At 35.8% G+C, this 72,089-nt stretch overlaps 1 non-coding gene and 1 pseudogene across 1 annotated transcript; one reads left to right on the forward strand and one right to left on the reverse strand.

Annotated features, from left to right (window-relative positions):
- The first annotated feature begins 13,242 nt into the window (after positions 1-13,242).
- On the forward strand, positions 13,243-42,593 carry LOC147409911 (uncharacterized; annotated as a pseudogene).
- On the reverse strand, positions 40,649-40,755 carry LOC147409912 (small nucleolar RNA R71). The gene has a single exon (XR_015175706.1). It is a non-coding gene; the product is annotated as a small nucleolar RNA R71 (small nucleolar RNA).
- Positions 42,594-72,089: the final 29,496 nt, after the last annotated feature.

Below are 72,089 nucleotides of genomic sequence, written 5' to 3' on the forward strand. Positions count from 1 at the left end.
CAAAACCTTAGAAACCACGCTACGCTAGGAAAATACGACCCCAGAAACATAGAAATCATCATCTTGCAGACTAGAAAGAAATTTCATGATAAAAATCATTAAAAAATTACCAAATTATCAAAATACCCCTAACCTCAAAACAACCCTAGAGCCTGCGTTACACTTAGGAAAACTCTCTCAAACACATAAAACAACAAGTCGAAACCAAATAAATCATTTCGCCAATTTTCACAGAATTTGATAAAATTACGAAAATGCCCCTCATAAAGTTCACAATCATTTCACACAAAAAACTTCATAAATGACACAAACTAATATTTCCATTGAATTCCTTATAAAAAATCGATTCTAAAACATCCTAGAACATTAAAAAACCGATTTGAAACGTGAAAAGTCATCTCCGGGGGTAAAACGGTAATTTCACAATTTTCATAATTAAAAAATTTGAAATTAATAAATAAAATATTAATTCGAAAAAGTGAAACATTAATGAAATTAATTTAAAAATCTGAACCTAAAAAATCTATCAATTGAACTTTTGGGTAAAATTGTTGAGGGTTCGTGGGATATTTCTTTAAGGACCCCTCCATTTGGGGGTCCAAAGAATTAAAGATATTTTAGAGGGGGGTTCTCCAAAAATTAAAAGTAAATCAAGTAAGACTGAAGTCAAGGTATTAAAGTCAATCAAGTGAGACTGAAGTCAAAATTAAAGTCAATTAAGCAAGATTGAAGTCAAGATATTAAAAGTCAATCAAATAAGACCAAAAGTCATAATAGAACTCTAATTAAATAATAACTCTATCTAATAGAGTTCTAACTTAAAAATAATTCTACCTAAAACAAGTCAAGCTAAAACACAACTCTAATTAAAAGATCTCTAATTAAACACTAACTCTATCCAAATCAACCCCTAAAAACATCTATAAATAGAGGTGCTCACACCCTATTTTCGTATCAAATCATAAACCCTAAGAGAAGTAGGTCTAGAAGCCCCCCTAGCCTCCCATAAACCCTATTTTTGGAGCCCCAACTCCTTACCTAACATCCCTCCTTCGATTTTAGCATAAGAAACGCCTAAAAGCCTTCCAAAAACATCCCAAAATCCGCAACAAACTTGAAGAGTTCAGATCAAAAAATAAGGAGATACCTTACCTCGGAGATCCGAAATCAAATTCGGAGACAGAACGAAGCAAGGGAGTATGGTACAAGGAGCTATTTTTGTCAGATCTGAGGGAACAAAATCCTTGCTATTGGAAAGGTATAAAATTTTTTATTTTTATTTTTATCTAGGTTTTTAGCAATGTGATTTATTTGGGAAGTTAGTAGAGACCGGCTTTGACCGGGCGGGGTTGGTGCCTAATACCTTCCAACCCCGTAACGTGATCCCCGGACTCTTTTTCTCTTTCGTAGATTAGTTTGCCTTTTTTAGAGTCAGTTTGGTTCCTAGACCTTAATAACTAAGTGGCGACTCCCAAACCTCAAGGGTCAAAAGTGGATCCGCTCACCCTACGGATCGAGGGCGCTTTCAGTGGCGACTCCACTGGGGACCATTGAGGATCAAACTTGAAAAACCCCAAGTATGGGAGCATTGCCAAGATGATCTAGTTTTTTTTTATTTAGTTGGATTTATTTTATTTATTTTTTCTGTTTATTTATTTTTTTGTCTTGATTGTAGATGATTTTGGGTATTGTAATTTTTTTTCCAATTAAGGATCACTTTTTGATGACCCCTAAATAATGAAAGATTCGTATTGACATATGAAAATGATGGAATGATGAAGGTTGGGACAGTAATGTTAAAACGTTTTTACAAAATATTCTAGTGAGAATTAAATCTGGGAATCTTTAATAAAATGTAGATCTCATCGAGTAGATTAATTTAGAACTTGAGTTCACTCAATTTCGTTATCGGAAGCCTTAGATATCATCGATGCAAGTTCAATCTGTAAACCTGGAATTGTTGTTGAATGAAAGTTGGGACAGCAATGTTAAAAATTTTTTACAAAACATTCTAGTGAGAATTAAGTCTGTGAACCTCTTAATAAAACGTAGATCTCATCGAGTAGATTAATTTAGAATCTAAGTTCACTCAATTTCATTATCGGAAGCCTTAGATATCATCGATGCAAGTTCAATCTGTAAATCTGGAATTGTTGCTGAATGAAGGTTGGGACAACAATGTTAAAACGTTTTCACAGAATATTCTAGTAAGAATTAAGTCTGGGAACCTTTAGTAAAACGTAGATCTCATCGAGTAGATTAATTTAGAACCTGAGTTCACTCGATTTCGTTATCAGAAGCCTTAGATATCATTGATGCAAGTTCAATCTGTAAATCTGGAATTGTTTCTGAATGAAGGTTGGGACAGCAACGTTAAAACGTTTTTACAGAACATTCTGTTGAGAATTAAGTCTAGGCACCTTTAATAAAATGTAGATCTCATCGAGTAGATTAATTTAAAACTTGAGTTTACTCGATTTCGTTATTGGGAGCCTTAGATATAATCGATGTAAGTTCGGATTGTATTTTTCAAATTCACAGAAAATTCAAATTTATCTAATGTTAGCACAATTAATGTTCCTGAGAGTGAGCTCATCTCAACCATTGTCATTCTATCATCAATGTAACATCTATTGGAATCTCGATTTATTTTGGATCACCCAAAAATAACCCTTGATAAGACCATAGACAACAAATTTATAGGCTTTTTTAATGTTGGATCAGATTAATTATTATTTGTGTTATATGCCCATATAATGTGCCATGATCTCTACAGATATATTTATGATGTGTTTGCTTTCATCTTAATTTCGATGTGATGGGTTTTGTATTATTTTCTTGATCAATATTCATTTGATATCCATATGTGATGACATAATCTGGCCCATGTGTTTGAAAAAGGCCCCGGGCACACCCCACCCTATTTTGCACACACCACATGCACGTTTACTGTTTTGCACACTTACACATCCTATATAGCCAACGTGGCACTAGTGCGTGGCCCGATCTCTTCGGAGATGCGACGTCATTCATGAAAATCACAACTCCAGTCACGTACCTTAGGGTATATCAAACTGGGGCATCAATACCGTCTAATCAGGTGATTCTGAGAGATGTATTGATGCACCCAGGCTGGAGCGACCTGAGCCTTTTACCTATTGTGAACCACACAGTCACATGTCCCGATTGCCAACGTAGTACTAGTACGTGGTCGGTCCCCTCGTGGGATGCCAAACCATTTATGAAAGCTACAACTCTTGACTCGTACCCGTAGGTGTAAAAGATAATCTAAGTATATCAATTGCACTTCTTGGTCAAAACCGGTGCCTAAGCAAGATCTTGCCCCGCTGTACCCTACTGTACGAGGGGGATAGACTACGTCTATTCTAGACGAGAGGTATTTAAGTGGGCCCTTGCTCAGCATTGTGCGCCACCTCTCAATTAGAGATCGAACTGGCTGTTTTTGGCTTCAGAGAAGTGAGTTGAGGTTTTAGATTATCACCTATACGGTATATCAAACCAAGTCACCACGTATCGAAAGGTATATAGGTGTGCTTGGGCAAGGGTGGCCAGATAAAAATTCATTGCACGTAGTAAGCTTAGAGTCTAGAAACCTTCCCTGTAGGTCACGACTCGAACTTATCGTGGGTGTTCCCGGGTTGTTTATTGAATGGAACCTTTGGATTGATGAATATATGTGAATGATGTGAATGATGAGATCAAAGTGTATGATTGTCCTCAAGGATCAAAAATTTGTTTTGAAAATTAAAATGGGTGCACCGACCCAATAAAGAATCCATTCTTTTAAAATAATGACCCAGTCCATCCCGATCCAATAATCATGGTGGGTTGGGCCATTTAAATTGAAATAAAAATCAAATTTTCAAAGAAGAAAAATGGTTTACGAAGGGAAAGTGTTTTCTAGAAAAAGTGTTATTCTCTAGAAAATAATGTTTTCTAAGAAAAAGTGTTTTCCAGGAGAACAAGATTTTCCAAGAGAAAATGCTTTCCAAATAACAAACTATTTTTCAGAAGAAAATATTTTTCGAAAGAAAAGAAAATGAAGGAAAAATGATTTACAAAAGATCTATTTTTGCATGGAAAATTTTTGAAATATGTTTTTTTACCAAAAATCTATTTTTTGCATGGACCTTGTAAAATTATCAAAATATGTTTTTCTAAAAAGAAAATGATTGCAAAAAATAATCAGAATTGTGAAAATTTTTATTCAATAAAAACATTATTTTCAAGAGTGCAATAAAATTATTTTCCTTCTGAATAATCATTGAATGGATGAATTGTTTAATGGATTGATGCACAAAATTCAATAAAATCTCAGGATTTATTTAAAATGTTATCAAGGGGGTGACACTGAAATTCGTTAAATTCACCTTCAAAGAGGTTTAAGGGTTATCATTGTGTCTAAGCTCAATCGTCCATCGTCTAGCTAGGGTTGTAAATCCGGTCAGTTAGAGTAAATGTCAATATCAAGTCAACAGTCAGAAATGACCTCAAAATTTCTCAACATCGTCCAGTTATTCTTTGAAGATCATAGTGCTTCAATCCTACTAGTTATAAGCAATATCTCAGTCCTCAGTCCTAATCAAACTCGTGTGGGTACTTGTCTTGAGTTTTCATGAGTCATTTGGGTTAGTTCGAGTCATTTTTTCCAGCAAGGTCATGTCTTCCTTAGATTAAGTCTACTCTTTCCTATTGAGTCAAGTTAGTTCATCGAGTCTATAGAGGTGTCTGTTGCCCCATCTGAAATTGATCGGATAAAGGAAATTTTTGAATACCTCGAGCGCATTAATGAATTAACTAATAATTTGATAGATTTCTGTTCTGAACAAGAAGATAAGAGTCGGGCTCAACCTTTAATCGAGAAAGGAAAGGTCTTTGACCTCGAAACAGGAAATAATTCCTAAAGAAATTCAAATAGAAACCATCTTATCTCTAGAGGAACACGAGGGGATAATGAATTTACTCAGAAATTTCAAAAGACTTGTTCGTGTGATCATATGAGGGTATGCTAGGTACAAGCTTGGGTGTTGTTCAACATGGAATAAATACTCGTCTATATCGATGGAATCAAAGAAGATGTTATAAAATGTATCAGTGCTATCCTCACTGCATCTTGAGTTGCAAATCACATATTATCAGTCGATATGGGGATACCTTTTGAACTGATCTCTGATAATGGGCCGTACTTCAAAGCATAAGTCATTATTCTATGTACAAAGTTCAAAATCCAGCATCGCAAATCATCACCCTACCGTCCTCAGATTAATGGAGCAGTTGAAGCAGCTTGCAAGAGTTCCAAGATAATCATCAAGAAAATGTGTTAATCACACTGGGATTAGTTAGAAAAATTACCATTCACATTAGGGCACATCACACTTCAATGCAGTCTTCCACTGGAGCTATTCTCTGCTCTCTAATGTATGATATGGAAGTAATCTTGCCAGTTGAAATGGAGATTCCGTCTTTCAGGATTTTGTTAGAAAGTCAGTTGTCAGAACCAGATTGGGTTTGCCAACGATATGAAGAATTGAATTTGATCGAAGAAAAACGACTAAGAGCGTTGTACCACGTGCAAGCTTATAAAAGAAGAGTCGCCCGTGCGTTTGACAAGAAAATCAAGGCTCGTCACTTACAAGTCGGGGATTTAGTACTCAAAGAGAACAGGGCACCTATTTTTGATCCCAGGGGAAAGTTCAAACCAAATTGGGGAGGTCCGTTCATCGTCAAAGAAATATTACCAGGAAAAGTTGTCAGACTTCAAGATCATGATGGAATCGAATTACCAGAACCAACCAACCTTGACCAAATCAAACGGTACTACATTTAAGGAGGCCATCTTTGGCCGAATCAATCCTCATATTACCCAGTTACCCAGTTCAACATATCCTTTCTCAACCCATTTGCAGCCTTTTCAAAAAGAAAAATTATGCATTTTTCTTTCTCAGCCCGATCACCTAACCTAGGGGAGGGAAGATTCGAACTACGTTTTGGTCTGATCCCAAAATTCTGGGGTACGTAGGCAACCTGAGAAGTTACTTCAGGCCTGACCACATCAAAATAAAAAAATATATAGATTCCCCGACGAAGAAAAAATATAAAAAGAAATAATTCAAAAGAAAAAATTGTCAAAGTGGGAAAGAAAATTCAAGAAAAAAGAATAATTTAAAAGGAAATGTCACACAAGGGGCATTTGGGTTTTTGAGCCTCAAAATCCCTTTCTTTTTATATCCAGTCCTAAGCTTACCCATGAAAGTCCTCCTAAGTACCGTGCGAGAAGTCAAGGAAGATAGCAAAGCATGATCAGACAGTAACTCTAGAAGATCAGAAGAGAAGAAAAGATAAAAAGAAAAAAAAATGATGAAGCCTGCTAAGTTGAAAACCCGAAAAGGGCGACTGAGACAAAAATTAAGGCAAGCTCGCAAGGTTGAAAAATTTGAAAGGACAACTTTGGCAACAATCAGAGCAAAGAAAAAAGAGAAGAGCTCGCTAGATCGAAAACCTGAAAAGGCGATCTAGGCAAAAGCTAGAGCAAGCTCGCTAGATTGAAAACCTGAAAAGGCGATCTAGGCAAAAGTTAAAGCAATAAAGAAAAACAGAAGAAAATCCCAAGCTGAGAGCGGTCCGAGTTAAAAAATCAGAAGTCCGAATAATCAAGTTCAATACTTAGTTTAAACCAGGCATAGAATTAGAAGCCACAAAGTATCTTGTCTACGATCGATCTGAAAATTCTTACTTCCCCAAGTGAACCAAAGGAGAGAAGGATGAATTCTATGATGAGTCTCAGAAGGAAATAATTTTGTTCTCTTGAGCCTGACTCAAAACCTTCAATAAAATTAATCAAAATTAAAAGTTGAGTATTTATTGCGCTTGTGGTAATCAAATATTTCAAACCTTCATACAAGGGGCATTTTCTTTCTTCTTTAATGTAACATTTCCCCCTTATACTAGGGGCATTTTATTTTTTATTTTTTATGATGTGTTCAATTATTTTCAAGGCCATGGTCATTGTCAAACTAGAGGCATTTTGCTTTTGAGCAATGTTAATCATAAGAGATAATGAGAACCCCAAATTTAAGGTAACCCTCTTGATAACAATTTTTCAAAAAATATTCTTGAGGTTCAAAAGAAATAAAAACTCAGGTTTTAAAACTTTTTGATAAATCCTTGAGGTTCAAACAAAAGCATTTTGGATCTCACATAAGGAGATATGGCATTCTTTCGTTCTCCAGATTCTTTTCAAATCCGATCATTCTTGGAATCGATCATTTCTCTTCCAGATTCATTATCTTCCAGATTTATTCGTTCTCCGGTTCGTTCTAATCAGTTTTCTCCAAATTCGTTCATTCTTTCCCAAAATTCATTCATTCTTCTGCCAGTTTTGCTCAATTTTCGCCAAGGGTTATCTTGGATTTTGCTCAGTTTTCGCCAAGGGTTATCTTGGATTTTGCTCAGTTGCCGCCAAGGGTTATCTTGGATTTTGCTCAGTTACCGCCAAGGGTTATCTTGGATTTTGCTCAGTTGTCGCCAAGGGTTATCTTGGATTTTGCTCAGATGCCGCCAAGGGTTATCTTGGATTTTGCTCAATTGCCACCAAGGGTTATCTTGGATTTTGCTAAGTTTCCGCCAAGGGTTATCTTAGATTTTGCTCAGATGCCGCCAAGGGTTATCTTGGATTTTGCTCAGTTTTCGCCGAAAGTTTTCTCGGAATTATGCTTAGTTTATACTCAGATTATGCTCAAATTATACTCAAATTTTACACAAATTTGTCTCAAATTTTAAATCACACACTTGCACAGTTGTTACATCAGTCAAGGAGAATTTTCTAAAATTCAAGGATCTGACACTGCCAGTGAGAGCTCTGCTCAAGGACCTGACATTTTTTAGTTCGGGGAGAGTTTTACCCTCAAGGATCCGAACACCTTGACGAATTGCTAAATCAGGCTGCAAAATGAACTGTCACTAGCTTTGGCATTCAGATATCGCACTATCTACCAAAATAGATTTGCTATCTAGTTTGCTTCAACCCTCTGCTAAAGAGGGGCATCTGTAGACACCCCATTTTTGCATCCGCCTGATTAATTAACTCGTCAACCCGATCGCAATGATTCCCAATGATGGATGTGTATTCTATGACTTTATTTTGTTACCAGATGTGTTTCAGAAATCCGGATGAGGTATCTCGAATTGAGAAAACCTTAGAAACCACGCTACGCTAGGAAAATACGACCCCAGAAACATAGAAATCATCATCTTGCAGACCAGAAAGAAACTTCACGATAAAAATCACTAAAAAATTACCAAATTATCAAAATACCCCTAACCTCAAAACAACCCTAGAGCTTGCGTTACACTTAGGAAAACTCTCTCAAACACATAAAACAACAAATCGAAACCAAATAAATCATTTTGCCAATTTTCACAGAATTTGATAAAATTACGAAAATGCCCCTCATAAAGTTCACAATCATTTCACACAAAAAAACTTCATAAATGACACAAACTAATATTTCCATTGAATTCCTTATAAAAAATCGATTCTAAAACATCATAGAACATTAAAAACAGATTTGAAACGTGAAAAGTCCTCTCTAGGGGCAAAACGGTAATTTCACAATTTTCATAATTAAAAAATTCGAAATTAATAAATAAAATATTAAATAATTAAAGTGAAATATTAATAAAATTAATTTAAAAATCTGAACTTAAAAAATCGATCAATCGAACTTTTAGGTAAAATTGTTGAGGGTTCGTGGGATATTTCTTTAAGGACCCCTCCATTTGGGGGTCCAAAGAGTTAAAGATATTTTAGAGGGGGATTCTCCAAAAATTAAAAGTAAATCAAGCAAGACTGAAGTCAAGGTATTAAAGTCAATCAAGTGAGACTGAAGTCAAAATTAAAGTCAATTAAGCAAGACTGAAGTCAAGATATTAAAAGTCAATCAAATAAGACCAAAAGTCATAATAGAACTCTAATTAAATAATAACTCTATCTAATAGAGTTCTAACTTAAAAATAATTCTACCTAAAACAAGTCAAACTAAAACACAACTCTAATTAAAAGATCTCTAATTAAACACTAACTCTATCCAAATCAACCCTTAAAAACATCTATAAATAGAGGTGCTCACACCCTATTTTCGTATCAAATCATAAACCCTAAGAGAAGTAGGTCTAGAAACCCCCCTAGCCTCCCATAAACCCTATTTTTGGAGCCCCAACTCCTTACCTAACATCCCTCCTTCGATTTTAGCATAAGAAACGCCTAAAAGCCTTCCAAAAACATCCCAAAATTCGCAACAAACTTAAAGAGTTCAGATCCAAAAATAAGGAGATACCTTACCTCGGAGATTCGAAATCAAATCCGGAGACAGAACGAAGCAAGGGAGTACGGTACAAGGAGCTATTTTTGTCAGATCTGAGGGAACAAAATCCTTGCTATTGGAAAGTTATAAAATTTTTTATTTTTATTTTTATCTAGGTTTTTAGCAATGTGATTTATTTGGAAAGTTAGTAGAGACCGGCTTTGGCCGGGCGGGGTTGGTGCCTAACACCTTCCAACCCCATAACGTGATCCCCGGACTCTTTTTCTCTTTCGTAGATTAGTTTGCCTTTTTTAGAGTCAGTTTGGTTCCTAGACCTTAATAACTAAGTGGCGACTCCCAAACCTCAAGGGTCAAAAGCAGATCCGCGCACCCTGCGGATCGAGGGCGCTTTCAGGAACATTTACTGATTTCATTGGTCGTTGAAGGGCCAAGGATGCACAAATGTAGGATAGACCTTTATAGAAAGAACAAGTGGTTATTATATTAAAAAACCTCTCGCAATGATATGCTCGACATCTAGTCTCCCAATACCTTTCTACATTCGAGTCTATTGCAAGCTAGTAGCTAATTGGAAGGTGCCTTAGCTTCTAGGGTCTTTTCCAATCCTTCTGACGATAAGCTCAAAAAGCCCTTCACCAATTCCAAGCTTAGCGCTAATCACGCCTATGTATCTAGTACATATGTTACCCTTGTCCAATCTACCACCTTGTCTACCAACGAAGTTAACCCTAGTCAGCCTCGACCACATAAGAAATTCACCGATCTTGGGATGTCTTTGAGCCTTGTCTTTCAGAAATTATTAAGTAAATGGCTCATTGCACCTCTCCAACCTCGACCTTTACCAAACCCACTCCCCACTTCTCACAATCCTAACCTATTTTGTGAGTTTCACCAAAATCCTGGTCATCCTATTAATCATTGCGTCGTCCTTCGTCACACAGTTCAAGATCCCATTGACAAAAAAAAGGTTACTGTCCCTACCCCTGAGCAGCCAAATGTTACTACCAACCCTCTAACCATTTATCAACTTTCTTAGACTTTGAACATGGTTTCCAACACTCAACTTAATGGAGATCGAGTTGCTGTTTCCAAGTCTTCTCAAGAACCATTGCAAGGAATTGGCGGTCCGATGACTAGGGCAATGACAAAACGGATGGAAGAGGCATTGCAAGGCTTGATTGTGGAAGTCCAATACAAAGAGGCCATTCTAGAAGATTCTAAGGCTAACTTCGGAGATATCAAAGTTTCATCAAGGATGGTCAACTATCTTTTTATGCAAAAGGTCAATTTGGAAGATCAATTTGAATACAAGGGTTAATTGGGAATTTGTATGTTCTAATTGTCCTTAGTTTGAATTCTTTATTTCCTAAGGACTAATTAGATTTTCTTTATTTTTCCAAGGACTAATTAGAATTAATCTTGATCTAATTTGTCCATAAAAAGGCACCTCATTTTGTAATTGGGACACAATTGATGATTTACATCTTATGAGATTTTGAAGTTTATTGAAAGAAACTTTAGTTTTGATTCATGCTTTCTTTATGGGTTCTTTATGAGTTTTCATTCGAGTTCTTGAAGAAAAGACATGACTCTTCGACTTATCAAGGAAGTGATCAATCCTTGTGGTGTCATTAGATTGAGGTTTCAAGGACTTAGTTTCGTTGGGGTTTTAATCGGATCAACATTTTAATTGTTTTAAAAACCATCTATAACGTTTGAAGCCTAGAGGAGATCATCAAAAGAAGGTCTTAATCCAAGAAGCTTCACATCATTTGGTATCAGAGCATCAAGATTGCTGGAAAATACATCAAGATTGAAGTAATCCTTCGAAGATTTGGTTCGGGTGACATTTGAATTGGAGATCAAAACGGGTAGATCTTGCTTCCCAACAAAAATTCATACCAATTCAAAGCCAACAACGGTTGGAAACCAGGTTTTATTATCCCTAATCAATTTCTGTTACATTCTTGATTGGAATCCATGACCATTCATTAGATTTCTGTTGTTGTTTTAATGTTCTTAATGGTTCAACTTGATGTTTCATTGTTGTGACGTTGCTAATTTTTTTTTTTGGGTGATTTTGAGAGTTATTTATAAACCTACTGAGTATTTCTTGATTTCTTGTTGAAATTTCAGCAACATTTATTGTTTAAAACACAACGTTCTATTGAAGACTCAGATCTGATCAAGGAAAATTAGATTGTACACAACATTTCTTGCTGGGTTTCATTTATTTAATGGTCTTCCATTGGAGATTCTCAGTTTCAAAATCCTGATACATTTATTAAATAAATCTGGAATTACTGTTCTTTCATGATCTTTAACGTTCTTGTTTTCAGAAATTTATTTCGTAATATTGTCTTTGCTGGTGTTTTCATTGAACATTGAGAACTTCGTTTTTTGTTTTCTAAATGATCTATCTTGCTGGAATTCTTGAAATTTTTCTAAGATTTTCATCAGTGAATCGAATTTCTTGAACATAACAACTGCTGTAATATATATATATTTTTTAACTACTGTAATCTGGTTCACAACTAGGCTGAACTCTTTGCTGAAAACAGATCTGAATTGAGTTTGTTTTCTTTTAATTATCTTTAACGAATTACTAAACCGAATTGAGATTGTCCAAATGATTTGTTGTTGAAAACTGAGGCACAATAGCCATTCTTATAATGTTATCTTTCATCAACCCATTGATGACATTGTATTTTTGCCATTAAAGAGAACCAAGAATCGTTTCTGCCATTGATGACACTGTATTTCTGCTGTAATATTTCTTGTTGTTGTTAACATATGTTGCTGATCTTTTAAGGTCTTTAATGGTCACTCATTGAAAATCTTTCAATTACATCACCATTGATGTTGCTGTAATTAAACTCGAAATATTTTTTTGCTCGAAATTTCAGAATAAAACGTTTATTTTATTGCTGAAACACAGCCACAACAGTCACAACGTTTGCTGAAATTATTGTTCTTGCTGAAACTTAGATTCATTTGAAAATGAAAATGACTGATTTATCTATGTTCTTGTTCATGTTTGTTCTTGCTGGATTTATTTATTTATTTATTATTATTATATTTTTTTTTGCTGAAAATTCATTCAGTAGAATCTGTAATTTCCGCCATTAAGGAATCATTGAACCTTTGTTTCTGTTGAGATTTGTTTTCATTATCCGTCTCCCACACCCTTCTATATTAACGTTGCTGCTATCACTTTATAGATTACCGCAATTGTTTCGTTTTAAAATATATATATATATCTGAATCACAAACGGACTGCTGAACTTTGAGGGTATTGAACTCTAGCTTCTGATTAAGTACCTTAAAGAAGGAGGCTGATTTATTGTTTCTTCTTGCTGGGCTTTGTTTAGAAAAAAAAAAAAAGGGATTTGTAGTTGCTGTTTGTAGGTCAGAAAATCGAAAATTTGGAGTTGCTAACTTCAAACGGCCATAACTTTTGATCCGGATATCGGAACGACTATTAGTGCATATCAAATCGAAGCTCTTTTCGAGATCTACAAGTTGAACCAGGCATAGCCTCGTTCCACACCGTTTCGACCTTCAATTCCATCATTTTCATCACTTTTCGGGACTTACAATATTGTTGCATATTTTTGTTTTGTTTTCGTTTATTTTAACTTACAGGATTTCAACCATGAGTAAGGAAGGGGGAGAATCAAATGAGACCGACTTAAAATTATTCATCAAGGCCGTTCATGATCAATTTAAATTGTTGAATTCAAGATTGGACAATATGGAATCCTTTAATGAATCTAAACCATATCGAAGACATGAGTTCGACGGAGAAGAAGATATTCATTCCGAAGCGGAGAGAGTACATTATCGACGGGATAAGAAAGTAGATTTCAAATAAGATAACAATTTGGGTAGCATAAAGATGACGATTCCGACCTTTCACGGAAAGAATGATCCTGAATTATATTTGGAGTGGGAAAGAAAAGTTGAGCACGTTTTTGATTGTCATAATTATTCCGAGGATAAAAAAATAAAGCTAGCCGCCGTGGAATTTACAAACTATGCCAATATATGGTAGGATCAATTGGTGATCAATAGGCGCAGAAATGGTGAAAGACCTATTCGATCATGGGATGAGATGAAGTCAGTGATGCGTAAAAGATTTATTCCTAACCATTACTATCGAGATTTGTATATCAAACTGCAAGGGTTGGTTCAAGGTTCCATGAGTGTAGAGGATTATTATAAAGAAATGGAGATTGCCATGATTAGAGCAAGCATAGACGAAGATAGAGAAGCAACTATGGCTAGATTCATTACCGGATTGAACAAAGAAATTGCTGATGTGGTTGAGTTGCACCATTATGTGGAAATGGAAGAGTTATTGCACAAAGCCATTAAAGTGGAAAAACAAATCAAGTCTAGAAGGTTTAGATCTGGATCATCTTCTAATAATCCGTGGAAACCAAATTGGAAAGACAACAAAATTCCTTTCAAACCAAAAGAAGACGTAAAGTTGAAGCCTTTGGTTTCTATTCCTAAAGATAGACTTGAAACAAAGCCTCTTATTAAGTCACGTCAGATTAAGTATTTTAGGTGCCAAGGGTTTGGACATATTGCTTCTGAATGCCCAAACAAGAGGGTTATGGTTGTATTGGCAAACAGAGACATTGAAAGTGCTAGTTCAAGTGACAACGAGATGCCTCCATTAGAGGATTGTTCTGATGTTGAAGTAGAAGAGCCTGTGCATGGTGATTTACTTGTCACCAGGAGAGCTTTGAGTATACAGCCTAAGGATGAAGGAGATGAGGAGCAACGTGAGCATATTTTTCACACAAGATGCCATGTGAAGGATAAAGTTTGTACATTGATTATTGATAGTGGGAGTTGTACCAATGTTGCTAGTACCTTGTTGGTAGAGAAGTTGAATTTGAAATGGCAGAAACATCCTAAACCGTATAAGCTTCAATGGTTGAATGATTGTGGAGAAGTGAAGGTAAACAAGCAAGTTCGGGTTCCTTTCTCAATAGGCAAGTATGTGGATGAGGTTATTTGTGATGTGGCACCGATGCATGCCAGTCATATATTGCTCGGTCGACCATGGCAATTTGATAGGAGAGTGTTGCATGATGGGTATAAAAATCGTTATTCTTTTGTAATGAACAATCGAAAAATTGTATTGGCCCCTCTCAAACCTTTACAAGCTTATGAAGACCAGGTTAGGATAGCAAGTGAGTGCAAAAAGAGAGAGAAACAAAAGTGTGAGCAAAAAGGAGAGCAAAGTGAGCAACCTGGAGAGAAGAATAAAGTACTGAGTGTACTTGCTGACAAATATGATGTTAAAAGTGTAATGATAGCAAGGCCACAAGTTCTAGTTCTTATGTACAAAGATGTTTATTTTTCTACTGACGATCTTAACTCCTCTTTGCCTAGTGTTGTCTTGTCTTTATTACAGGATTTTGAGGATCTTTTCCCCGAGGAGATTCCACATGGTTTACCTCCTTTAAGAGGAATTGAGCACCAAATAGACTTCATACCTGGTTCTGCTATACCAAATAGACCTGCTTATAGAGCTAATCCCGAGGAAACAAAGGAGATACAGAGGCAAGTGGATGAACTGTTGCAGAAGGGATTTGTAAGGGAAAGTCTCAGCCCATGTTCGGTTCCTGTTCTCTTAGTACCAAAGAAAGATGGAACATGGTGCATGTGTGTGGATTGTCGAGCTATTAATAAGATAACGATAAAATATAGGCATCCTATCCCTAGGTTAGATGATATGTTTGACGAATTGCATGGCTCTCGTTTGTTTTCTAAAATTGATCTAAAGAATGGGTATTATCAAATTCGCATGAAAGAGGGAGATGAATGGAAAACTGCATTTAAAATTAGATATGGGTTGTATGAATGGTTAGTAATGCCTTTCGGTTTAACTAACGCCCCTAGTACATTCATGAGATTAATGAACCATGTTTTGCGTGCTTTCATGGGAAAATTTGTGGTAGTTTACTTTGATGATATTTTAGTCTATAGCAAAAATGTTGATGACCATGTGAAGCATTTGCATGCTGTGTTTAGTGTGTTAAGAGAACACCAATTATATGTTAATCTTAAGAAATGCACGTTTTATATGGAACCTGTTGTGTTTCTTAGATTTGTTGTTAGTTCGCAGGGAATTAATGTTGATGAGGAAAAGGTAAGGGCAATAAAAGATTGGCCTACACCTAAGAATGCGAACGAGGTAAGAAGTTTCCATGGTTTAGCAAGTTTTTATCGAAGGTTTGTTAAGGATTTTAGTTCTATTGCTGCACCTTTGAATGAACTTGTTAAAAAGAATGTTGTTTTTAATTGGGTTAATGTGCATGATCAGGCTTTCCAAACTTTGAAAGATAAGTTAACTAATGCACCTTTGTTGTGTTTGCCAAACTTTGATAAAGCTTTTGAAATAGAGTGTGATGCATCCGGGATTGGAGTAGGAGCTGTTTTGATGCAGGATTCTAAGCCAATAACTTATTTTAGTGAAAAGCTAAGTGGGGCAGCATTGAATTATCCTACTTATGACAAAGAGCTTTATGCACTAGTGAGAACTCTTCGAACATGGCAACATTATTTATGGCCAAGGGAATTTATCATTCATTCTGATCATGAGAGCTTAAAATTCCTGAAGACCCAAGGTAAGCTTAATAAAAGACATGCTAAATGGTTGGAGTTTATAGAAACATTTCCTTATGTAATTAAATATAAACGTGGGAAGGAAAATGTTGTGGCCGATGCATTATCAAGAAGGTACGTGTTACTTACTTCATTGCAAACTAAACTACTTGGTTTTGAATTAATTAAAGATTTGTATGCCAATGATTCTGATTTCAGCCAAGTATGGAATGCATGTGCTAAGTGTGCATCTGGTGACTTTTATAGGCATGAAGGATTTCTTTTCAAGAAAGATAAATTATGCGTGCCTAATTGTTCTATTCGTGAATTACTTGTAAGGGAAAGTCATGGGAGAGGTTTAATGGGTCATTTTGGTGTCCTAAAAACTTTAGATATCTTACGTGAGCATTTTAATTGACCCCATATAAAGCATGATGTTCAATCTATTTGTGACAAGTGCATTACATGTAAGCAAGCAAAGTCTAAAATTCGACCGCATGGCTTGTATACCCCTTTGCCTGTACCTAATCAGCCTTGGATTGATATTTCTATGGATTTTGTTTTAGGATTGCCAAGGACTCAAAATGGTAAAGATAGTATATTTGTTGTTGTTAATAGGTTTAGTAAGATGGCCCATTTTATTGCATGTACTAAAACCAATGACGCAACACATATTGCTGAATTGTTTTTCAAGGAGGTAGTTCGATTGCATGGGCTACCTAAATCAATTGTTAGTGATAGAGATGTTAAGTTCCTTAGTTATTTTTGACGTACTTTATGGAGTAAATTAGGAACTAAACTTCTATTTTCTACTGTTGCACATCCTCAAACGGACGGCCAGACTGAAGTAGTTAATAGGACACTCACTACCTTGTTGCGTGCTATCATTCAAAAAAATTTAAAACAATGGGAAAAGTGTTTACCACATATTGAGTTCGCATATAATAGGATTATTCATTCAACTACTTCATTTTCTCCATTTGAGATTGTTTATGGTTTTAATCCTTTAACGCCTGTGGATATTTTACCTTTGCCTACTAATGAACATGCTAATCTTGATGGTAAGAAAAAGGCAGACTTTGTGAAAGATTTACATGCCAAAGTTCGAGCTAACATTGACAGGAAGAATGAGCAATATGCTAAGCAAGCCAATAAGGGTCGTTTGAAAGTTATCTTCCACCCTGGAGATTGGGTTTGGGTGCACTTGCGTAAGGAGCGGTTTCCTACCCAAAGGAAATCAAAATTGCAACCTCGAGGAGATGGTCCATTTCAAGTCTTGGAACGGATCAATGATAACGCCTACAAAGTTGATTTGCCAAGTGATTATGGTAATGTTAGTGCAACTTTTAATGTTGCTGATTTATCCTTGTTTAATGTAGGTGATTCGAGGACGAATCTTTTCGAAGAGGGGGAGAATAATGGAGATCGAGTTGCTGTTTCCAAGTCTTCTCAAGAACCATTGCAAGGAATTGGCGGTCCGATGACTAGGGCAATGACAAAACGGATGGAAGAGGCATTGCAAGGCTTGATTGTGGAAGTCCAATACAAAGAGGCCATTCTAGAAGATTCTAAGGCTAACTTCGGAGATATCAAAGTTTCATCAAGGATGGTCAACTATCTTTTTATGCAAAAGGTCAATTTGGAAGATCAATTTGAATACAAGGGTTAATTGGGAATTTGTATGTTCTAATTGTCCTTAGTTTGAATTCTTTATTTCCTAAGGACTAATTAGATTTTCTTTATTTTTCCAAGGACTAATTAGAATTAATCTTGATCTAATTTGTCCATAAAAAGGCACCTCATTTTGTAATTGGGACACAATTGATGATTTACATCATATGAGATTTTGAAGTTTATTGAAAGAAACTTTAGTTTTGATTCATGCTTTCTTTATGGGTTCTTTATGAGTTTTCATTCGAGTTCTTGAAGAAAAGACATGACTCTTCGACTTATCAAGGAAGTGATCAATCCTTGTGGTGTCATTAGATTGAGGTTTCAAGGACTTAGTTTCGTTGGGGTTTTAATCGGATCAACATTTTAATTGTTTTAAAAACCATCTATAACGTTTGAAGCCTAGAGGAGATCATCAAAAGAAGGTCTTAATCTAAGAAGCTTCACATCATTATCGTTTGACCTAGTCTTTCTTATCCACTTAGTCAATCATAAGCTTCCTAGCCCCCCTCTTATTAGAGTGATGGTCCCTAATGAGGTTCTCACCATCAAATGCAACCGTGGACAAAGGAGAAGAAGTAAGTTTGAACAAGGCAAAGATTCTAGAGAAGAAAACTCAGTCATTTTGCCTGGAAACGATGTCCTGAGTTCTCAATCTGTAATCAAGTCTGTTGTGGGTAATTGTCTCTAGTTTTTGAGTCTTGAATCCAATTTTTTTTTATCAATTTAGCAATTGAGTCTGTCTTTTTTTAATCTCTTTTGAGTCAAGTTAGTTTGTCGAGTTTGCAATGGTGTTAGACAGCCCTGTAGACATGAAATGTTCGCCATGAACCTCAATGCTACATTGTTTGGAGTCGCCACCATTATTTTTTGAAAAATGGGTATGAATGGGCACCCGAATCAATTTTTTTGAAAACTATTTTTTTCATAGCATTGTAGTGACTCTCATGTGTTGGAAAGGACAAGGTCTACCTAAGATCTAGGTAATGAGGTCCGGTTAGGGGATGGGGAAGGTGTTAGGCATCCCATCCTCTCCACCAAAGGTGGTTACCTTACTTGCCATTTTATTTTCTAAAAAATCTTAAGAAAATAAATATTAAAATGCATGATAAGGGTGGTGTGTGCATTGGAGTGAAATGTCCCCTTAACAAAGGGTTTTGATTTCAACATGATATTAAGGGCATTCTGTGGAAAAGAATGACCCATGTAGTCACATTAAATTTATGAATATGAATGTAGGTTTGAGCTTTTAGAGAGACTCCATGATGGAGTTCCCTTGAGACCACAATCTTGATGCATGTATGCATGGTTAGAAACTTAATGTTTCACCCCATCAAGAGGGTGACACATTTCTTCATCATTGCCATGCATAGGTGAGTATGTGCATTATGTACAATATGATGCATGAACTTAATGTTGAACCTTAGTCCAATCTACCAGGGATGAGAAAGGGTATGTATTACATCCTAAATGATTTCTAAAAGAAAAATAAAGTAGAGGGTTAGAAGAAGAATATGCAAGCTTTGAAATAAATAAACTACATGTTAAACCCCACCTTGTCCCTTGATGAACTTGAACCTTGAAAAATAGGCTTGGGAGTTGAGTGAGATGGTTGAGGATTGAGTTGAAGTTTAGAAGATGAGAGAATGAGTAGAGATTTTGGTAGAGTTTTAGGTTAAGAGATGGGGGCTTGAGTGCATGAGTTATTCTTCGAAAAGTAAGGGTATTTATAGAGTTTTTGGAGAACTTTTGAGAATAAAGTGGTCCAACCCTAAAAATAAAAAAAATGAACATGAGGTTTAGATTGTTTTTTTTGGATTTTCCATTTGTATGAGGGTCAAGATGACATTTGTGAAAAAATCCTAAAAGCATTCTTTGATCTTTGGTTTTTTGGTAAATAAAAGTGAGAGAATAAAAGTACTTTTGAGAAAATGAATAAGGGAGTGACATGTGTAAAGGTGGAGTGGTAGGTGAAAAGTAGACCTTGGTTCATTTTTAAATAACTTATAAAGTAAGGGTGAAAGGATATTTTTTGAAATGGACCAATGGGAGAATAAAATACTTTTTGGGAGGGTGAGTAGGAAAATGACATATGTAAAGGTGAAGTGATAGGTGAAAAGTAGATCTTGATTCATTTGTAAATAACTCATAAAATAATGATGGATGTATGTTTTTGAAATGGACTAATGGGAGAACTCCATGTATGTACTTGAAGATTCCCTCCTTTTGAGGGTATGATTGAAAGTTTTATCACCTTTATGGATTATTACTAAAGACCAAAGTATCTTTTTGGTTTGACCACACCTTTTGAGAAGGGCATTCTTGAGTTTTCACAAAGGGGGAGTTAACCTTCCAATTAGATCATGCATTAGGTATTGAGGGCTTATAGGAGATCAACATGTGTCACATTTTGAGGGAATGTGAGAGAATGGGCTTGGTGTTGGGCTTGGTATTGGGCTTATGGAATGGGTTTGGTATGGGGCTTAGAGAATGGGCTTTTTCTTGGGCTTAGGTTTGAATAGGAAATAGATTTGGTTAGGAAGTAGACTATGGTTAGGGTATGGGTGATGGATCGGTTAATGAGAAAGGGATATGGATCCGGGTTGGTTCAGGAAGTTGGGTTAGGTATGGATTTAGATTAGATTAGGGAAGTGGTATGGAATTAGATTAGATTAGGGACAAGGTTGAGCATGCAAACTATATGACATGATGCATGTATGCATGAAAATAATGCCAAGTGGCAATGCGGGTCCGTCGAAAAGCTTGAGTTCTAAATCGGCATCAATTTGAGAAAATTTGGATTTTCCTAATAGGTTCATGCAAATTAGGGTGTCTACAGCTGCCCTTCTTTGCAGGAGTTGCTTGCAAAGAACTGCAAATAATAAATTAGACCCTTTATTTGCATGAATCCAAAATAATTTATTGCATGATGATTAAAAACGTCGGATGGATTGAGGAATTTTTTTTTGTGGATTGTGGCTACCCAAGCACGGGATTTGACAGGGTTAACCTTTTTGAAACCCTTGATTTCGTGGCACGGAGCTCATTTGAAATCGTGGATATAATTTTCTTGAAAATTTTGAAAGTGATTGACGTTTTAAACCATGTAATGCAATTTTGAGATATTTTTCTTTTTCCTTGTTAATTCTAAATTTCGAACTTAGTTTCCCCTTTATGGAAGTTATAGGATCATCTTGAGAGAGCTTAGTGTAGCGTGACCATCCTTGAGAGAGACTTGCATGATGGTATGATATTTGAGTATTTGGTGTGTCATCATGCCTCGGATGTGAAGAGAATCATCGTTGACCAAGCTGGTTAGATCAAAGTCCTAGAGGATGTCTTGTTGCCTATTACGCTTCCCAAGAAAATGCTTGAGTGGTTCTTTGCTCGTTATTCCTTCTTGTACCCTACTTTTAATGAGAATGATGTAATCCTATTTGAAATAAATGAAATAGGTTTTTTACGTAGTGGCCTCAGATATATCTACTGCTTTCGAAAACTCTTGATTTTAAGAAAAGTCATAGATTCTTCGTCATAGGCCAAAAATAGTAATTTTGATGATGTATTTTTTTTTGTTTTTTTTATTTTAGGTTTTAAAAGATTGCCTTTGTTGAATAATTTGTGACAGACTGTGTTTGAAAACTCTGAAAGTTAACGATCATGGCGCCTTTGTCAAAGGCCGAGGATACAAGTGTCAGCTAATCCTTAACCTCTTTAGAGTCATCTCCGAGACTGAGAATTTTGACTGAGTTATCTTAGTTACATCTGTTGGAACATTGAAGACTTCAAGATTTTTTTCGTTCACAGTTTATACTCTTGCGGGCCAGGAGTTATTTTTTATTTTTTTTCATTTTTGCCCCTGGCGCCAGTTACGGTTTTCACCAGACCCGATTTCCACATTTTTGCACATCGACGCCCTTTTTGGGTTTTCATCGTGTCGGTGGTTTTGATCTTGCCCTAGACTGATCTTTTTACTTACAGTGCCCTGACGGGTTTTCACCATGCCCTTTCAGCCTATCCTTACTTTATAGATTTTTACTTTGAATACCTCCTTGATTTCTCTGTGCCCCCGTGGCTTAGTGATTCAAGTTGAGCTGCGAGATCGAACACTCTACTCTTCTAGTGGCGCTCTTTCTTGAGTAACAAATCTGGACTCCCCTCTTGAGTTCCTTCGAAGATTTTCATGGTGTGGTGACTCAAGTTGAGCTTCGAGATTAATGACTCTACACTTAAGTCACTCTTTTTTCTCAAATATTTGACCTGACTTCCCCTCTCGGGTCTTCCAACGACCTTGGTGGCTTGAAATCCCAATTAAGTAGCAAAATCAACTATATCCTGACAATGTTTTTCATGACGTGCTTCCACTATGATTGACTTGCCTTGAACCATTCCCTGATCTGAGAGGACTTTAAATAGGATGAAACGTAGGCTTAGGCTAGGTTGTGAAAGGATGTAAGGAAGGCTGAGTCTGGATTTATTGAGGGGTAGATTGGACATAGGGTTTGTCTGTTTTTGTTTCGAAAATATGATCTATGTCTCCTCTCATCATCACACGAACTTGTTTAGGTAGGAGATTTGGGTCGAGCTTGAGATCAGACATTCGAAGTTTTTGACTTTTTGATTTTTTTTGTACTTTTAACCGTTCACAGTTTATCCTCATGCAGGCCAAGAGTATGCTTTGGTATTTTTGTTTTGACTTTTGATTGCTTTTTTTATTTTTATTTATTCGATTCTCTTGATAGCAGTGACTTGCCCCAGTCCTGGGTTAAGAAATGAATGTGATGGCTCAAAAATGGTTAACTAAGGGTAGATAGTTGTTCAGGTAGTGGAAAGATAGCCTCTCTTCATTTCAAAGGATGACTTCAGGCGTAATATTTTTTAACGGTGTCAGCATTGATCGGTTGCGGAAAGACTTCCCCGTCCATCTCTGTGAGAATCAGCGCTCCTCCAGACAGTACCTTTTGGACGACGAATGACCCCTCGTAATTTGGACGAAACTTTCCTCTCGCATCTTCTAGTATTGGTAGAATCTTCTTCAGAATTAATTCTCCGGTACAAACTCCCAAGGTCGAACCTTCTTGTTATAAGCACGTGCTATTCTTCGTTGATACGTTTGACCATGACAAATTGCTGAAAGACGTTTCTCTTCTATTAAGTTCAACTGATCAAATCGGGCTTAGACCTATTCTGTCTCATCCAATTCAACTTCTTTAAGATTCGAAGGGTGGGAATCTCGACCTCAACGGGCAAGACCGCTTCCATTCCGTATACCAATAAGTAGGGTGTTGCCCCAGTCGAGGTTCGGATTGATGTTCGACAAGCGTGTAGAGCAAATGGTAACATCTCGTGCCAATCCTTATAAGTGACAGCCATTTTCTCGATGATCTTTTTGATATTTTTGTTAGTGGCTTCGACTGCTCCATTCACCTTTGGTCTGTAAATGACTGAGTTGTGATTGGTGATCTGAAAATCCTTACACATCTTAAACATGTCTTTGTTCTTGAGATTTTTGGCGTTATCAGTTACTATTCCGCTTGGGAGGCCGTATCGACATTTGATGTTGTTCTTCACAAATTTCAAGACATTGCCGCTTGTAACATTGGCGTAAGATACTGCTTCTACCCATTTTGTAAACTAGTCGATGGCGACCAAGATGAAGCGATTCCCATTGGAAGCTTGAGGATTGATCTGCCCGATGACATTCATGCCCCAGAGCGAGAAAGGTCAGGGAGAAGTCATATTGTGTAATTTTGAAGGTGGCGCATTGATCTTGTTGGCATAGATTTGACAAAAATGGCACTTTCGAACATGTTGGTACCCTTCGCTCTCCATGGTCGTCCAGTAGTAACCCATTCTCATAATCTTCTTTGCGAGCATATGTCCATTCATGTGAGGTCCACAGATTCCTCCATGCACGGTCTCGATTAAACGTTGAGCTTCTGTTTGTGTTATACACCTGAGGAGGACCTCGTGATGCGACTTTTTGTATAAGAGTCCACTACTCAAGAAAAACTGTCCTGCCAATCTTTGAATAGTCTTTCGGTCCATCATCGTGGCATCGGGTGGAAAAGTTCAATCATCTAAGAATGCCTTGATGTCTGCATACCATGGGTTTTCTTCAGGTTTTTCGATCTCCACAGGCAAGCAATATGCTGGCTCATCTTGAATACCAATCTCAAGAGGGTCGACTATGGTATCTTCGGAGATGCTGATCATTGATGCCAGAGTAGCCAATGCATTTGCAAACTGGTTCGTAGCCCTCAGCATATAAGTAAATGAGATTCGGAGGAAATTTGAGCTTAGATCCTCGAGATACTCATGATACGGAACCAGCCTCTGCTCTCGAGTCTTCCATTCTTCCGTTGTCTGGTAGACTACCAGACTTGAATCTCCGAATACATCTAGTTCATCCACTTCGAGGTCGATCGCTGCTTTCAATCCCACGATGCATGCTTCATACTCGGCTTCGTTATTCAAACATTGAAACCTTAGTTTGACCGTAATGGGAATATGAGTTCCGTCTGGCTTGACCAGGACTGCCCCAATTCCGTTTTCCTTTTGATTTACTGCTCCATCGAAATACATTTTCCAACTAGATTCTTCATCATCGCTCTCAACTTCATCAAACAAAATGGCTTCATCGGGAAAATTTGTCTTTAGTGGCTCGTAGTCGGGCAGAGGGTGTTCCGCTAAATGTTCAGCAATAGCTTGTCCTTTGATGGCTTTTTGAGTAACATAGGTGATGTCAAACTCAGATAATAGTAGCTGCCATTTTGCAATGCATCCCGTTAGTGCCGGCTTCTCGAAGAGATACTTTAAGGGGTCCATTCGAGCAATGAGCATAGTCGAGTAACTGAGCAAGTAGTGACATAGCCGTTGTGATGCCCAAAAGAGGGCACAACATGTCTTTTCGAGGGTTGAATAGTTTACCTCGTAACTTGTGAACTTCTTATTAAGGTAATAGATGACTTGCTCTTTCTGACCAGTTTCATCGTGCTGCCCCAATACACAACCCATGGAGTTTTCTTGCACGGAAAGATACATCAGTAGAGGTCGAGCTGGTGTAGGTGGAACCAAGACGGGTGGATTAAGCAGGTATCTCTTAATCTTGTTGTAAGCTTCTTGATAGTCTTCATTCCATTCTTTCGGCTCATTCTTTTTCAGTAGTTTGAATACTGACTCACAGATCGGTGTTAGTTGTGCGATGAACCGACTAATGTATTGAATTCTCCCTAGGAATCCACTGATCTCTTTTTCTGATTTAGGTAGCTCCATATTTATAATGTATTTTGTTTTAGTCGGATCGATCTCAATGCCTCTTCTACTAACAATGAACCCCAATAGCTTTCCTGACGTGGCCCCAAATACACACTTTTTCGGATTAAGTCTTAAACTGTACTTCCTTAATTAATCAAATAATTTTTTCAAGTTTATCAGATCATCCTCATCGAGATTGGATTTAGCTATCATGTCGTCCACGTATACTTCTATCTCCTTGTGGATCATGTCATGAAATAAGGCAGTTATGGCTCGTTGGTAAGTTGCCCCAGCATTCTTGAGACCGAATGACATAACCTTGTAGTGAAAAGTGCCACTAGGTATGATGAACGTAGTCTTTTCTTGGTCATCTTCTGTCATTTTTATCTGATTATAACCCGAGAAGCCATCCAAGAAGGAGAACATACCGTGCCTTGCTGTATTATCGACCAAAGTGTCGATGTGTGGTAATGGAAAGTCATCTTTACGACTGGTCCTGTTCAGATCTCGGTAGTCTACACACATGCGTACCTTTCCGTCTTTCTTTGGTACAGGAACGACATTAGCGAGCCATTCAGGGTAGGTGGATGCTACGAGAAACCCTACTTGGAACTGCTTCATTACTTCATCATTGACCTTAAGTGTCCATTCTGATTTCAATTTTCATAATTTCTGCTTGACTGGCTTCCTTCCCGATTTGATAGGTAACTTGTGGACGACTAGATCTGTGTCTAACCCAGGCATGTCTTGATAGGACCATGCGAAGACATCTTGGTATTGTTGTAAGAACCTTGTCATCTTTTCTTTCTGCTCGATCATTGATAGGGTTCCGATTTTGACGATCCATGGGTCATCTTCGGTGCCTAGGTTCACTGAATTTGTATCATTTATATTTGGCTGGACACCCTTCTCATGACGTACCATGAGTTCTTTGATTTCTTTTGGAGGATACTCAACCTCCTCCTCTAACTCTTCTTTGATCCCCATGAGATCAAAGTCGAGCTCGAGGTCAAGGTCGTATTCATCTCTTTCATACTCTATTTTGTCACAAGGCTCATTCAACTGAGGAAATTCTTTTAAAACCTTCGGTATTTTGAAGATTTCTGATTTTTTTGGATTTTGCAGAGTTTTTGATTTTTTTAAATTTTGAAAGATTTTTGATTTTTTTGAGTTTTGTGGACTATCTGTGCTTCTGAAATAAGATAAAGAAAAATTATGCAAATACATTAGCAACAAAGGTGAGTCCCCAAAACAGTCTTGCTACAAGGACAAGGGCTCATTATGGTCCTCGGACAAATGAGATTTTGCTAATGACATTTTTTTTTGGAGGCCGTAGGGTTTCTAGACCCATGGCGGCCTCAGAAGTGACTGGGTACTCCTCTCAATTTTTGAGGACTTGCCCATCCTCTGCAAGGTAGATAAGTTGGAAGAGTGGATCCCTTGATGGTTCAGATATGACCATCACTTCCGGGTGACTGTCGTCAAATTCAGGTGTTGGCATTTGTAGGGTGGGTGAAATTATGACAGATCCCCAATCGATTTGAAAGGGAAACAATGATTTTCCTTTTTCGCATATTACGATTTCTGCCTTAGTGGGCTCTTCTTCTTCTTTTTGTCTTCCTTCGGAATCCCCTCCGAACAAGATGTCCATACCATTTGTAAAGGAATGTGGGGACTCAACGATGCGTCTTCTTGCGATTGAACGGGCTCGATACTTACAACACTTGGCTCTCCTATGTGGCTTGTCGGTGATAGTTCTGATAAATCATCTAGCCTCTTCGAGGATTGTGGGTAGCTGACGTTGATGTGTGGTACTTTGCCCACGTTCCATACATTAGGCTCTCGGTTCTATCTTCGTGCAAGTCGAAGCTCCCTCTTTTTTTCATTAATATTAGAGATGTCCTTCATCGTAGGCTTGAATCCAAGACCAAAGTAGGGAATATGTTTTTGCATGCTGATCAAAGTGGCCCTGCATTTTCCTTTAGGCCCTAACCCTTGTTTTGGACGATATCCCGCATTCTTCATCACTCGTCCGATCATCAGATTTGTTTTTGACAGCTCTGCCCTTGTCTTCTTTTTCCCCCTTTTGATATGATTGACAGTTATGAACTGAAAGAAATGGTACCACTCATTTTTCCCGGTCATTTCTACATCAATATATGGTATATCCGGTGGTAGATCGACTGGTATGAGATTTTTTATTAGAACCGATATCACACTCTGTCATATGATGAATTTGACTCGCTGGTGCAAGGAAGAAGGGATTGCCCCTGCGATATGGATCCAAAGTCTTCTTAGAAGGAGATTGAATGCTGAGGGTATGTCTAGAATTTCAAACGTCACTTCAAACGTGCACGATCCAATGGTGACTAGGAGATCTAGTTCCCCTAACGACTCAGTCTTCCTACAATCAAAAGCTCTAACAGTTCTCCTAGTCGGTCTGATGTGAGACATATCCGCGTTTAGCTTGTGTAACGTTTGTAAAGGACAGACATTTAGAGCCAAACCATTGTCGATCAGTACCCTCGCTACCATCATACTTTTGCACATTATCATAATATGTAATGGTTCAAGGTGACCACGCCCTCCACTGATGAATTCGTCCTTCGTGAAGGTAATAGGATTGGGGGTTATGATCTGTCCGACCGTTTTCTCCAATTCTTCTGGTGAGGTGATCTCAGGCACATGTGCACCACTAAGAACCTTAAGTAGTGCTTCCCGATGTTGCTCTAAATTAGTAAGAGGTCGAAGATGTTGATCTGAGTTGGCATCTTGTTCAACTGTTCTACTATGTTGTACTCACTCTTCTGAATGAGTTTGAGGAGGTTCGATGCTTCTTCTGTTCCTTTTTCGACATTTTGTAACATCTTCCCGATCTGGTCATATGACCAATGTTCGTTACCATGGTTTCTTTCGATTTCTCAACCCTTGTAGACGTCACAATCATCGTCTCATAACTCCATGGGACGGTTTGGCTTGACTGGTATGGGAAGGATTTAGGGGATATGTGGTCATGGGTTGAGGATCTGGTTTTAAATGGAGGATAAGGGGTGGCGGGTTGGTTTTGACCGTTAATGTAGCGATGTTTGGGGTTTGTAGATTGGTATAAGATAGGATAAGGGGTGGTCGGGAGGAGAAACTTGAAGTTTGAGGGGTCGGTGCGGTGCAGGGTATGATAAGAGGTGGTCGGGAAGAAGATTATGAAGTTGGTATGGTGTAAGGTTTAACGAGAGGCGGCCGAGAGGACGAGCTTGAAGTTGGTAATGTGTAAGGTATAATGAGAGGGGGTCGTGAAGGATTTGAAGTTTTGGAATTGGAGTGAATGGTGAGATTGGCCAGTTTGACGGGAAGTTGGGATGGTGGTTGGTTGGCTGTATCTTGTGGTAATGCATTGATGCTTGATGATGTTGGTTCTTTCCTCAAATTGACTCTAACTTTAGAGCCAATAGGTGCTATCAAAATTGAAGGGTTGAAGCTTGGTTCATCCCTCTCTATGGAATTGACTGTCGGCCCATTGCCTCCCCCATTATGTGTCGGTAATGGAATTTGATTGATGTTCTACTGAGGTGCTTGGGTTGTCGGACCATCCAAGATGATCGTTTTCCTGTCGATTAGATTTTGCACTTGGTGCTTGAGTTGCCAACATTAGTCGGTGGTATGCCCCGGCGCACCCATATGGAATTCGTAGAATTGATTGGGATTATACCCTGATCCCTTTACCGCCTCTGGGTTTGGCTGCTTCTTAGTGGGATATTCTCCCCTGAGTAATGTTGGGAGTAGTTCTGACAGAGTCATAGGTAGGCGGGTAAAGACTCGAGGGACCTTGTTGGGTCTGCGCTGCTCGGTTTGATGATTTTGGGCATCCAATGCCATTATATTTCTCGAAGTTCGGGCACTTGAACTTTGGCGGTAATGGTGCATTAGGGTATATGCACAGATCTCTAAATCTCATGTAATCCTTTTTGGAAATTAGTAGAAACTGGCGTTTGTCGAGAGGGGTTGGTGCCTAACACATTCCAACCCCGTAACGTGATTCCCAGACCGAAGTCTCTTTTTATTCGTAGATTAGTTGTTTTCATCTATTTATAGTCAATATTCGGTTCTTAGACCGTAATAACTAGGTGGTGACTCCCAAATCTCAAAAGTCAAAAGCAGATCCGCACACCCCACGGTTCGAGGGCGCTTTTACTTAGCCTAGTCTAAAACTTAGTTTTCGGAAAATCCGTCTCCTGAATTCTCAACTGGTGGTACTCAGATCACAAATCGATCTTAGAGAAATACTAGGTACCCTACAGTTGGTTAAACATGTCATTGATTTATAGAAAAAGGTATTTATTCTTGATGGTCATTTGATTCAACTTCTAGTAATCAATGCATAATCGAAGTGGCCATCTTTTTTCTTGAAAAATAGAACCGGTGCTTCCCAAGATGAGGAACTTGGTCGAATAAACCCCAAGATCATAAGCTCAATTTGTGCTTTCAACTCTCGAGTTTCTACTGGGGCCATTCAATATGATGTAATGGAGATATAACCTGTATCTGGTACCAAGTCGATAGAAAACTCTATCTTACGACATAGCAGCAAACCAAGTAATTCTTTTAGAAAAACATCCCCAAATTCCTTGATTACTTCTATCATATCCGACGACGCCTCCATCTCCGATACTCTCAAAGTTTCCAATTGGTTATACAAAGGACCGTCTCTTATATACCTGGATCCTTGAACCTTGACTCTCAGATATCCTGGCCTTTTAAAGACAACTGATCTCGTCAAGTAGTAGACATGGGCATGGTTCTATATTAGCCAATCCATCCCTAAGATGACATCGAAATCACAACAATCTAATCTCACGAGGTCAGTAATCATCTCCTGGTCCTTTATCCTAATTACACAGTTTCGACATAATTTCTAGGCTATCTGCCAGTTTTCCAATGGTGTAAATGGTCTCATTACCTGACTCATGTACAAAATTTCTAATTTTAGCAACCATGCAATCTCAATGGAAATGTATGATCTAGAGGATTCGGTATCGAATAAAACTTGAAATCTTTACATTAGAAATTAAGATTGTACCTTTCAACACCTCACCAGAAATGGATATCTTTTCTTAGGTCAAATGATAAATCCTGCTTTGGGGTTTGGGAATCACCCCTGTCCGTGGCTGTGATAGAAGGCAGCCTCTCTTGAAATGTCTTGTTTGACCACATATGAAGCATGTCAATAGGTCTTTGTGGGGTGGGTAGTTGATAAGATGGAACCAATGATATCAGAATCTACCTAATTGGTCATGATGGCCTCACTGGAGCCCTAACTGCTCCATAACTCGACGATGTAGAAGCTTGGTACTATGGATATATGGGTCCAAAGATACTCGACCTCTTGACTGGATAAGATCTAAGAAGAAAAGAAGCCTGGGGTCGATTAGTTTGCCTCCTTGAAGTCTGTAACTCCATCTTTTCTCGTTCAACCCTTTGAGTTCGACTCACCATGTCTTTGTAGCTGTTGGTCTCAATCACTGACATCCTGGCCCTTAGGTAGGGTCGTAGTCCTCTGGAAAATCTACGAGCCCTCTATAGATCAGTCTGAATGAGCTCGGGTGCGTATCGTGACAATCTGATGAATTTCAGCTTGTAGTCTATCTCGGATAGATTGCCTTGCACCAATCTCAAAAATTCCTAGTGTTTGATTTCTTAAATTGTCTCAGGTATAAATCTATCTAGGAATATCCTCTCAAAGTTGGCCCACTCAAAAGGTCCATCTCCTAAAACATTTCTCTCAAAACGTCACCAATGATTGGCATCCCCATCGAACTAAAATGTAGCCATCGTTACCCATTAATCTCTCGGGCACTGCATGACACTCAAAATTTCTTGAGTTTTCAAAACCTACTCCTCGACCTTGGTAGGGTCAGAGGAACCTCCAAATCTTGGTGGACATAATTGTTGGAAGTTCTGTAACCACAACCCTAGATTTGTCTGTGCTTGGGGTGGGGGGGTTCTCACATCCCTCAACGATACAAATTGTTGCCATGGTCCCTATGGTGGATCCTAGGGTGGATTAGGGTCGCCTGTGAAGAAACCTGGTGCTCCCTCAACTCAACCATTTTCTCAGCTAGTCTAGCCTATGACTCGAACATCTCTTCTCTAAACTTATTCTAAGACTCAGCTATCTGTCCCATAAATGACATTAGTTGTGCTATTAGATCGGGGGTCTAATATGAAGCATATCCTGCCTTTGCTGTGTTTTGGTCTCTCCCTCAGCCTCTACCTCGTCTGCTTATCTCATTTATGTTTATCAACAATAAGGCATTTATCAACATAAGCCAAAATCATTCTTATGAAAGCATAATTACTAACTTAACTAGGAATTTACTAATAAACACCATTTTCATTACTAACAGAATGAACTTAAAATCCTATCCTAGGCTTTATGGACTTTTAGACACAGAAGAGCTCGTAATCCCAATAAGGAACAACTAATGAGCTCTTATACCATCTATGACATCCTTGAAACACTAACACAAATCCCAAAGTTAAATCTTAAGGTACCAGGTGGTGCCTTGAAATTTCGACATGGTTTCCTCTATTTATGTTAGCGTTCCAAGGCACTCGAAAATCTGATAAACCAATATACAATAAATCTTGTATATATATATATATATATAGGGAAATGTTCAGCAACAAACATTTTGGCAAAACATTTTTGAAAATATGGGTTACAGGTTTTGGAATGGCTGATTTTTGGTGAGGATGATCTCTACAGGGAATAGATCATCATCACCAAAAATCAGCCCATTCCAAAACTTCTAACCCATCAAAAATGGTTTACAAAAAATGGATGGTTCACAATTTTTCAACCTGTTAACATGGGGCTAGAAGTTTTGGAATGGGCTGATTTTTGATGAGGATGATCTCCTCACCGTAGAGATCATCCTCACCAAAAATCAGCCCATTCCAAAACCTATAACCCATGTTTTGAAAAATGTTTTGCCAAAATGTTTGTCAAAATGTTTGTTGCTGAAAGGGACCCATATATATATATATATATATATTATATATATATATATATATATATAGATATGCCAAAAATGTATAAGATGTGGAAGACGGTAAACTTCAAACAACGTAGAGTTAGATTAGACTTGTACAAGGAGTAAAATATACAAGATTACAAAAAAAATATCCTCACTCTAACATAAACCTAACACTCAACCCAAAATTTATATACATCCCCTCGACGAACTGACTCTTAGTGGATGTAGTCCCAATGCTCGCCAGGTAACTGACTCTGATCGTCGATTTGACCAACCAAATTCTTTTCAATTGCTGGTTCTACGCTTGCCTCACCAACTACAAGCTCTGAAACTAATAAAAAAGGAAGGAGAGGGTGAGTAACAATGGTTACCCAGTAGGTCCACATACAATTCTGATTAATTATCTCTCTTAACATGAACGAATAAGCATACCAAGTCATTTAACACATGCAAGATTTTATAGAATAAATTACGAATAACTGGTACATATAATCAGCGATAAACAACTAAACATTTTAAAACTCACATTACATCAATCAGCATTACTCACATTTTTTTTGTTCAAATCTAATTGACAACATTGAAATAGTAACTATGTTTTTCAGTTTATAATTTAAAATAAAGCAACATATACATAATACACAATGGTGGAGTAGTAGAATTAAAAAGCTAGAATTCATGACTAGATTAGTCCCAATCAGGACATGATGTTACAATACTTTACTAGTTTTTAGTTTATGATTTTATAGCTAGTCGATGCAATGTACTACACTTGATTGACCATTTATTCGGTTTAGGTTTGTCGTTTTACGTGACTGTAAGCAATGGGTTTCTTTTCGATTTGCTAGAATGTTCGACTACTCTAGATTGTTAGTGATCACTGACTAATCATCGTCTATGCCTATCAAGCGTGCCTGATATTTTCATTATACAACCCCATTCGTATACGACCACCTTTACATTACAAGTTCACAAGTAAAGATAGAGAGGAATAATCCTCGATTCCAGTTGTGACTCTACTCTCATATGCGTCCCATAACACATATGAGGTTGGTTGACCTTATCGTACATCCCAAGATAGTATATTACTCCGGATGATATGATATACTATCCCTTCAGGCATTCACAAGCTCATTAACAACTTACAAAATAGCTACACAACATACATACACACACACACACACACACACACACACACACACACATATATATATATATGAAAATAAATGAAAAATTAACATTACAAGGTTGAGAATGGATATCCTATTTTTTACTATTCAAAAGTGACCCATTGACTTAAAACAAAATAGTACAAAAACATAAACGAATGCCTTGCGGTATTAGAAATTAAATAAACATGCAACAGATATCATTATCTCTAGATATCCGTTCACCAACCCACATACAATACAACAATGTAAAATGCAGACATCACCCCTCAGGTGTGATTCTGGCATTTTATAGTTTAATCTCCTTTTATTATTTTTCAATATTTTCACTTTTCATCATTTCGAATACAACATTCATTCAATCAAAAAATTATCGAAATTTACAAAAATGTGGTCTCGACAATGCATAGAACAAAATTATCAAAATTGTGAAAGCCGGTGGAAATTTGACTAAGTGTTGGAAACACGATTTTTCAAAGTTCTTTAAATTGAAAATGGGTTTTTGAAAATGAAAATCTTGAACATAAGATTTGACATCATATAATTTTTATGGCTCAATTCAAAGTAACGTAAAAGATATTTACTTTTGAAAATTTGATGAAAATGTTGAAATTTACGTTTTGTTCTTAAAACAAAAAAATGGATTTTAATCCTTTAAGATTTGGATCTTGAAACCATTCCCATTGTTCTTAAAGGGGGGGGGGTAAAACCTTAATTTCATTAAAGAACTTAAAATATTTTTTCTTTAATGAAATAAATGATAGATAAATGCATAAAAGCTATGTGGAGAACAAAGCAAAAGGAAAAATTCATTTTTTCTGAAATTTTTGTTCTGATGGTGGCTGACGACGCAACCGTCAGCAAGCTACAGCTTGTGTGAAAATTTGATTTTTCGACCACATTTTTTGGATTTCGTCGACGATTCTTCGATACACATTCCGACCCTCGATAATTGTTAAAATACGATTAAAACACATCAAACATATAGTTCTAGCATGAATTTAAAGATAAAAATAAAAGATTTATACGATTTATAAACACAATACATTCGATAAAAATCCTAGATGCATATTTTTGCAATCTACGAATTGAAAGTCCCCTATCGAAGTTCGTGATTGTCTGATGTGAAAAGCTAGCATGGAAGTCAAGATGAGGTAGCACGAACTTGAGATTGAGTGTGTTTGGTTGCGTACGAACGGTAGTTGGCATAGATTTTGGTGACAACATTTTCTTTTCTTTCTACTTTGGATGAGGAGTCCACCATTAATTAGATGAAACCCCAAGTGAAAATGTATCGAAACCCAATCGGAGTATGTGGCTGGTGTTTGGTGGAGAATGAGGAAGAAGAATGCAAAACAGGGATCGAAGATGGTAAACTTGAAGGGATCGTCGATAATTTCTTCTTCTTCGTCGAGGCTTGATGATGACTCGTTTGCAACGGATCTAGGTAAGAAGCGGTTGAAACCCTTGGGTTGAGAATTGGCTGGGTTTGGTGTCATTGAAGAAAAAGAAAGTGAAATAAAATAAAATGAAATTTCTTTTATATAAAGACTGGAGGGGCATACTTGGTATTTTTTCATTTATTTCGATAATTGACGATATATTTGGACTTTCTAGACTCAAAAATGGATGAATGAATACTTTATTCTTAATAATTTTTCTTTTCGGACCTAATGGTGCGATCAGATTTTATTAATTCTTGCTCTAACAAATTTCACCTTTTTAGGTCTCACCTGACATGAAATTTGAGTATTTTATAAATATTTCATCCGAACACAAATTCGAACGTGCTTTATACGCTAAAATATGTTTTTCGACCATTTTGAATCTAATGACAGAGTTAGATTTCGTTAAAAATTAACAAAACAAAATTCGAGTATTTTACCTTAAGTCTTTCTTAAAGAATTTTCTCTAAATTTCACTATTTGATTTTCTCGAGATACGAATTAAAAACTCGGGTTAGTACATAACCTGCTAAGTCAACCATATTAATTGAAAAATTGGTCCCTTAAAAATTTCTCATATAAGTAGGACGAGTTCACTTAGGATAGTTTTTTCGATAACCATACGCACAATAACTCAATGTTTCCTCAATAATTTTACTCAACCTTTTAACAATTTTTAGAGTCGCAACCAATGTAGAATTTCCTACTTCAACTTTTCAACCGCCAATTACATTAAGCTCCATGATGATAAAATTGCTAAATTAGCAACCACAACTCATTCAAGAACAATAAGTTTTCTAATAACAATAAGAGAATGTTGAAGCCCTAGTCCATAAGGGGATCCAATTAAAGCACCCACATCTATCTTTAGTAGAAGAGAAATTTAATTAATTCAAAAATGTGGATATTTCATTTCTAAAAAATCTACCACTTTTGTAGGATATTTTTATTTACTAATTTCAATTTCACGAGAAATTCCATAATTTTCTATCCATAGGTCATAACCCACTTCCATTTGAAGCCAAAATAAATATCGATCAGGTTACAACACAAACCATATCGAAATTTCGACATGACTTCTTCTGTTTATGTTAGCATTCCAAGACGTTCAACCTGTTCCACCTGATAAACAAAATCTATAATATCCTGTATATACATATAAAATATAATAATAACAGAAACCTATATACATCTAATAATGTACTATAGATCAGACTATGAAAGGATAAACGAAATATAGGATTATGCAAACATTCCTCACTCTAACAAAAGTCCTAACGCTCAGTACAAGACCCATAATACTATCTGAACGAACTAACACCACTAGGAGGTATAGCCCCAATACTCCTCAAGTAATGGACTCTGATCGTCTATCTAACCTATCAGATAGTCCTCACTTGTGTTCTTCACCGTCCTCTCTAAGCATCAGATTTGAAACTAAAAAACTGAATAAGGAAATGGTGAGCAATAATGGTTACCTAGTAAGGAAGCAAACAATTTTTGCTAATAACCTCTCCCAACATGAACGAATAAAAATACTAAATCATTTTAACATATACAAAGTTTTACAGAGGAAACTACGATTAACTGCTACATATAGCTAGGGTGAATAACTAAATATTTTAAAACTCACATTACATAATCAGTAGTACTCACTATAACATTTTCTTTTTATACAAATCTAATTGACTAAATGGAAACATTAAACATGCATTTCATTTTCTATCAAAATAAAGTATCATATACATAATACATAATGGTGGAATAGTGGAATTAAAGAGTTGGGATTCACGATTGGATCGTTCCCAATTGGGACATGATGTTTCATAATAAAGTATTACTTAATAATTTTGTGGCTGGTCAATGTTTACCATACTTACGGGACCATTTATCCAGTTCAGGCTGACCATTTGACGTGACTGTAAGCAATGGGTCTTTTTTGATGTGTCAGAACATTCGACTACTATAGATTGTGAGTAATTACTAACTAATCATCTTCGTCTATGCCTATCAAGCGTGCATGTAATTCCCAAATATACAACTCCATTCGTACCACCTTTACATTACAAGTTCACCAGTAAAGATAGAGAGGAATTAACATAGATTTTAGTTATGACTCTAGTCTTATACATGTCCCATACCACGTATGAGTTTGGTTGTCCCTACCGTATATCCTAATATAGTATATCACTTTGGATGATATGATAGACTATCCCTTCAAGTATTCACAAGCTTTTTAATAGTTCACAAAATAGTTACATATACATACCATTTCATTTCTTTGAAAATAATAAGAAATTTTCTTTGAAAATAAATAAGAAATTAACATTACAGAGTTGAAAATGGATATCCAGTTTCCTACCATGCAACTATGTTCACGAGTCCTAAAATAAATAATAGAACAAAAACATAAATTGCGTCTCGCGCTACAAAAAATAAATAAACATGCAACCAATATCATTATCCCTGAATATCCATTCATTAACCCACACAAAATATTACAATGTAAAATGCAGACGTCACCCCTCGGGTATGACTCTTACATTTTACCATTTTCATCCTCTTTTCCCTTTTTTTTATTCTTACACTTTTTTTTTCTTATGTTTTCAAACACATCCTTCATTTTTCGGATTCATTCACTCAAATATTCATTTTTCGATATCAAATTCTTTTTCACACTTTGAAATTCATTTTTATCATTTAAATTGAAACTTCACAAAACTTATATCAAAACAAGGTCCGAACAGTACACATAACCCAACGAGCGGAAATAACCCGATGAAATATCCTACCCACGTATAATTTGTTATAAAATATAATTAAACATATCAAATATGCAATTTCTAGTGTGAATTTAAATAAAGAAATAAAATTCTATATTTTTAAAACATATAACAAATTTTCGTTAAAACCCTATATGTAATTTTTATAATCTATGGTTATCAATAGAAATTGAGAGTCCTTACAATTCTCTGTATGATAGGATCGAAGAGCGTACACAGAAATCTATATAATCGATGAGAAAATCGAGATGACTGATTTTTTAATCTGGCCTGGTGGTTTCGAAAATCTCAATGCCGTCGTCATTTCTCTCTTTTGCGGCGGAGGACAGTTTGACCCCAAAATGGATGAAATTCGAGGTTGAAAAATCGAAACTCCAATATCAATATCGATTGATTTTTGAGGATACGAGGAAAAAAAGAAGTGAAAACAAAAGGAAATTAGGTGGGTTTGGTAGATAACGACGCTGCGAACATTTCCTTTTGTGTCGGAGGTCGAAGGTAGATCGTTCTCGACAAATCTGAGGTTGAAAATCAAAAAAAAAAATCAATTATTTTTTTAAATTCGTGGCTGGTTTTGGACGAAAATAAAGGATGATGAATAGTATTTTTGTTTTAAAAAATTATTTATATAAGTGTGGGACGGAATCGATATTTTACTTATTGTTTCGTTTGACGATAACTTGACCATCCGGACGTCAAAAGTAACGAATGAATACTCCATCTTATCTAATTTGTTTTCCTGAATCTAATGGTGTAGTTAAATTCTACAAATTATATGTCTAACAAAAATTTACTTTTCGGCCCAATGGGACCCTAAAATTAAAGCGTTTTTATTTTTTACGATAATTTGACTTTTTGAGCTCCAAAAATGACAAGTACATAGTCTATTTTCTATAATTTTTTTTACGAACCCAATGATATAATCAAAATTTTAAAATTCTTACTCTAGAAAAATGTCATTATTTTAATCTGATCCAACTCGAAAATCGTGGATTTTGTAATTTTTCTATTCGGACTCGTATTTGAGCATGTTTATAGGCTAAAGTATGCTTTCCGACCATTTTGAATCCAATGGTAAGGTCAGATTTCATTAAAAATGACCCAAAAAAAATCTTACAATATTACCTTAAGTCCTACTTTTAGGATTTTATCAAAATTTCACTATTTATTTTTTCTCGAGATACAAATAAAAAACTCGAGGTTTTACAAGTAAAATATAACTTATAATAAATTAAATATTATCCATGATTTTATGAAAAATCATATTTCTAGGTTAGAAAATATGGTTACATACTCTATAAAATAAAGGGAAAAATTCACATTTTTAGATACTTAACAAAGGTATTTTCTTAATGACATCTAAAAGAGGTGTGTTAATTTAGATGTTTTTTAAAACTTACAAGATCTCTCTAAATTGTTTGTCCTTCTATTGCATGGTGTCTGATGAGTAGGTTTTATACCTACGAATTAACCACTTTTAAATAGAATATTTTGTTAATTTTAGAGTCTTTTAGTTTTTTTTAATTAAGTTTAGTTTATTTTATATTTTTTATGTGATTCTATGTTTTTATTTAATTTTTATGCTTATTTTACAGTTTAGGAACATTAGGATATTTGGCAATGCTTACGAGAAATTCTAACTCCAAATTGGTTCACTCTCGGAAGAAGGAAGCTAAGCATACAAGCTAAAAAGTTTTCAAGCCGCAGCTTGATAGAAAACGAGGTTACAACAGGAATTCAAGAATTGCACAACAGAAATATGAAAATACAAGCCGTGGCATGACATGTTTTGAGGTTATGACTTGCTTACGTTTCCAGCTTTACACGTTAATTTTTGGGGACCGGATTAGAGACGGATTTTACGACTCTTAAACCCTAATGACTCCATACCTATAAATAGGAACGATTAAGCCTTATTCATCACATAAATTTTGGAGATCGGCTCTTGAGTTTTATCTTCTTTAACTTTAACTCTTCTCTTAATTTTGTAATCTAAGAATGGTTAAATACTTTAGTGATTTTGTTTTCTTTTCAATGATGAACTAATTTCTATTCTAGGATTATAATGAAACTCATTCATGATATTTGATTAGTTTTCTTTCTTTCTTCTATGATCCCACATGTGATTATTTATTCTATCTAATGTTTAATGCGATTTGATTAACTGACCATTGATTGAATTGATTTGGTGAACCTTAATAATATCGACAGAGTTATTTTTTTTTCATGACCTATATAGATTAACATATGCTAATTTGAGATAGGAATATACTCAGGTTGCAAGTGTATTCCTTATGAGAACTTATTCTTAATGAATTCTTCTTGATTTAATTCTTATAGGCATATATGGAGTTAGTCTAGAAAGGTATTTTTACATGACCATCAGAAGAGACTTATAGAGAATTTAGTGTTCTTGGATGACAATCATAGAAGATTAATTTATCATAGAGGGAAGGAGAATTTAATCAAGTGGATTGTTTGAGGGAAATTATAAACCTAGATTTCATCACTCATTGATTTTAAACTTCAGATCTATTATCTGCGTTATTTTCTTGTTTAGTTTTAAATCCTATTTTTAATTTTGTTTGGATAAAATTTGATTGAAATAAATTGGTAATTAGCAATAGATTTGTATTTAGTCTCCGTGGGAACGTTGCTTTCTTATAACTTTATTACTTGTTTCGATACATATACTTGCGTGCGTAAATTTAAACAACAAGTTTTTGGCGCCGCTGCCGGGGACTAATTTATTAATCTTAATTCAATTTTATTTTATTTTAGATCAAACTTTTCTTTATTTTGTAGGTGTTTGGCTACTGTATGCGTAAAACGGGAAATTTAAAACTTGTTCTTTTGGATCTTGAGATTGAGAAAACTTGTCGAAGAAATAGAAAGAATAAGCGAGAAGCTTCTCAACACCATACAATGACCGACCAAACTAATGGTAATGAAGGTCTTAAGTCTATGCGGGACTATGTTGTTTCATTATTAGATGGGATTCACACTAGTATTCGTCGTCCAATAATACAAGCCAATAATTTTGAACTCAAGCCGGCTAATATTCAAATGGTACAAGCATCTCAGTTTAGGGGTTCACATGTCGAAGACCCCAATGCACATTTAACTAATTTTCTAGAGATATATGCCACGTTTAAATATAACAGTGCTGATGATGATGCCATCCGATTGCGGTTATTTTCATTCTCATTGAGGGACATGGCTAAGAATTGGTTGAACTCATTGCCAAGGGAATCTATTACCACTTGGGATGACTTGGCGAAAAAGTTCCTTGCTAAATACTTTCCGCCGTCAAAAACTACAAAGTTGAGGAATGATATAACTACTTTCGTGCAATTGGATAGTGAATCTCTCTATCAAGCCTGGGAAAGGTACAAAGATTTACTTCGGAGATGTCCTCATCATTCTCTACTAGAATGGTTGATCATCCAAAATTTCTGCAATGGGTTGGTTGGATTTATCAGAACGATTGTTGATGCTGCAGCAGGTGGATCTCTTATGGCGAAGACATTTGAGGATGGGTATAATTTATTAGAGGAGATGGCCTCTAACAACTTCCAACACCATATAGAGAGGATGAGTCCAAGAAGAACAGCAGGAGTGCATGAATTAGATGTTCTTACTGCTTTAACAGCTCAAGTGGCATCGTTATCTAAGAAATTTGATTCATTTGTGGAGATATGTACCCTAATAATCCAGAGTCTCTCAATTTTGTTGGTAGTAGGTAGAATAATCTATACTCTAACTATTACAATCCGGGCTAGAAAAATCATCTAAATTTCTCATGGAGTAATAATAATCAAGTTGAGGCCTCTTCATCTGCAAAGCCCATGTTTCAACCGAGTTATCACCCTCAAGCTTTCCCTAGAGAAAAAAAGCCTTCTTTGGAAGATTTAGTACATCAGATGGGAACCAACACTAATCAGTTCATGACAGATACTAAGCAGTTCATGACAGAGACTAGAACTCAACTCCATAGCCAAGCAACTTCTATCCGGAATATGAAAATTCAGTTGGGTCAGCTTGCTTCAACAATTAACAATCGTCCACAAGGAACCTTGCCTAGCAATACAGAGACTAATTTGAGGAGCACTGCAATGCTATCACATTGAGGAGTGGAAAAGAGTTGAATGATGTTGTCAAGGAACCAAATGTTTTAATGGAAGAAGAAATAGTTTTTAAAGAGAATGGTGAACAAGAGAAAGAAGCTAAAAACTAGGAGCATAAAAAGTCGGGCTTGAAAAATATTACTCCCTACAACCCACCCCCACCATTTCCTCAATGTTTCAAGAAACCAAAATATGACGAGCAATTTGCAAAATTTCTAAATGTCTTCAAGAAGTTGCATATTAATATCTCATTCGCTGAAGCTTTAGAGAAAATGCCAAGTTTTTGAAAGACATCTTGACTAAAAAGAGATGATTCAGTGAATTTGAAATGGTGGATTTGACTGAAGAATGCAGTGCTATCATTCAAAGGAAACTTCCAACAAAGCTTAAGGATCTAGGGAGCTTTACTATACCGTGCACAATAGGTAACCAGTTCTCTAGTAGAACTTTGTGTGATTTGGGGGCTAGTATTAATCTAATGCCACTGTCTATATTTCAAAAATTGGGATTGGGAGAAGCTTGGCTACTACTGTGACACTTCAATTAGCGGATAGATCACTAAAGTATCAAAGGGGGAAAATTGAAGATGTGCTTGTTAAGGTTGACAAATTTATATTCCCTATGAATTTTATTGTTCTTGATATGGAGGAGGATAAGGATGTTCCAATCATTCTTGGCAGACCATTCTTAGCCATAGGCAGAACTCTTATTGATGTTTGAAAGGGGGAGCTTACTATGAGAGTTCAAGATCAAGAGGTGAAATTTAATGTTTTCAAAGCTATGAAGTTCCCTCTGAAGATTGCTATAGAATTGATGTAGTGGACACATGTGTTCGACATAATCATGAAGAAGCACTCCCATTTGACCAGCTTGAATTAGCAATAATTAATGCATACAATGAGGACAATTTAGAGTTGGTGAATTACTTTGAGGCAACGCCAAAATTCACTCGTTCTAAGCCAAAGTTTGAATTGTTAGACATGCCATCATTGGGTTCTCATTCGAAGCCTTCAATTCAAGAATCGCCATCACTAGAACTCAAGCCTCTTCCTAGTCTTTTGAGGTATGCTTTCCTTGGTGAATCATCCTCTTTGCCAGTTATTATTTCTGGCTCTCTTGAGCCTGAACAAGAAGATTAGTTACTAAGGGTGTTGCGAGAGTATAAGAAAGCGTTGGGATGGTCCATAGCAGATATTAAGGGGTTAGTCCTTCTATTTGCATGCACAAAATTCTTATGGAGGATGATCATAAGCCCTCTATTGAACACCAACGTCGGCTTAACCCAATTATGAAGGAAGTGGTGAAAAATGAGATTCTCAAGTGGCTTGATGCGGGCATAATTTATCCTATTTCTGATAGCTCATGGGTTAGTTCGGTGCAATGTGTACCGAAGAAGGGAAGAATGACTGTTGTGACGAACAATAATAATGAGCTTATCCCAACAAGGACAGCAACTGGGTGGCGTGTTTGTATGGATTATCGGAAGTTAAATAAAGCTACTAAGAAAGACCATTTTCCCTTGCCGTTCATTGATTAGATGCTTGATAGACTAGCGGGGCACTCCTATTATTGTTTCTTGGATGGATATTCAGGATATAATCAGATTGTTATAGCACCAGAAGATCAGGAGAAGAGAACGTTCACCTGTCCCTACGAAACTTTTGCATTTCAAAGGATGCCTTTCGGACTATGCAACGCACCGGCAACATTTCAAAGGTGTATGATGGCAATTTTTTTTGACATGGTAGAGCATTTTATAGAGGTATTCATGGATGACTTCTCGGTATTTGGTGATTCTTTCGATATTTGCTTGGATAACTTGGCATTAGTTCTCAAAAGATTTGAAGAAACGAATCTTATGTTGAATTGGGAGAAATGCCATTTCATGGTGCAAGAAGGAATTGTTCTCGGCCATCGAGTATCAATTAAGGGAATTGAGGTGGATAGAGCAAAGATTGAGACTATTGAGAATCTACCACCGCCATCTTCTGTCAAGGGTATTCGAAGTTTTCTTGGGCACGCTGGATTCTACCGGCATTTTATTAAGGACTTCTCGAAGATCTCTAAACCACTTTGTAGTTTGTTAGAAAAAGAAGTAGTTTTAAAATTTGATAAACAGTGTCTTGAGGCATTTTAGATCTTGAAATCTAGATTAGTGTCAGCACCCATCATTGTTGCCCCAGATTGGAATCTCCCGTTTGAACTTATGTGTGATGTTAGCGATTTTGCTCTTGGCGCAGTTTTAGGCCAACAAAAAAATTGAATTTTTCATACTATATATTATGCTAGCAAGACATTAAATGATGCACAGTTGAATTATGCCACCACTGAGAAGGAGTTGCTAGTAGTTGTGTTTGCATTTGATAAGTTCCGTGCATATCTCATCAGGACAAAGGTAATTATTTTTACTGATCATGCCGCTATCAAGTATTTAATATCCAAGAAAGATGCAAAACCTCAACTTATCTGGTGGGTGCTCTTGTTACAAAAGTTTGACTTAGAGATTCGGGACAAAAAGGGGACTGAAAACCAAGTGGTAGACCATCTCTCAAGGCTAGAAAATGGGGGGAAAGTTAATGATGAGACTATGATCAATGAGTCATTCCCAGATGAACAATTATTTTCTTGTAATAAAAAGAACTTGCCTTGGTATGCAGATTATGTGAACTTCATTGTTAGCAAAGTGTTTCCTCCTGAGATAAGCTCTCAACAAAAGAAAAAATTCTTGCATGATGTCAAGTATTATGTTTGGGACGAGCCTTTCTTGTTCAAGCGATGTGTAGATCAGATTATAAGGAGGTGTGTTCCTTAAAAAAAATTGAAAACATACTTCGACATTGTCATTCGTCTGAATATGGAGGCCATTTTGGGGGAGAGAGAACCGCAGCCAAGGTGCTACAATCAGGTTTCTATTGGCCTACACTATTTAAAGATGCGCATTTCTTTGTCTCAAGGTGTGATCGAATCCAAAAGGTTGGTAATATTTCAAAGAGACATGAGATGCCACTCAATAAGATTCTAGAGGTGGAGATCTTTGATATGTGGGGAATTGATTTTATGGGCCCCTTCATCTCTTCCTATAATAATCTCTACATTCTAGTGGCAGTCGATTATGTCTCAAAATGGGTAGAAGCGACTACATTGCCCACGAATGATGTTAAGGTGGTGCTGAATTTTTTGAGGAAGAACATCTTTACCTGTTATGGCACTCCTTGAGCAATAATCAGTGATGAAGGCACTCACTTCTGCAATAAATATTTTGAAGCCCTTCTAACTAGATATGGAGTAACTCATAAGATCACTACGGCCTACCATCTGCAAACTAGTGGTCAAGTAGAGATTTCGAATAGGGAAATTAAGAGGATTCTGGAGAAGACTGTGAATCCATCTCGCAAGGATTGGTCCAAACGATTAGACGACGCATTATGGGCTTATCTGACTGCCTACAAAACACCAATTGGAATGTCACCTTACCGATTGGTTTTTGACAAGGAATGTCATCTCCCGGTCGAACTAGAACACAAGGCATTTTGGGCAATAAAGAACTTGAATTTTGATTTAAGAGCCGCAGGTGAAAAACATCTTCTACAACTCAATGAGATGGATGAGTTCTGTCTCCAAGCCTACGAGAATGCCAAACTGTACAAAGAACAAACCAAAAGATGGCATGACAAGAAGATATTGGAGAGACATTTTGAGCTAGGACAACGTGTCCTCTTATTCAATTCTCGTTTGAAACTTTTTTCGTGTAAGTGAAAGCGCCCTCGATCCGTGGGGTGCGCGGATCCACTTTTGACCTTTGAGGTTTGGGAGTCGCCACCTAGTTATTACGGTCTAGGAACCGATCAATGACTCTAAAAATAAAGACAACTAATCTACGAAAGAAAATACGGGTTCGGGGATCACGTTACGGGGTTGGAAGGTGTTAGACACAAACCCAGCCCGGCAAGTGCCGGTCTCTACTTCTTCCCAAAAATTGGTTACATTACGAAATAGACCAAAAATAACAAATAATTATAATAAAAAAATATAAGAGAAAGTTACCTTGCCAATTACAACGATTCCCTCAGCACCAGCGAAGAGTATCTACGTATGTATTTCCTTGCTATTCGCCTGTCATCGGATTTGATTTCTGATCTCCAAGTTGAAGTATCTTCTTCTAAGATCTATGAATTTTCTAATTTTTCTTATGGATTTGAAGGTGTTTTGGAAGGATTTTTTAATATTTTTTGAGCTAAAGTTGAGGTATGGATGTTAGGTAAGGGGTTAGGGCTTTAAAATTAGGGTTTTGAAAAGGTTGGGGAGGCTTCTTGACCTACTTTTCCTAGTGTTTATGATTTGATACGAAAATAGGGTGTAGGGACCCCTATTTATAGATTTTTTTAAAGGTTGATTTAGATAGAATTAGTGTTTAATTAGAATTCTTTTAGTTAGAGTTGTATTTTAGTTAGAATTATTTTAGGTAGAGTTGTATTTTAAGTAGAATTATTTTAGATAGAGTTATATTTTAGTTAGAATTATATTAAATAGAGTTATTATTTAATTAGAACTCTTTAGGACTTTGACTTTTGGTCTTCTTTGATTGACTTTTAAAATTTTGACTTTCGTCTTAATTGATTGACTTTTAATATCTTGACTTTAGTCTTGCTTAATTGACTTTAATTTTGACTTTAGTCTTATTTGATTGACTTTAATACCTTGACTTTAGTCATGCTTGATTAATTTTAATTTTTTGGAGAACCCCCCCTCTATTATATCTTTAATTCTTTGGACCCCCAAATGGACGGGTCCTTAAAGAAATATCTTGCGAACCCTCAACAATTTTACTTGAGAGCTCGATTGATCGATTTTTTTAATTCAAAATTTTAAATTAATTTCATTAATGTTTCACTTTAATTATTTAATGTTTTATTTATTAATTTCAAAATTTTAATTATGAAAATTGTGAAATTACAATTTTGCCCCTGGAGAGGACTTTTCACGTTTTAAGTCAGTTTTTAATGTTCTAGGATGTTTTAGAATCGATTTTTTGTAAGGAATTCAATGGAAATATTAGTTTGTGTCAGTTATAAAATTTTTTGTGTGAAATGGCCATGAACTTTATGAGGGGCAATTTTGTCAAATTCTATGAAAATTGGTGAAATGATTTATTTGGTTTCAATTTATTGTTTTATGTGTTCGAAAGGGTTTTCTTAAGCGTAATGTAGGCTCTAGGGTTGTTTTGATGTTAGGGGTATTTTGGTAATTTGGTCATTTTTTAGTGATTTTTATCGTGAAGCTTTTTGGTGTTTGCAAAATGATGATTTCTATGTTTCTGGAGTCGTATTTTCCTAACGTACTGTGGTTTCTAAAGTTTTGTCATTTCGAGATACCTCATCCAAATTTCTGAAACATATCTGGTAACAAAATAAAGCATTGGATAAACATCCATCATTGGGAATCATTGCGATCAAGTTGACGAGTTGATTAATCAGGCGAGTGCAAAAATGAGGTGTCTACAGTAAGCTCAAATCAAGATGGTCTGGGGCATTTATTGTTATTAAAACATATCCACACGGAGCCGTTGAAGTTCAAAATGAAATCATGAAGAACATCTTCAAGGTGAATGGGCAGCATCTTAAACATTACTGGGGTGGTGAAATTGATCGTCGAAAATCCACTATCACTCTAGCAGACCCGGAGTGACTTCAGAGAAAGTCAGGCTAAAGACTTTAAAACAAGTACTTCTTGGGAGGCAACCTAAGTGCTCTAAACTCTCTCTTCGTTTATTTTGATTTTCATTATTCTTCGTTATTTTTTTTTTTATTTCTTCTATAAAAAAAATTATTAGTTTGCTTTTATCATAGTTTTTATAATTTTTCTTAATTCTATTTAATTATATTTTGATTGAAACATGTTGGGAGTCTCTAAGCAATTCAAGGGCATTGGTAACATGATGCAAGGCTGTGGAAGTACAAATTGAAGAAGCCGTGGCATCTAACACAGACAGCAGGTCCTTTTCTCATAGTTCGAAGAGACCGTGACTTAACTCTTCTGAGGCCAAGGCATTAGTCCGTGACAGAACTGGTTAGAAATATAAAAATGCGAGCCATGGCATGATACTCTACCAAGCCTCGGCCCCAAATCGTACTCAAATAGAAAAAGGTTACACTTGCCCTAATATTTCTAATGTTACAAAATTTGACAACCAACCTTCTCTTCGTGCCTCAACGACAGAAAAGTCTTCATCTCTCTCCATCTTATCCAGTAGTACTCCTACATTTCCCTTTCAATATCCAAGGATAGCGAAAGAGAGATCAAATCCGTGAGCATGATTTCACCAAATTTCAACGGATATTCCGAGTACTTTCTTTACCGATTTGACCAAATCAAGTGAATCACCATCAGGTTTTGTCTGTAAGTCTTACATTTAATTAACCTATGTTGCCTATTGTGAATAAATATTTGATTATTTGGATTGAGAAATTCGAGTTTTGATTACACTTGTGGTTGTTTGGGAGTGTTTGATGGATTTAATTGGTGATTGATGTTGCAATAGGTGTGTGGATTGTTTGATTGGTGGAGTACTATGTGCTGCAATATGTACGGTCTTTTGTGACAGTAGCTAGTATTACTAAATTTTGGGGAGATCATTAAATTTTTGTGCACACCAGGTGTTTGTGAAAAGTTCAATGACAATGAGAGAGGTCGGGAAGGTTAAGTTGTTGAAAATTTTGGGGGTTGTTTGCATGGTGTTTGCTAGATATAATTAAGTGCAGCTGCGATACTTGTCATTTCGGCTGTTGGTAATTGGGTTACGATTAGTTGTTGTTGGAGTAATGAATTTTAACTATCGGTTGTGAAAAGTAACAGAACATGAACTTCACCATTTCATCACTACTGCCAGGACTGAATGACAATAGCAATAAAGATGGCGCAGATAATGCAGATATCTCCTGACTGCCAATAAATATTTCAGGGAAGTTCTTTCACCTACCTTTGGTTCTAATTGATTACATTGAGGACAATGCAATAACTAAGTTTAGGTGGGAGTAGTATTTTTCTGAAAACTTTTCTTTGATTTTTGTGTTTGCTTTCATGTGTTTAAGTTTAGGTTTTGGTGTGTTTAAGTTAAAAAAAAAATTGTCTTTTGTGATGATTTTTGCCTAATATTCTACAGCCAATGATAATGATTTTGAATGAGTATAGACATGGTTCTTGGAAAATGATAGAGGTTGAACTTGTTTGTGTGCTTAACTCTGATGAAATTCAACCTTGTTTTAACTCTTTTACATTGAGCTTATAATCTTGATGCACTTGGTTGTTTGATATACTTGGAGAATGTTTATGCTTTTGAGTGTGATCCATGATCTCAATGAACTCTAGAACTTATTTGATTATTACTCGAGGCAAAATCCTAGGTTGCACTTGATTAGAGACATGATTTTGGCCATTCTTGGATTGATTGAGCCTTTTAAGCTTACCTATGTTGATTTTATCACTAGTCTTCCTCATTGAGTCGTGTTTCTCATTTTCTTTGGCACCCACAATTTTAACCAAGCATTTTTGTCTAATTTTTCCAAAATTTGACCTATCACCTCTTAGGCATATTGATTGTTACTAGATAATTTTGAGCTATGAAAATAAGGGTTGAAGGTGAAGTTTTGTGAATGTGGAAGGAAAAGTTTTGAAAATATTCAATTGAAGGTTCGGAAAGTACTTATGTTGAAAGAAAAGAAAAAGAAAAAAAAATTCTTATTACTACTACCCTTCTTGTTAAAGAATGCATTGAATCAAATAAGTTTGGGGGTGAAACAAGATTGAGAATGCGAAGTGACTTGTTATTGAAATATAAGCTTGCGCTCTGTGAGAATCCTAAGAGATTGATGTGTTTAAGGGGTGATCTAGCAACAAAATTTTCTTTTATGCTACCTTTAAACCCAGCCACACATTACAAGCCAAATAAAAGTCCTATTGATTCTTGATTGAGTGACGACCTACATTAGTGGAGAATAGCATGAAAAGTAAGCCTATGGAGTTCCTCAATTTCAATATCTAGAGATCACTTGTGTTTACTCTTGATTGCATAAACTGATTTGAGTTGAAAACTGATTAAGTGATAAGGGGTTGTTTACACATATGTGGATGGTTCAAGGTGAGGTTGAATGACATTTGGGTTGAAAATCTGGATTGTTTCAATTTCTAAAGTTTTTTGAGAATTATGAAATTTGCGCAATCTTTGAGGCAAGTGTGGAGAATCAGGCTAGTATCATCACTTTTGTTTTATTTGTGTTTTAAATTTCTTTCCCTTAGTTAGGTTTTTCTTTGTTTTTTTTTTGCTCGAGAACTAGCAAAATGTTAAGTTTAGGGGTATTTGATGAGTAAGTTTTATACCTACGAATTAACTACTTTTAAATAGAATAGTTTATTAATTTTAGAGTTTTTTAGTTATTTTTAGTTAAGTTTAGTTTATTTTATACTTTTTATGTGATTCTATGTTTTTATTTGATTTTTATGCTTATTTTACAGTTTAGGAACAATATGGAACATTAGGATATTTGACAACGTTTACGAGAAATTCTAACTCCAAATTGGTTCACTCTCGAAAGAATGAAGCTAAGCATACAAGCTAAAAAGTCTTCAAGCTGCGGTGGAAATTCAAGAATTGCACAACAGAAATATGAAAATACAAGCCGCGGCATGACATGTTTTGAGGTCATGGCCTGCTTACGTTTTCAGCTTTACACGTTAATTTTTTGGGACCGAATTAGAGACGGATTTTGGGACTCTTAAACCCTAGTGACTCCATACCTATAAATGAAGATTGAGAAGGAGGACGGGAATTAGAGATCGACTTTTGAGTTTTATCTTCTTTAACTTTAACTCTTCTCTTAATTTTGTAATTTAAGAATGGTTAAATACTTTGGTGATTTTGTTTTCTTTTCAATGATGAACTAATTTCTATTCTAGCATTATAATGGAACCCATTCATGATATTTGATTAGTTTTCTTTCTTTCTTCTATGATCCCACATGTGATTATTTATTCTATCCAATGTTTAATGTGATTTAATTAACTGACCATTGATTGAATTAATTTGGTGAACCTTAATAATATCGGCAGAGTTATTTTGTGTTCATGACCTAAATAGATTAACATATGCTAATTTGAGATAGGAATATACTCAGGTTGCATGTGCATTCCTTATGAGAACTTATTCTTAATGAATTCTTCTTGATTTAATTTTCATAGGCATATAGGGAGTTAGTCTAGAAGGAAATTTTTACATGACCATCGAAAGAGGCTTGTAAAGAATTTAGTGTTCTTGGATGACAATCATAGTGGGTTAATTTATCATAGAGGAAAGGAGAATTTAATCAAGTGGATTGTTTGGGAGAAATTATAAACCTAGATTTCATCACTAATTGATTTTAAACTTCAAATTTATTATCTGCGTTATTTTCTTGTTTAGTTTTAAATCCTATTTTTACTTTTGTTTGGATAAAATTATATTAAGATAAATTGGTAATTAGTAATAGATTGGTATTTAGTCTTCGTGGGAACGATACTTTCTTATCACTTTATTTATTACTTATTTCGATACGTATACTTGCGTGCGTAAATTTAGACAACAGTGCCATGGTCCTGCCTTATTTGATGTCTGAAATATATACAATTTTGACCAAGAAATTGAGTACAAGCAAAAGAAATCAGTAAAGCAGAGAAGAAGTGAACCAAATAAAAAAAAAAGGTCAGAAAACAAGTGATGATAGATAGTGAATGATCATTTGCTATATTGATAGAACCATTTTTTAGGTTAATTTGTATTTTCCTTTATAATTTTGTGATAAACTCCCCTATAATTTTATAATAAGGGTAGGGTCCTATGAGGTTGAAGGGATAGTTTTTTTTTGTTCTTCTCAATAAAGTGAGAAAAGTCTTAAAGAGCTAGAGGGTTCCTAGTAGGGGAAAAGTTTACAAAAATTGTAACTCAATTGGATTTTATTAGATTCTAAGCTCCTTTCATCTCCGTAAGTGCTTACTCTATTTTTCATTTTCTAGCTTTTTTATTTCGGTGTAATTTAATGGATCTCAAGCCTTAAAACTCTCGTTTCTCTTCTTTATTTTATAATTGTTCCTTCTTCCTTCTTCCTTCTTCCTTCTTCCTTCTTCTTTCTTCCTTCTTTCTTTTTCCTTCATGTTTAAAAAGAAAAATTCAGTTTGATTTTCAATTCCTTCAGTCATTCGTTCTACAAGTTTATCTTCATTTATAAGTTTTTGAGGAAGGGAATAAAAGTGATGAGAAATACTTTTTTAATTTTCATCTATCCAAGGAAGTGAAGTAAAACTTCATTTCATCCATCCATTACAATATTTTATTTTGAAAAAAACTTCCTTCCATGAAATCTATGATTTTCTTCCAAAAACATTCTCAAGGCCAACTTCATTTAAAACCTAAAGTAGCATTATTGTATTGAACGTGTTCAAGTTTTTTTAATATTCTTTTGATGAATGCATTTAAATTCCTTATTATTTTTTGGTCGATACATTAAAGCTTTGGTGGTTAGTTAAACAAATTGTTGAAAAAAAAAATTTGGTCAATACATCACAAATACACATGGTTGTTATGTGGTAAACAAATTGCTGGCATATCTAAACTATGAAAGTCATATAAATATGTAGATTGACTTTGAACAATGAAAGTCATAAAAAAAAATGTGTAGATAATAGTTATACTATGTTAATAAATATTAAAGTCAGGGTTGACATATTTTGAAAAGTATTTTTAAAGTATATTTAGATGACAAGGTATGCAAGTTGTTGACAAACATTGGATGTAAGTTGACATAAAGGTTATATTACATTGACACATATTGAGTATATGATTGACAAGTTTTGACAAATACCTTTAAAAGATATTTAGATGACAAAACATGCGATATGTTGATAAAGTATTTAATATAAGATGACAATCTTTGAGTAAATTATTGACAAATCTATTACAAATGATTAAAATGTTTATATTTTCCATGTTATTTTCTTTTTTAGGTTGGGCTGGAATATGGAATCTAATATAAACATTAATTTATTGTGCTTTTATAATGGAGTAATTGAAGAGAATAAAATTTTATCTAATCGTCTTATATAAAATTTTATGCCGACTAAACATTTGAAGATAGAAAAAATTTTAAAAAAATATTTAAGGAACATGTACAATCTACAATATTTTTTATCTCAAGCATAACCTCAGCTCATCTAATCGTCTTATATGTTCATGTAAAAAAAATTATTGTCAATGGAATATTTAGGCTAGAAGGTTAGATGCCACACCACAATTTCAAGTAAAGACATACAAAAATAAGCACATTTGAGGAATAAACATGACAAACTTGGGGAATTTGTAGGCTATGGAGAAATATGTTGCAAATTTGATTGAAAAAAAAAAAGCGAGATAATCCAACAATAAAGCCCAAAGATATAACGTCAAAAATTCAACATTATTATGGAGTTGATATCAACTACAAAGTAACTTGAAGAATAAATAAGATGTGTTTAAATAAGGTATGATCATTTTAATATATTATTTACTGAATATGTTATTTAATTACAACATAAATGTATTGTTGACAAACACATATTATCATGTTGACAGAATGTTCCCATTATATTGTCAAATACTCTGATTAAATTGACAAATATATCTTACAATATTAACTAATCTTACACATACATTTCCATAATTTTTAAACAGACAATTCATTAGTATAATTTTAGAAAATTGACCAATATACAATGTTAACACACATTACTATGTTGACAAACATCTTTATATTATTGATTAATCATATAAACGATAAGTATTTTTTGTCTTCATGCTATCAAGTACTTACTAAAATATTTATATATTTTCTTTAACATTTATGGATCAAAGGTAATTATGGTAAGTCCTGCCAATTACGGACAAGTTATTCTGTCAACTTAAAGGTATGTGATCCAAAAGTCTTTATAGATATTGTAAGTGTTGGGAGGAAAAAACGTTTCCAAAGAATAATCTACGTTTAATGGTGATAATTGATGGGATTTTTTTAAAAGGTAGATATGGTGGAGTACTCATTTCTGTTATAGTATAAATGAGAATAATGTTATTTTGCCCTAGCATTTGCAATGGTGAAAATCGAAAATAATGAGAATTAGAGTTGATTTTGAAAACTTAAGATGTAATGTCATGAGTTTTAAGACTAAGTTCATCCTTCAATCAAATATGTATTCTGACTGTAATACCCCGAATTTTCAACCATATCTTAAAGAAATCCAATGGTGATATTTTGAGAAAAATTCTGAAAAAGGAACTTAGAGTAAAATACTCCGATATTATTTTGTTCATTTTCAAGGAAAACTAGCTTCGCCATTAGATTCAAAAAAGTCAGAATATATACTTTAGCCTATAGGCAAGTTCGGATGAAAAAGTTATAAAATCTTAAATTTCACATTAAGTGGGATCCAAAATAGTGAAATTTTGTTAGAGCGAGAATAAGACAAATTTGATGACATCGTTAGGTCCGCAACGAAAAATTAATCAAAATAGAATACTCGTTCGTCATTTTTTGAGTCTGAATAGTCGAGTTATCTCCAAAACTAGGAACAATGGAAAGAGAATTACAAGTTTACCCTCAAGTCTTTTATTTAAAAGAAAGTTAATTTCTTTTTATTCATTTCTCTTCTTCTCCAAAGAACCAAACGATAGCCACTTTTCAACCTAAAGGTTTTGACCCATTCCCATCAAGTTCTAGAATGAACGAAGTCAACCTCGAAGAAGGAGGCAAAGTTGTTGGCCACGACGAGAGCTACAACTTCACCACTTTTACTTGACCATTCACGTTCATTTTTCCCATCCTCCATAAAAAATCAGCCATGTAGTTCGAGTGAACCTCAACACACTCCATCCGAGGGCTTTATCAAGTTAGGATTTAGGTCTATCTTTCATTGTAGAAGAGAAGGAGAACGTCATCGTCGGATGCCTTGAAAACCCTCACTCATTTTGCATCCACGTTAGCCCAATCTTGATTCTCATGCCATCCAACCTTGATTTGTAATGCTAGCTCATCACCCTTGGCGTCCACAACTTTAAGAGACTTTCAATTCTTAATAGTAATTTTAGATTTCAAAATGCTCATTTAGGTTTTAAAAAAACTTACTACTTGTTTCAAATTGTAGAAATCTTTGCTTTGATTTGCAATTCATGTTAGGAATAGAGATTTGATGTGTTTTATCATGTTTCAATATTAAAATTTATGGGTGGGTCGAAGGGTTCGAAAAACGGAAGAAAAATTCAAAAAATGATCGAAAAACACAAAATTCACAAAATTGTTCAATGCTGTTGGTCCCATTGACACCTGCCAAAGGCCATTCTGTCGATGTCACCGATAGAATGATGCTTCTACCACTGACAGAACTATCTTCAAAATAGCTTCTAGCCCTTGGGTTATTATCCTCATGCGTTATACATGTTTTCTTACCCTTCATTTCATTAAAAATATTAAAGTAAATGTCCTCTTTAATTTTTACTTTTCATTTACTGTAAGTTCTTTAACGAAATCCAGGTTTTACCCCTCATTTCAGAACAATGGAAATGGTTTCAAGATCCAAATCTCAAAAGATCAAAATCTAAATTTTGGTTTCAATAACTAAATGTAAATTTCGACATTTTCGGTAAAATTTCAAAAGTTGATATCTTTCGTGTTACTTTGAATTAGACTATAAAAACTATATGGTTCGAATCTCATGTTTAAGGATTTCATTTCCAAAAACCTATTTTCGATTTCGAGAACTTTGAAAATTTGACTTTTCAACATTTAGCCAAATTTTCACCAACTTCTCCAGTTTTGACAGTTTGCCTTCGCATACCTATTGGGACCCAATTTTAATCAAAATTAGATAATTTTTCGATCGAAATGATCAAAGTGAATTTGTAATCTTGAAAAAGAAATATCTGATGTGAAAAGTCGAGAAGTAAAAATACGGTAGAATGGAAAAAAGAGATGAATCGATAAAATGTTAGAATTACACCGAGGGGTGATGTTTACATTTTACATTGTATGTTATGTGTAGGTTGGTGAAGGGATATCTGGGGATAATGAAAGGGTTGCATGTTTATTTAAATTATGTTGGTGCAGAGGCTACGAGTACTATTATTTATTTTACGGCGGGTGACCACAATTACATGGTAGGAAATTGGATATTCATTCTTAACCCTATTTTGTTAATTTTTCTTTTGTTTTGAAATAAAAATTTTATATATATATATATATATATATCTATATATATATATATATATATATATATATATATATATATATATATGGGAAATGTTCGGCACAAAACATTTTGGCAAACATTTTGCCCAACCATTTTTGTCCTACATGGGTTAGAAGTTTTGGAATTGGCTGATTTTTGGTGAGGATGATCTCTACGGTGAGGAGATCATCATCACCAAAAATCAGCCCATTCCAAAACTTCTAACCCCATCAAAAAAGGTTTACAAAAAATGGACGGTCCACGATTTTTCAACTTGTAAACATGGGGCTAGAAGTTTTGGAATTGGCTGATTTTTGGTGAGGATGATCTCCTCACCGTAGAGATCATCCTCACCAAAAATCAACCCATTCCAAAACTTCTAACCCATGTAGGACAAAAATGGTTAGGCAAAATGTTTGCCAAAATGTTTGGTGCTAAACGGGACCTATATATATATATATATATATATATATATATATATATATATATATATATATATATATATATATTATATATATATATATATATATATATATATATATATATATATATATATATATATATATATGGGAAATGTTCGGCACAAAACATTTTGGCAAACATTTTGCCCAACCATTTTTGTCCTACATGGGTTAGAAGTTTTGGAATTGGCTGATTTTTGGTGAGGATGATCTCTACGGTGAGGAGATCATCATCACCAAAAATCAGCCCATTCCAAAACTTCTAACCCCATCAAAAAAGGTTTACAAAAAATGGACGGTCCACGATTTTTCAACTTGTAAACATGGGGCTAGAAGTTTTGGAATTGGCTGATTTTTGGTGAGGATGATCTCCTCACCGTAGAGATCATCCTCACCAAAAATCAACCCATTCCAAAACTTCTAACCCATGTAGGACAAAAATGGTTAGGCAAAATGTTTGCCAAAATGTTTGGTGCTAAACGGGACCTATATATATATATATATATATATATATATTATTTACGTAGTTATTTTATGAACTGTTAAAAAGTCTGTAAATGCCTGAAGAGATAGTGTATCATATCATCCGGAGTGGTGTACTATATCCTACGATGTACGGTAGGGACAACCAAGCTCATACGTGGTATGCGACGCGTATGAGAGTGGAGTCACAACTGGAATTCGGGTCCATTCCTTTCTATCTTTACCAGTGAACGTGTATTGTAAAGGTGGTCGTATACGAATGGAGTGTTTATTTTGGGAATCACATGCACGCCTAATAGGCATAGACGAAAATGATTAGTCAGTGATCACTAACAATCTAGTAGTAGTCAAACGTTCTAACCCATCGAAAAGAGACCCATTGATTACAGTCACGTCAAACGGCCAGCCTAAACTGAATAAATGGTCCCGCAAGTGTGGTAAACAGCGACCAATCACAAAATCAAGAACTACGATGTTATTGAAGAATATCATGTCCCGACTGGACTCTAGTTGTGAATCACAACTCTCTAATTCTACTGCTCCACCATTATGTATTATGTACCTGTTGCTTTATTTTGAATTATGAATTGAAAAGCATGTCTGCTGTTCCAATGTAATTATTTAGATTTGTATAAAATTAGAAATATATATGAAGTACTGATGATTGATGTTATATGGACTTTTAAAATGTTTAGCTGCTCATCCTTGTATTTGTTTTACAAAAACCTGCATGTGTTAAATTGTTCAGCGTGCTTACTTGATCATGTTTAGGAAGGGTTATTACTTGGAATTGGTTGTGGACTTACTAGGTAACCATTGTTAGTCACCCTTTCCTTTTTATTTTTAATTTTAGTCTCAAAACTTGTAGTTACCGAGGCAGGTGAGGAGTCGACAAGTGAAGAATACCTGGTCCATCAGATCGACAACCAGAGTCTGTTGTTGGGTGAGCACTAGGACTTCACCCTTTAGTGGTCAGTTTCGTCCAGGATGTATATAGAATTTGGGGTTGAGAGTTAGGTTCATGTTAGAGTGAGAGTATTTTTGTAATTCGTGTATATTGTTAAGCTTCCGCATTCTGATCTTCTTATGTGTTAGATATATTTAGTTTTCCTCTCCCTCTCTCTCTCTCTCTTGTGTTTGCTTTATATCCAGAATTTGTTACATTTTGGATTATCAGGTTTTGTATTTCGTTGAATGCTAACATATACAGAGGAGGCCATGCCGAAATTTTGAGGCGCCACCTAGTGCCTCGAGGTGTCTTTGGGATTTTTGTTAGTATTTGGCAGGACGCCACAAAATGGTATCAGAGCATAGCATTAGATCTGTATGGGATACAAATCCGCTATGTTTTGGAGAATAATCTGATACCATAGGCCTTAAAGATAATTATAGAGTGTCATAAGGAATCCGATATCCGTATTCATCAATAGTTTCGTATTGGGATTGCGAGCTCTTCCGTGTCTAGAAGTCCATAAAACCTAGTAAACCTAAGATAAGATTCTAGGTTCATTCTATAGTAATGAAACTGACGTTCATTACTAGATTCCTTCTTATAATAGTAGTTAATATTTTCCTAAAAATGATGTTGGCGTAGTTCGGAGAAGTGTCTTGCTTCTGATAAATAGAAAATTTTTGAACTTGCAAGCTAGGAAAATAGACAAGGAAACAAAGTTACAATTGGACCCATGACAAGGAGTCAAACTGATAGGGAAGGCCTACTTGGTTCGAGTCAACTCACCAAGATAGAACAGGTGATAAAAGCAATCTCAAGATTATCCTAGAGTCAAACACGCATGGAAAGGAGACAATTGGAGATGTTTGAAGCTCAAATAATCATGGTGGGTCAATTAAGAAAAAGACTAGAGAGGATAGAAGAAAAGCTTGACCACTATCTTAAGGATAAATCCCAAAAGGATCCAAGAGTAAATATCCCAACACAGAGAGGACTACGAAAAGAGAAAGGGATAGTACAATCACTGCCTCAAAACCTAATAGAAGAAAGGCAGCTAGGACCCAATAAGAGGCGAACAATTACGAAACAAGAAGCGGGAAAAATGACCATACATAAGAAGCGAGACTATAGAAATACCCGTTCAAGAAATGAAGGAGTTTTGTAAGAAACAACAACATATAATATTCGATTAGTCGAAGGAAAGAGTAGTGGCATGTTACGAATATGGTAAGTTGGGACACAAAGGGGTGCAATGTTCGGGTCGACGACAACCAATTAAGGATGCGTGACTCAGAAAGATGTTAGATGGGCCAATTCAAGGAACAATAAGGCCACCTAATTTTAACAAAGTAGATGACATGCGTATACCATCGCAAATTAGACCGAACTAGCGGTTGAAAGCGGAAGGGAAAGGAATTACAGATGTCCTAAGGATAGACCAGTCAACCCCCGACTTCTCTTCCTTTCAAATCAAACCCGGCCAAGAGGCTGATGTATTCGAGGCTAATTGTCCTTGGGTCAGCGTATGCACAGTATAGAACTATTACACCACTGAGTTGTGGGGTTCCCTCATCACTGATTCATAGAGCGGTTGGAACTACAGCAAGGCTAGCAGGGCCAAGAAAACCAACGAGGCAAGTCTAGAATCTCAAACTCCAGTTTACCAACTGCCCATTTCACATAAATCTATGAAGATAAAATCGTTGATATGTTTTACGTGTGGTCAGGCGGGACATATTAGGAGAGAATGCCATCTATCACAGTCGTAAACAGGGGTTGTGACCCAGGAGAAAATACCTAACTCCGACGAAGCTTTGGAAGGTACAATTTATAATTATGATGTTAGAAATTGGATTTCTATTCAATAATGGTTCCCTTAGACCATATACTTCTACTAAGATTTTGCACCCTTACTAGAGTTAGAAATTATCGAAATAGGCTGAGTAATAAAACTATCTACGCCACTAGAAGATTATGATTGTTAAAAAGTTATTGAGTACTAGGGAGATGGGTGATGAAATAGGCACAGTAGGGTAGGGTAGAAAAGAACATTACACATGAAAATGTATGTGGTGGGGATGAGCGTACCTATAACATGATAATAATATGGCGTTGAGGTTGTGGGAATAAAAGCTAAAAGTAATTATTACTAAGTGATGTTTAGAATGATACCTTGCGAAGAAAGAATGAGGTTCTGGAAGATTAAGTATGACCCTACAAAATTTAAGTGTGAAATCTAAAAATTGAGATTTTGTCAGTGACAAAAATGAATGTATACGTGGAGGTAAACTTGACGTGTGAAAGCTGCATTTCATTAGGAGAGGTAAGGAGTAAATTTAAAGATAGTAGAGCATATTGGATTTGGCGATTATATAAGTTAAAGGTATGGTTAAATATATTAGAATTACAGTAGGGAAGAGTTAGTTAGAAAAAGTAATTTGGGAAAACAAGGTGGGTCAATGTAAGATGCGAGAAAGAATAATTTTGTGACAAAATTGCATTAATGGTGACTTAATGAAATGGTGAGAAAATAGATGAAGAAGATAAGATGACAATATTGCTTACGAATTGAAAGTCATGAGGGATAGTTAGGAGATTTGTAAAGGTTAATTGTAGCAATATCACTAATGGATGATAAGTGAAAATATGTATGGTTTAGGCAAATAGAATTACATGAATAAGGATTAATTGATATTACAATGATATTGCAACAGTAATTAGTCAATGTAAGGATTTTAGAAGTAGATTAATTAAGCGTGTGACTTGCAGCTTATGGGACTGTTTGAAGTAGTTCAATAGATCTTAAGCAAGTTCACCACATGTTCCATGTGCTATGCCAAGAAGTATTTGTCAGACCCTTCACGCGTGATTTAATTGTGAAACATTTTGTTTGATGTAAGAGTTACCCTCGTGATTAAGGTTTTTTTAATCATAAAAATTATGACAAAGGCCTTGAGGAGATATTACGATAAGCAGAACAAGGAATATGGAGTCGAATGTAGAAATATTGGTATACTAGGAATAAAGGTTTTGATGCGATTTGCGAAGTTAATGTTGGTAGTACGATTGCGTATTGAAGAGTAATGTTCATTGTAAGTGCAAGTATGCATAATAGGCGATGTAGTTGGTAAAAAAAACAAAGATGAATGATGAGAATATGTGAAAGGATTATTGATAGAGATTGATGGGGATTTGGATAATGTGAATTGATTGTATTTTAGGATTATACCAATGATGCATTAGTTGGACTGTGAGTAAGAATTCGAGTGATTAATTGATAGATATAGTGGGTTGATGAAAAATAGGTGATATAAGGTTTATGAATTAAAGATGAGATTAGCTTAGAACTAAGGGTAGATGGTAAATGGAGATAAGTATCATTTGTTATACATACTGCATTAGTGGGGTGGTGAAGAAGTTCAATAAGGTATGATTTCAATTTCGAGGACGAAATTTTTATTAAGGGGGGAGAATGTAGTACCCCAAAATTTTGACCATATTCAAAGAAACCCAATGGTGATATTTTGAGAAAACTTCCGAAAAATGAACTTAGAGTAAAATACTTGGATATTATTTTATTCATTTTCAAGAAAAATTGACAACGCCATTAGATTCAAAAAGGTCGAAATATATACTTTAGCCTATAAGCAAGTTCGGATTTGAGTTCGGATGAAAAAATTATAAAATCCTCGAATTTTGCATTAAGTGGGACCCAAAATAGTGAAATTTCGTTAGAGCGAGAATCAGAAAAATTTTGATGACACCGTTAAGTCCGCAACAAAAAATTATTTAAAATAAAATACTCGTTTGTCATTTTTAGAGTCCGAATATTCGAGTTATCGTCAAAACTAAGAATAATTAAAAAAGAATTACAAGTTTACCCTCAAGCCTTTTATTTAAAAGAAAGTTGGTTTCTTTTTATTCATTTCTTTTCTTCCCCAAAGAACCAAACGACAGTCATTCTTCAACCTAAGGGTTTCGACCCATTCCCTTCAAGTTCTAGCGCAAATGAAGCCGAGTTGAACCTCGACGAAAGAGGCAAAGTTGTCGACCACGACGAGAGCTACAACTTCACCACTTTTGCTTGTCCATTCTCGTTCGTTTTTCGCATCCTCCATCCAAAATCAGCCGTGTAGTTCGAGTGGACTTCAACACACTCCATCCGAGAGCTTTATCAAGTTAGGATTTGGTTTATCTTTCATTGTAGAAGAGAATGAGAACGTCGTCATCGGATGCCTTGAGAACCCTCGCTCATTTTGCATCTAAGTCAGCCTAACCTTGACTCTCGTGCCATCCAACCTTGATTTGTAGTGCTAGCTCATCACCCTTGGCGTCCACAACTGTAAGGGACTTTCAATTCTTAATAGTAACTTTAGATTTCAAAATTTTCATTTAGGTTTAAAAAAACTTATTGTTTGTTTCAAATTGTAGGAATCTTTGCTTAATTTGCAATTCATGTTAGAAATAGAGATTTGATGTATTTTATCATGTTTTAACATTAAAATTTATGAGTGGGTCGAAGGGTTCGAAGAACGGAAGAAAAACTCGAAAAATGATCGAAAAATCCAAAATTCGTAAAATTGTTCAGTGCTGTCGATCCCACCGACACCTACTGAAGGCCATTCTTTCTGTGCCACCGACAGAACTGTCTTCAAAACAGCTTCTCCCCCTTGGGTTATTATCCTCATGCCTTATACATGTTTTCTCACCCTTTATTTCATTAAAAACATTAAAGTAAATGTCCTCTTTAATTTTTACTTTCCATTTACTTTAAGTTCATTAACGAAATCAAGGTTTTACCCCCCATTTCGAAATAATGGGAATGGTTTCAAGATCCAAATCTCAAAGGATCAAAATTTGAATTTTGGTTTCAATAACAAAATGTAAATTTCGACGTTTTCGATAAAATTTCAAAAGTTGATATCTTTCGTGTTACTTTGAATTAGACTATAAAAACTATATGGTTCAAATCTCGTGTTGAAGGCTTTCATTTCCAAAAACCCATTTTCGATTTTGAGAACTTTAAAATTTTAAGTTTTCGACATTTAGCCAAATTTTCATCAGCTTCTCCAATTTTGGAAATTTTCCTTCGCATACCAATTGGGACCCCATTTTAACAAAAATTAGATACTTTTTCAATCTAAATGATCAAAGTGAATTTGCAAGCTTGAAAAAAGAAATATTTTGTTTGCAAAATCGAGAAGTAAAAATATGATAAAATGAGAAAGGGATGAATCGATAAAATGTCAAATTACATCAAGGGGTGATGTCTGCATTTTATGTTGTATTATATGTGTAGGTTGGTGAAAGGATATCTAGGGATAATGAAAGGATTACATATTTATTTAAATTATGTTGTCGCAAAAGCTCCGAGTACTGTTATTTATTTTAGGTTGGGTGTGTAGACACCCCATTTTTGTGTTCGCCTGATTAATCAACTCGTCAACCCGATCGCAACGGTTCCCAATGATGGATGTTTATTCCAATGCTTTATTTTGTTACCAGATATGTTTCAGAAATCCAGATGAGGTATCTTCAAACTGACAAAACTGTAGAAATCACGCTACGCTAGGAAAATATAACCTCAGAAACATAGAAATCATCATCTTATAGACTAAAAAGAAGCTTCACGATAAAAATCATTAAAAATGACCAAATTACAAAAATACCCCTAACATCAAAACAACCGTAGAGCCTACGTTACGATTAGGAAAATCCATTCAAACACATAAAATAATAAATCGAAATCAAATAAATTATTTCGCTAATTTTCACAGAATTCGACAAAATTACGAAAATGCCCCTCATAAAGTTCATGATCATTTCACATAAAAACTTCATAAATGACACAAACCAATATTTCCATTGAATTCCTTATGAAAAATCGATTCTAAAACATCTTAAAACATCAAAAACTGACTTAAAACGCGAAAAGTCATCTCCGGGGGAAAAATGGTAATTTCATAATTTTTATAATTAAAATTTTTGATATTAATAAATAACATATTAAATAATTAAAGTGAAACATTAGAAAAATTAATTTAAAATTTTAACTAAAAAAATCGATCAATCGAGCTCTCAGGCAAATTGTTGAGAGTTGCGAAGATATTTATTCAAGGACCCCTTCCATTTGGGGGTCCAAAGTATTAAAGATATAATAGAGGGGGGTTCTCCAAAAAATTAAAGTCAGTCAAGCAAGACTAGAGTCAAGGTATTAAATTCAATTAAGTATGACTAAAGTCAAAATTAAAGTCAATTAATTAAGACTAAAGTCAAAATCTTAAAGTCAACTAAGTAAGACTAAAGTCAAAATCTTAAAGTCAATCAAATAAGACCAAAAGTCAAAATCCTAATAGAGTTCTAATTAAATAATAACTCTATTTAATAGAGTTCTAACTAAAATATACTCTACTTAAAACAATTCTAATTAAAATACAACTCTACCTAAAATAATTCTAACTAAAATACAACTCTAACTAAAAAAAATCTAATTAAACACTAATTCTATCTAAATCGACCCTTAAAAAAATTTATAAATAGGGGTCCTCACACCCTATTTTCATATCAACTCATAAGTCCTAAGAGAAGTAGGTCAAAAAGCTTCCCTAGCCTCCCATAAACCCTAATTTTGAAGTCCCAACTCCTTACCTAACACCCATACTTCAATTTTAGCTTGAAAAACCCTTAGAAACCCTTCAAAAATACCCCAAAATCCATAATAGATTCGAAAAATCCATATCCAAAAAAGAGATACATTGCCTCGGAGATCAGAAATCAGATCCGGAGACAGAACGAAGCAAGGAGTACGGTACAAGGAGCAGCCTTATCAGATCTGAGGGAATAGAATCTTTGCGTTTCGAAGGTATAATTTCTGTTATTTTTTATCTAGATTTTTTTTAGCAATATAATCTTATTTGGGATAATTAGAGACCGGCATTGGCCGGGCGGGGTTGGTGCCTAACACCTTCCAACCCCGTAATGTGATCCTCGGATTCAGTTTTTCTTTAGTAGATTAGCCTCTTTATCCGTTTAGAGTCAGTATTCGGTTCCTAGACCGTAATAACTTGGTGGCGACTCCCAAACCTTAAGGGTCAAAAGCGAATCCGCGCACCCTACGGATCGAGGGCACTTTCAGGGTAACTATAGTTGCATAATAGGAAATTGGATATCCATTCTCAACCTTGTTTTGTTAATTTCTCTTTTTTTTTAATAAAAATGATATATATATATACGTAGTTATTTTGTGAACTGTTAAAAAATCTTTGAATGCTTTAAGGGATAGGATAGTGTATCATATCATCCAGAGTAGTGTACTATCCTAAGATGTATGGTAGGGACCACCAAGCTCATATGTGGTATGAGATGCATATGAGAGTGGAATCACAACTAGAATCCGAGTCCATTCCATTCTATCTTTACCAGTAAACGTGTATTGTAAAGATGGTCGTATATGAATGGAGTGTTTATTTTGGGAATCACATGCACGCCTAATAGGCATAGTCGAAGATGATTAGTCAGTGATCACTAACAATCTAATAGTAGTCAAACGTTCTGACACATCGAAAAGAGACTCATTACTTACGGTATCGTCAAACGGCCAGCCTGAGCCGGATAAATGGTCCAGCAAGCGTGGTAAATAACGACCAGTACAAAATCAGGAACTACGATGTTATTGAGAAATATCATGTCCCGACTGGGAACTATCCAGTCGTGAATCCCAACTCTCTGATTCTAATGTTCCACCATATGTATTATGTACCTGTTATTTTATTTTGAATTATGAATTAAAAAGCATGTCTGTTGTTCTAATGTTATTATTTAGATTTGTATAAACTTGAAAAACCCCAAGTATGGCGACTCCACTGGGGACATTGAGGATCAAACTTGAAAAACCCCAAGTATGGGAGTATTGTTAAATCAACTTAGAATGTTTTATTTAGTTTGTTTAGCTGTTTATTTTATCTATTTGTTGTTATTTTGGTTCGATTATTAATTATGCGTTTGGACTTTGAATATTTGGTATTTTGGCATATTACTGTTATGATTCAAATCGAGTATTATTATTATTTTTTTATCCAATTGAGGGTCGTTTAGGGTGATCCTAAATATTGCAAAATTCCAAAAACGTTATTAATGGATTAATGGTGGTTGAAGCGGAGAGATCGCCATTTTTTTTTATTATTTTATTTTAATTAGGCACACGTTGGTTATGCTTGGACGTTTTTTGATTAATTTTGATTAAGTGGGGAAATCTTTTGATTAATTTTTGTAGGTGTGTGATAGTTTTTTTTGTTTTTTTTATTATTGTGATCGTTTTGTTTTGATAAAGTAACTATCTGTCCGTTGACAACAAGAAAAATTACCACAAAAAAAAAAATTCGGTGTGCTGTTAGCAACAGTGATGGGTAAACAATGGGAGTGGTGTGCATTGAGGAAAAAGGCTTTTTTATCTTAAACCCTGAGTTTAGCCGACTATACCTTAATTACATATGTCTATGGGCTTTTATGGCTTCAGGTCTCTTATTTCCAGCTTTTGGTAGTAGTAGGTAAGATGGTCTGAAGTGGAGAGAGAGGGATGGAAGACTAGTGTGCTTAGGATGGAGTGAGAGTGGAGTGAGTCTTCTAAGTAAGGAGGTGTTACACTGAATCCTCTTCCTCGACTTCTGTTGTTGAAAAACATATTGGCCTATACCAAATAGTTGTCAGTTCCAAACATGGGTTCTCTGGAAAGAAAATCAGGAAGAATATTAGTTTTATTCTTTCTTTTGTTTCACTTTTCTTCTGTTAAACTCATCTTCTTCAACCGAACTGAATCAGAGACCGATTGATTGTGGTTTCCCAATCCAGTTGTTACTAACCAACTCGATCGGTTTCCTCCAATGGAGTGGTATAGAGCTTCAACTCGATGTCTCCTTCACAGATTCGCTCAGATTTCGTCATCTTCAATAGGGACTGACTGGTTCCAACCCGAAATCGATCGATGTAGTCTCTCAAGCTCAGTCAAAAGTTCTATTCCCATCGATTTCCAGCTGTACCCCCATTATCTACAAGAACGTTCGATCAATCAAAGGAACGTGAGAGTTTTCTATCGAAGGAAACCTTTGTGGAATCTTAGGTTTAATCGTTTTTTAAAACCTGCAAGGTTGTGTTGCTAAAACGCAAATCAAATAAAAGAACTTGTTTCAATGAGAGATTTTGTTTTTTTAACGATTTTCAAAGCCCATAGTGATTCAATTCAAGTTTTGCTTGAGTTTTCTCCATGATACTTCAATCTCTTAAAAGAAAAAATCCATTTGTTCTTCGATTGGACTATGAGACGTTTCTCTCTGCTCATTCTGATCTATCAGAAGAAACTCGTTTTTTTAAATCTGTTACTAGCTATTTCTTTGGTAAAACCTCCAGCATGAATGGATCGCAGACAATGAATTGTTTTTTACATGTAACCATGACTAGGAAACAGTCCTATGGTTGGGAATCAGAACGAAATTTATCACTATTATTTCGTTAATTAAAGAACTTTGAGATCTTAAGTTCGGGCTTATTATAGTGAAGCTGATTGTGAATTGTCGCAACTGTCGAATGAGTCAAGAGGTTTTAAATGATGAAGATGGGTTTTCTGTGTTCAGATGTATAGTTTGGTTTATTTAAATTTTTTTTTTCTTTTTTTTTCTCAAAACAAAATCAGAAATATAAAAAGAATAAAAGAAAAAAAAATGATTGATTTATGGGCAGCTTTGAATTTGATTGTAAGAGTTTTTTGGGGGGTTTTATTTGTTGGCACACCAATCGTGTTGGGTTGTGTTTTTGGTTTATTTTTTAGTAATAGTTTTTTTTAGTTTTTTTTTTTACATCAATTGATTAAATAAAGGTCTTGATGTTTTGGAAAAATAAAAATTAATTTGTTTTTAAAAAAATAAAAATAAAAGGGTACATTGCCACATACTCCAATAACTATTGTTCCATAACCTATCATCGGCTCAATGTTTGAGGAGTCTCGAATTATTTTAGATCACCCGAAATAACCCTTGATTGGAATACATAAGGAAATAATGTTGTATTAAATGCTTGTTTCTAACATCGGTATATGCTTAATGTGCCTGTCTTTACTTATGTGATTGGAATGGTGTTTATTTTGATTAAATATTCATGTGGCTCATGTTATAATGATTGGTAATTGGACCCGTCGACCCATGTGTTTTTAAAAGGCCTCGGGCACACCCCACCCTGTTTTGCACACACCACATGCACATTTACTGTTTTGCACTCTTACACGTCCCATATAGCCAACGTGGCACTAGTGCGTGGCTCGGTCTCTTCGGAGATGCGACATCATTCATGAAAATCACAACTCCAGTCACGTACCTTAGGGTATATCAAACTGGGGCATCAATACCGTCTGATCAGGTGATTCTGAGAGGTATATTGATGCACCCTGGCTAGAGCGACCTGAGCCTTTGACCTATTTTGAGTCACACAGTCACATGTTCCGATTGCCAACATAGTACTAGTACGTGGTCGGTCCCCTCGTAGGATGCCAAACCATTTATGAAAGCTACAACTCTTGACTCGTACCCGTAGGTATGTAAAAGATAATCTAAGTATATCAATTGCACTTCTTTGTCAAAACCGGTGCCTAAGCGAGATCTTGCCCCGTTGTACCCTACTATACGAGGGGGATAGACTATGTCTATTCTAGACGAGAGGTATTTAAGTGGGCCCTTGCTCAGCATCGTGGGCCACCTCTCAACTGGAGATCAAACTGACTATTTTTTGCATCAGAGAAGTGAATTGAGATTTTATATTATCACTTATACGGTATATAAAACCAAGTCACCACATATAGAGAGGTATATAGGTGTATTTGGGCAAGGGTGGCCAGATAAAATGTATTGCACGTAATAAGCTTAGAGTCTAGAAACCTTCCCTGTAGGTCACGACTCGAAGTTATCGTGGGTGTTCCCGAGTTGTTTATTGAATGGAACCTTTTGATTGATGAATGTATGTAAATGATGTGAATGATGAGATCAGAGTGTATGATTATCTTCAAGAATCAAAAATGTTGTTTTTGGAAATTAAAAGCGGTGCACTGGCCCAATAAAGAATCCATTTCTTGCAAAAATTCAATAATAACCCAGTCCATCTCAATCCGACAATCATGATGGACCAAGCCATTTAAATCAAAATGGAAATCAAATTTTCAAAGAAAAAAATAGTTTAGAAAAGGGAAAGTATTTTCCAGAAAAAATGTTTTCCAAGAAAAAATATTTCTCAAAAAATATTTTCTACAAGAACAAGATTTTCCAAAATAAAATAAAAATTGATATTTTACATGGACCTTGGAAGAGTACTAAAATACCCTTTTGTGTCAAACCAGGATGTTAGTCATTGGCAATGACCCGATCGACTAGTAAGTCAAAACAACCGTCATAGGGATGCACCCTGTAGAGAAGATTCATGTTGAGGAGTGCTCTTTACTTCCACGACTTTTAGATAGATTGGAACCTCTTACATGCTATGGCTAAGCGATGGAACCCCCTATCTTCATATATTCCATATGGGGTATATGCACTTGTGCCCCACTCATGAGGATTATTATAGCATCATGGGGATACCCACTTTAGGACCTCTAGTCAGGCCTTCATTGAAGACTGGATATTCTGGTGACCTCGCCACAGGACTGAACATTTCCAAGGAAAAAGCCAAGGCCTTAGTTCATAATGGGAAATTGGACTTAGTACATTTACTTGGCCCGCATCGCTCCCGTAGTCATCCAGTCAATGTAAAATTTGAAGCCTGGCGAGCCACTAGAGACTATCGATTATGCCTAGGAATCCTAGATCAATACATACTAACCTTTAATAGTGATGGCCAAACTATCCCTGAGTCCTTCATAGATATAGCCTCTCAACTCTCAAGGAAAGCCAACCCGGTAGCTCTCATCCTAGCTGAAACTTTCTCAGGTCTAGATGCCATAAAAAATGGCGAGCGGGAAAGCTTCAAAGGAAGCCCCTACTTACTCTATATGTGGCTTTGTGACCTTCTCAAAACATTAGATGTTCCTTCAAACCTTGAGTATGGGCCAGAGTACTTTTTCAAAAGAAACCTGTTAGTGCGTCGCAACTCAGTCAAGGCTTGGAGCAAATGGTTAGACTCTCGCCTTGCCCGTCATATCGGTTTAAGATCCTCTTGGTGGATGATTGATCCCCCTGTTCTTTGAACCAAATGATCCTACTATGTCTGTCTGATCGGTTTAGAAGAAACATCTTTTTACCATCCTAACTTGATCCCAGAACAGTATAACGTACCCATAAAGTTATCTTTACCTCAACACAAAGCTTTCTTTCCCTCGAGCCGTTGACTGAAAAGCTAGTGCACCTCATTGAGAAGACTTGGAATAAACGCACCTTAGGGTATCCGACGGACCAGCAGAATTCAAAAAGTCAGTTGTTAGAGCCAAGAGGGTCAAGCCTGACAGAAATCCTGATGACCATCAAGACAAAGCCAAGCGTCCATGTAAAAATAATTCAAGTCAAATTTGTTGAAAGATGCTTTTATAAACATTTTCTTTGTCAGTCATTTTCAATAAAGTTATTTTTCTTTTTGAATAAATATTTATTTCCTTTTTGAATATTCATTGTGTGAATGGATTAATTAATGGATTGGTGCACAAACCTCAATAAAATGATTCCTTAAAATGTTATCAAGGGGGTAAAACTGAAATTGACTAAATCTACCTTTGATGGGGTCATATAGCATTATCATTGCGCCCAAACTCAAGTGTCCACCTCCTAGTTGGAATCGTAAGTCCAGTTGGTTAGAACGAGCCACAGCACCAAGTCAACAAGCAGAAATGGCTTCAGAATCTGAACTCGCAGAGACCCATAAGATCTTGGCAGCCTTTGCCAATGATATCAACAGTATAAAAGGCAAAGTGGAAGTGTTAAAACAAACCTCGGAATCAACGGACAATCCCCTAGATGACCCAAAAGGAAAAAAAGTAGAAGAGAAACATCCACGTGAAGTCTTCGAACTTGACGGAGACGAAGAGTATGTTGATGAAAATTCGACGTTATCTAATAGAATGTCTCAATTGGAGTCGACTATGAAGAGTATAAAGATTATCGACGAGATTGCAGCAGGCATTGAAGCTCTGAACTGTATCCCTAGAATTCATTTGCTAGAGAAGTTTGTGATGCCTGAAATGGACAAGTTCAGTGGGACAGGGTGTGCGAAAACACATCTTAAGGTGTATGTTACCAACATGAGCACTATAGGGCTCAGCGACGAATAAATGACGTTATTGTTTCAAAGAACTTTATCAGGATCAGCACTATGTTGGCTGATGTCTCAAGATCCAGTTACTATGGGTACGTGGGAGAACATGTCAAAGGCCTTCTGGCATCAGTACAAGTACAGTATCGATATTGAGACTTCAAGAAGGGATTTAGAGGCAACTAAACAAAAAAATGGGGAGACATTCACTGATTTCATTGGTCGTTGGAGGGCCAAGGCTACCCAAATGTAGGATAGACCTTCAGAGAAGGAACAAGTAGCGATTATCCAAAAGAATCTCTCACAAGGATATGCTCAGCACCTAGTGACCCAATACCTTCCTACTTTTGAGTCCTTGTTAGAAGCCGAAAGCCAACTTGAGGATGCATTTGCCTCTGGGATTCTTTCTAACCCCTCAGATAACAAACCTAAGAAATCCTATGTTCCCAAACCTAGTACCAACCATGTCTACATAGCCAACACATTAGCCATCCCAGCTCAATCCCCAGCCCGGACTAATAACCAGGTTCACCTAAGTCAACCTCGACTCCACGCCAATTTACCAATTTAGGGATGACCCTTACCGTAGCTTTGCAAAAACTGTTGAAAAAAGGGTTGCTTACCCCGATTCAACCCCGACCTTTACCAAATTCCTTGCCAGTCAGACACAACCCCAACTTATTCTGTGAATTTCATCAAAATCCTAGCCATCACACGGATCGATGTATCACCTTGCGCCATGCCATTCAAAACCTTATTGATAACAAAAAGATCAAAATCCCTAGCCCACCAAATGTCACCACTAATCCACTACCTACCTATCAACCTCCACCAACCCTGAACATGGTTTCTCACACCGCATTGCCATTCGACCCCGTATCTCTTATCCATCCAATCCAAGTCAAACCGCCTAGTTACCCCCTTGTCGGGATAGCTTTCATTGATGAGGTTTTCTCTACGAACTATGAACCATTTGATCTACCTCGGATGATACATATTGTTTATCCCCGCCTCATTACAGTAGTCCCGCATTCACTAGTTACCTGTTGGCTCAAATGAATCTCAAAAGTCCTGTACCTTTGATAGACGAAGATCCATACTTGTTGACTGAAGAAGATGAGCCTTTCTCCCTCTCCTATGATGAAGTTAGACATATGACTCGAGGGGAAAGAGTTTTTAAGTCACAAGAACTC

The sequence above is a fragment of the Akebia trifoliata genome, chromosome 2 (genome assembly GCF_017979445.1).
Source record: "Akebia trifoliata isolate Shusen 1 chromosome 2, ASM1797944v1, whole genome shotgun sequence".
In the NCBI taxonomy this organism is placed as follows: Eukaryota; Viridiplantae; Streptophyta; class Magnoliopsida; order Ranunculales; family Lardizabalaceae; genus Akebia; species Akebia trifoliata.